The sequence below is a fragment of the Camellia sinensis genome, chromosome 6 (assembly GCF_055761805.1).
Source record: "Camellia sinensis isolate YWXY chromosome 6, ASM5576180v1, whole genome shotgun sequence".
Classification (NCBI taxonomy): Eukaryota; Viridiplantae; Streptophyta; class Magnoliopsida; order Ericales; family Theaceae; genus Camellia; species Camellia sinensis.
This window is the reverse complement of record NC_138966.1, coordinates 137,084,310-137,141,904: the sequence shown is the minus strand read 5'-3', so window position 1 is coordinate 137,141,904 and position 57,595 is coordinate 137,084,310. Positions and strand designations below refer to the sequence as shown.

At 37.8% G+C, this 57,595-nt stretch overlaps 3 protein-coding genes and 1 long non-coding RNA gene across 5 annotated transcripts; 3 read left to right on the top strand and 1 right to left on the bottom strand.

Moving 5' to 3' along the window:
- Window positions 1-6,226: 6,226 nt before the first annotated feature.
- On the top strand, window positions 6,227-14,038 carry CCR4 (CRINKLY4 related 4). Its single transcript, XM_082874825.1, has one exon. It carries the CDS (start codon window positions 11,467-11,469, stop codon window positions 13,960-13,962), a length of 2,496 nt encoding a protein of 831 aa, XP_082730951.1. The 5' UTR covers window positions 6,227-11,466; the 3' UTR covers window positions 13,963-14,038.
- Window positions 14,039-15,289: 1,251 nt separating this feature from the next.
- Window positions 15,290-29,119, bottom strand: AMK2 (adenosine monophosphate kinase). 2 transcript variants are annotated; one of them, XM_082874826.1, is made up of 8 exons: window positions 28,392-28,720; window positions 28,092-28,155; window positions 26,966-27,048; window positions 21,875-22,003; window positions 21,662-21,796; window positions 21,217-21,363; window positions 20,995-21,069; window positions 15,290-15,720 (listed from the first exon to the last, which is right to left on the bottom strand). In XM_082874826.1, the coding sequence occupies exons 1-8, from the start codon at window positions 28,620-28,622 to the stop codon at window positions 15,616-15,618; spliced, it is 969 nt and encodes a 322-aa protein (XP_082730952.1). In that variant the 5' UTR covers window positions 28,623-28,720; the 3' UTR covers window positions 15,290-15,615. The 2 variants fall into 2 exon arrangements, with proteins under 2 accessions (XP_082730952.1, XP_082730953.1); XM_082874827.1 differs by lacking the exon at window positions 26,966-27,048 and having other exon boundaries at window positions 28,057-28,155; window positions 28,392-29,119.
- A 1,983-nt stretch (window positions 29,120-31,102) lies between these two features.
- On the top strand, window positions 31,103-32,142 carry LOC145792401 (uncharacterized). The gene is made up of 3 exons (XR_014331800.1): window positions 31,103-31,236; window positions 31,660-31,768; window positions 31,848-32,142. It is a non-coding gene; the product is annotated as an uncharacterized LOC145792401 (long non-coding RNA).
- Window positions 32,143-49,963: 17,821 nt separating this feature from the next.
- Window positions 49,964-57,255, top strand: LOC114262083 (stromal 70 kDa heat shock-related protein, chloroplastic). Its single transcript, XM_028202427.2, has 8 exons — window positions 49,964-50,923; window positions 52,952-53,204; window positions 53,597-53,676; window positions 53,773-53,915; window positions 53,995-54,093; window positions 54,700-54,889; window positions 55,572-55,970; window positions 56,637-57,255. The coding sequence occupies exons 1-8, from the start codon at window positions 50,363-50,365 to the stop codon at window positions 57,039-57,041; spliced, it is 2,130 nt and encodes a 709-aa protein (XP_028058228.2). The 5' UTR covers window positions 49,964-50,362; the 3' UTR covers window positions 57,042-57,255.
- Window positions 57,256-57,595: the final 340 nt, after the last annotated feature.

Sequence of the window (57,595 nt, the reverse complement as noted above, 5' to 3'; positions counted from 1 at the left end):
TTTTACAAATAATAATATAACAAAATAATACATTGATAGCGAACCCTCTGCAGCAGATCATAAATCCAGTAGACAGATCATAAATCCAGCAGATCAACCATTTGCAGCAGCTCATAATCCAGCAGAGTCGTAGTTTAGTATATGGTGTACTATGTCACATATGATCATATGCTGTAACAGAGTTAGTTAGAAATGGTTAGTTATAACAGAGTTAGTTAGAGGTGGTTAATTAGTTAGGATTGTTAGCATTGTATCTGATATGTATATATATATCATTGTAAGTGAGCAGAGGATATTATGAAAATATAATTCAACAGCAACAATTCTTCATGGTATCAGAGCAATAAAGCTCCAACGAGCATCTCTCTAATGGCATCCTCTCTAATGACGATTCCATCATCTTCAACATCGTCTTCAACTACAATCTCTTCGAATCTCAACATGCTAGTCTCTAATCTGAGTTCTCTTGTGACTGTAAAACTAAATAATACAAATTTCATTATCTGGAGCCATCAAATGAAGAACATTCTTCGCGCTACCGATCTGCTGAAGTTTGTTGATGGCTCGTATCCATGTCCAGAGGACTGTATCTGCAATTCATCTAGTGTAAAAATGTGCAATCCTGAAGCACTTCAGTGGAAGATAATTGATGCACATTTAATAAGCTGCATTACAGCCACACTCTCACCTGTTATCTTCACCACTATTCTTCATCTTCAAACTAGTTCAGAGATTTGGTTTGCATTAGGCAAACGATTTACAACTCTATCAAGATCGCATATTCATCAGCTTAAGAACAAATTAAACTCCGTCTCGAAAAATTCTGACTCAATGGAGGTATATCTCAGAAGCATTAAAACTCTTGTTGATCAACTTAACATTGCTTCCTCACCTCTTGAAGATGAAGATATTGTTCTTATTACTTTGAATGGCTTACCTGCGGAATATGATTCCTTCAAAACTGCAATTCGAGCAAGATCAGAAAGCATATCCATGGATGAGCTTTCATCCTTACTATGTTCAGAAGAAATTCATATTGAAGGAAAAATAAAGCAGTCCTCTGCTCTTACTGTTGCCTATGCAACAATGAAGGATTCTCCATCATCCAAAGGTTTCACTTCTTATCACAATAAACGCGGTTTTTCTCGCCATGACTCAAGAGGTTTCTACCGAGGGTCGTACAGATCTGGTCCAGGCAGCTCTTCAACCTTCAGAGCCAGATCTTCAACTCGTGGCAGATCCGATAGATCAGATTTTGGTTCTGGTAAATCAAATTTTGGTTCTGTTTGTCAAATCTGTGGTAAACCTAACCACTCTGCCTTGGATTGCTGGCATCGACTGGATCTTGATTTTCAGTCACAGTTATCTTTTTCTCATCACTCTCACGCCCAAACTCATTCCAAAGCTTATGTTGCCTCCATGACTGATGATACTACATCTTAGCCCTCCACACCTTGGTTTCTGGATTCTGCTGCCTCTGAACATGTGACAAATGACCTTCATCGTTTAAACTCCTATCAGCCTTACTCTGGTTCTGACCAAGTTACTATTAGCAATGGTGACTCTCTCCCCATTCACAACACTGGGAAAGGTATTTTGCCAACTCCACATCATTCCTTTAAGCTTAACAAAGTTCTTCATGTTCCTACTATTTCATCTAATCTTCTTTCAGTACAACAATTAGCAAAAGACAACAATTGCTCTATCATTTTTGATCACTCTTCCTTTGCAATTCAGGACAAAGTTTCTAAGGCTATTCTTCACAAAGGATATCATGCCAATGGTTTATATCATTTTACTTCACCTCCTGCTTTGTCTTTGCCTTTATCTACTGCTGCTTCTTCTACTGCGCTTACTTCTCCTCCTTCTTTGTCCACTTTACAACAATTTTTCTGGTATCCTTCCCCTCTCCATCGACCTGCTGCTCTTGCTCCACCTGTTGTTTCCCAGTCTGCCTCCCTACCATCTGCTGTATTTCGGCCTTCTGCTCAGCCTAATTCTGTTTACCCTGTTATTTCCCAATCTGCTTTACTTCCTTCTGCTGTGTTTCGGCCTCCTGCTCAGCCTCATTCTACTTCTGCATCTGCTGTCCCACAGTCTACTTCTCATCTTCCCTCTCAGCCTACCTCTTCTCCTTTTATTCCAATTGGTTCTCTCAAGGTTGTTTTACCTCTCCCTCCTCCTTCTACTAATACTCATCCCATGCAAACCAGATCCAAAGGCAAGCCTTTCTGTTTGTCTACCTCTCTTTCTTCTCCTTCTCTTCCTGCCAATTCTTCCACCGAGCCCACTTCCTATACCCATGCTCTTTCTTCTCCGGTTTGGTTCCAAGCCATGTTGGATGAATACACTGCTCTTTAGCAACAGGGTACCTGGTCTCTTGTTCCTCTTCCATCCTCTAAACAATCTATTGGCTGCAAGTGGGTTTTTAAAATCAAACGCAACTCGGATGGTACTATTGCCCGGCACAAAGCTCGTCTTGTGGCTAAGGGATTTCTCCAACGGCAGGGTGTGGATTTTCAGGACACCTTCAGTCCAGTGGCCAAACAACCCACCATTCGTATCTTACTTTGTTTGGCCTTACATTATCAATGGCCTCTCAAACAATTGGACATTAGCAATGCATTCTTACATGGCCAGCTTCAGGAAGAGGTGTATATGGACCAGCCACCGGGGTTTGTTGATCCACAAAATGCTTCTTTAGTTTGTAAACTCCACAAGGCTCTCTATGGTCTCAAACAAGCTCCCCGGGCTTGGTTCTCCACATTTTCTTCTTTTCTTCTCTCTGAAGAGTTTATTCAAAGCAAGTGTGATTCTTCATTATTTGTTTGCAAAACTTCCACCTCTGTTACTTACATTTTGATATATGTGGACAACATTCTTTTAACCGGCAATAATCAGTCTTATATTCAAATTTTGTTGGCTCATATGCACCTTGCTTTCTCTATGAAGGAGTTAGGCAATATTTCCTACTTCCTTGGAATTTCGGTTCAACCTACCTCTCATGGTTTCTTCATCTCTCAGCATAAGTATGCTAAAGAACTCCTTATCAAAGCAGGCATGGTTGATTGCAAACCTTGTGCCACACCTATATCTGTCAAACTCCCAAACGAAGCTGCTGATTCTCTGCCATGCTCCCAACCTTTTCTTTATCGTAGCATTGTTGGGGCCTTTCAATAGCTTACAATCACCAGACCCGAGTTGTCTTATGCTGTGAATCAAGCTTGTCAATTCATGCACTCCCCCACGGTGGGTCATTTCTCATCAGTTAAACGCATCCTCAGATATGTGAAAGGCACATTGGCCCATGGTCTTCAGTTTACTCCTAGTCATTTTGGTTTACAAGCTTATAGTGATTCTAATTGGGCTGGGGATCTGACTGACAGACGTTCTACTTCTGGCTATTGTGTTTACTTGGGCAATAATCTGACTTCCTGGTCTTCCAAAAAGCAATCAACCGTATCTCGCTCTTCCACCAAAGCAGAATACCGCTCTTTAGCTCATACTGCCACAGAGTTAACTTGGCTTCAAATGTTGCTTGTTGATTTCTCTATTCCTCTCACCTCTCCTCCCATCTTATGGTGTGATAACCTGTCCTCTATATCCTTGGCTACCAATCCGGTGTTTCATAGCAGGTACAAACACATCGAAGTCGACTGCCATTTTGTTCGCGACAAAGTTGCGGCCCACCAACTCCTTCTCAAGTATGTTCCCACAACAGACCAGTTCGCTGACATTTTCACCAAGCCCCTTTCCACTGCTCGGTTCTCATATTTGACTCACAAGCTCATGGTCTCCCCTTCGCCCATTCGCTTGACAGGGGATGATAGCGAACCCTCTGTAGCAGATCATAAATCTAGTAGACAGATCATAAATCCAGCAGATCAACCATCTGCAGCAGCTCATAATCCAGCAGAGTCGTAGTTTAGTATATGGTGTACTATGTCACATATGATCATATGCTGTAACAGAGTTAGTTAGAAATGGCTAGTTATAACAGAGTTAGTTAGAGGTGGTTAATTAGTTAGGATTGTTAGCATTGTATCTGATATGTATATATATATATCATTGTAAGTGAGCAGAGGATATTATGAAAATATAATTCAACAGCAACAATTCTTCATACATTAATTAAACTATTAAAAGAAATAAACGAAAAACTTAGAACTAATCAATTAGAAATAATAAACGAAATTAGACATTTTGTACAAGATCCGGAAAAACAAGTAGCCTTTTTTTGAAGAAAAACAAAAAGAATTAGACTTATATCCCCATTCATATAAAGGAAATAATCTGGAAGAGCCCTTTGAATTAATCTCACCTGCAAAACAAAAGGATAATGGAGTTAAGTAACTATAACTTAAAACAATTAGAAGAAATGGTTGAAAAAGAAAATGATAATGAAATAAAATGTAAAATAATATTACAAATAGCTGAACTATTAGATATGGTAGATGAAGAAATAATAGAAGAAATAAATAATGAAATAATAGTATTAGAAGAAGATATCTATAAACAATTAGGATTAATCAGCTTGGGAGAAATAGAACACATTTCTCTTAAAGAATTAGAACAAGTAATGGGAAATAATAACGTAGAAAAAGAAAAAGAAAATAATGTATTAAAAAATTTCGAAGATATAGAAAAAGATAATACCTTAGTAGAAGAAACTAATAACGTTAATGATATGAATATGACAATAGTAAAACAAGAAGGAAGTTGCTCGTCTGCCTCACCTAATCCAAATCATCTAGATTTTAGAAATTTTACCAGACAACAGGTATAGTTTTTGAAGAATATCCAAGCATGACACCCATCACATTTACAATTGCCTAAACAGAGATAAATGATGAACGTCTAAATGTAGCTTATTATTTGATAAAAGTCAAAGACAAGAAAGACGTAATCTCCTACAAATATGATTGGTTCCAAGATTGGGACGAACCTTTTATATTAGATTCAACAGAAGCAAGGATGAGAGGATTTTTCCTAATATCTCATGAAACTAAAGAATTAACAAGGATCAGATTCAAATTAGTTCATTATGAAAAAACTACGTTTGCCATAACACCGTCCTTGGCAGAAAAATTATTTGTTCCAGGATTGCCTTATGATTCAGTATACAATTATTTGGAACAAGTAGAATCGGGGACATATTTATTTGAAAGATGACGTAAAATTTTGGAGAAATATCTTATGAAACAAGATCTAGAAAGATGGGATAAGATGTTTGAAGAGTATTGTAACACCCTAATTGTTCAATTAAATACTATGTGTAATTAGAATAAAATAAAATAGTGAAGGTCATGTGATAAGGTGCAATTTAATTAGGGATTATATATTATCAAAAAATAAAAATAAAAATAAAAATGATACAGGTATAGCTTTGGTGAATCACCAACTTAGACCTCATAGCTTTGATCAATCACCAATTAGAGGGACACGTAGGGGAAGGGCAAAGTGGCGTGTGTTAAGACATGTAGCCGAGGGTAGATGCGCACTCATTACTTATAAATAGGTAGTGACTGACCGAGTTTCAGCAAAACAAAAAGAAATGTATATAAATCAATAATTAAGTAGCAGCATACAAGTAGCAGGGAGTTAGTAGTAGAAAACTAAAAGCTAAGGGTCAATCCTAAGGTGGGCTATATTATACCTTGAGTTATCATAACATGTTTTAAATATGTCTTGAGTTACCATAATATTTTTTTACGAATGTTTTGAGTTACCACAATTTATTTTATATAATTTATGTTTTATGGTTACGTTAATGTTTCAATTACGTGAATTATTTTCTGAACTCTGTTTGCTTAAATTAAAACTCATGGATTTGTATGTTTAACCCTTAATAATTATTTGACGATAATTTTGTAAACAATTATTTTCTATAAGTACCACCACGGGAGTCCCACGTTTTGGGGGACTTAAATAAGCCATTGGCCCCTGTTTGGCCACATTGTGGTCCTCTATTTGTCATGGATCCATTGACTCCTGTTCTGATTGTCACTCCAGTGACCCCTATTCTGTTCTGTCATGTACCGTGGTTATAGTTATTTACGTAATATCTGTATTTCAATTTCTGCCACTTAATTATTTTGTTTATTCAACTTAAATTATGTTAATGTTTTAGCTTAAATAACTATCCATGGCTATTTTGTGCCTCTATACTCACAGTCTAATATTTCTTATTCTGCTATGTGCTTATAAATGTTACTCCTTTCAGGTGACGAGATTTAGCAGGATCAAGATGGGAGATAAACCACAGTGTTTTCTTTTTTCTTTTTGTACTATCCGTATTTTTTATTGGACTCTTATAATTAAAAAAAAGCCCAAATGACTATTTTTGTTTCTTTTTAATAAACTTTTACTACCCCATTATTTTATTTTAATTTATTTAATTTATCCGTTGCACTACTATTACAGTAATTTTAGAATTATTTTATTTTTATCTTGTTGCGATGCCAAGCCTTTGGGTGTCGAGTTTGGGTCGTGACAAGTATGATGAGAACTATGATCTTAGTAATATCATGAGTTATGAAGGGGTGTGGAATCTAGACAATGCAATGGATTGACAAAATCATGGGCAGAAGGCTACACTTCCATGTGACTATCCCACAAGGTGTCTCTTGTTAATAAATAAATTAGTATGTAGTCATACCACCTGCTTGTTTGTCTCTTGTTTATTTTCTAGTAACAATAAAATATAATGCATAAAAATATTATATATTTATAGAATAAGTTGAAATCTGGACTTAGAAGTCCACAAGGTGCCAATATAAAGGCCTTGAGGGAAAGAAAAAGGGGATAGATCACTTAGAGTATACTTGACACTAAAAAAGAAGTCTAGTTCTCAAGCCTTCTTAGAGCAAACAGTATTTTAGCAATCCAACAGTCTACGGACACTCCTTTCTTTGTAAATCTTTGTTCAATAAATAAATTTTTTTTCATTTTTAGAAAAGAGTGTTATTACTGTATGTGAAATTGCTGATCTTAGGTCTCCTACATAACAAAAGAAGCAATTTCTAAAGTTACGGTCTGAGGTAGAAAACGAAATAGATTTGTTCTAAGGAAGTGAAGGTTGAGGGTAGTTACCTCTATAAACTAGAAGCTTGCTAACGCTAGAGCCCTACGCTCACTATGTTCAGGTAACAGTCAAAATCTTTAGATACTGTTCTTATTTTAGAAGCATAGTGGGCCTATAATCAAAACATTTAAAACTTTTTTCCTTTTTGTGAGTTTTTATCACCATTTTTATATCCAAGACATGTTGTTAGATCGCAATCAAGTAATAATATTAATAGCAAATTGTCACCAATGTCGTAAATTTTTACAAAATCAACTAAATACTGATACTGCTAAAGATATAGAAATTACAAGAAAAAGAGTTGATAAAATATCTTAAGAAATCGTATATTATCAAGAACAACTAGATTTCGTATCCTAAAAAAATAAAAATAAAATTAAAAATAAAGATAATAAATAAATATATATATATATATATATAATAATTTTCCACATCATCACCACATAATCAAGCCACGTCATTTGAACCAAGTTGAGCCACAAAAATTAGGGCTACCTAACATCACTGTTTAGGAAAATTCCTTAAAGTGAACACATATTTTTTCTTTTTAGACTTCAAGTAAGGGGTGTTTTGAGAAAATAGTTAAAAGTTGTTTTTCGATTTTTAAGTTTTTTAGCTTTTTTAGAAAGTCATTTGGGAAATTGGTAAAAAGTTAATTTTTGACCTTTTTTGTTAATATTTGTTTATGCTGTCACATCACCTTCAAATGATCAAAATACCCCCATCCAAAGGAATTTGCCATAGCCCACAAATGTAAACATGGAGAGTATAACTGTAATTTCATAAGTAGATTTTAGCTATCTTCCCAAATGATTTTAATGTCAAAAAAATCAACTTTTAACTTTTTTGACAAGCTGCAAAACGCAGCTTTTAATCTTCTTCCCAAATGACACCTAAATAGAATCCAATTATTTAAATTTTAACTTACTAAAGCCTATCTAACTCCAGTCTTCAACACCAAACACAAAAATACAATTATTTTTATTAGTAGAGGAGCCGAATTACTTTGATTTTACCTTACTAAAGACCCAACTAAAAACAACACTTGATATCAAACCCAACAACAAAACTATTTTTATTAGTGAAGGGATCAAAATAAATGATTTTAGGGTAAATTACACTTATACCTCTTGAAATTTAGATTTAATACATATCACTCCTTGACATTTGAGAAATTACACTGACCCCTTTGTGATTGTAATTATTTAGACAGAATAGCGTTGGTATAAAAAAGACATTGAATTTATGTATTCTTTCTTTTCTTGCTTTGCTTTACTCTTTTTCTTTCTTTCTTTCATTTGTTTTACTTTTTTTTTTAAATGTAATTTCATTTATTTTTTACCAGGAGTTGTTACCTTTTATATAAGTAGGGGGTTTGTGAAATCAGACTATTAACCACAAGGGTGAAAATGTAATTTCAATAACGTCAATGGGTGGAATATAATTGTATCAAACCTTAGGAGGTGTCAGTATAATTTACCCATAATTTTATGTTACCAAAACTTCTCTCAAACTCATTTCACTATTCTAAGATTGAATTTTTGTAGGTGTAAGTGTTATCTCTACATAACTTTAGATTTTGTATTATTCCAAGTTCTACTTCAATTATATTTAACTTTAATTAAAAATTAAAATATCTAAAATTTGAATTGATTATTCCTCGTTGAATTGTGGATTGGATTCAAGAGGACTTCATTGAATTTTCCAACTAGAAATTTAGGAACAACAATGTTTAAAGTGATATTTTTTCTTGATATTATAACTCTAGATTTTTGTGTAATATTTTTTTTTTTTCTTGCGTGAACTGTTAAAATATAAAAAGCAATACTATATTTTATCTTTTTAAATTTTATAATATTTTTTATCTTTTTGAGTGATATTTAAATATATAAGTATTCAAATTTAACCCAAGTTTTAATATTTGATTTTGTGATTAGACAATTATAAAAATAAAATAGTAACTCAAAATTTGATTTCACGGGTTTAATAGTGTCACTATCTTTACCAGTAACACTATTAAACCCAAGGATCAAGTCGTAGAGGAAGAAGGAGATGAATGGATTTGCGTGAGAAAAAAGTGTAGGTGAGGTGAGTTTGACGACGATTGTAAAGTTTTTTTATTTATTATTTTTTCTGGGTCTTTTTTATTTTTTATTATTATTTAGTGGGCCTACCTGTGCTTATGTGGCACTCCACGTCATCAGTTGGTGATACTTTTATTCCACCCATAAAGTTAAAACGAATTGCTTGTGATGAATTGTCTATAGTTGCAATAATGTTATAATAATATTATATTATATTTATATATTTAGAATTATTAAATAGAAATATAAATGAAAGGTTTACATACGTTTTATATATAGACTCATTCAATTTGTCTGAGGTCACAGTTTTACTCCATTTGGTTTGTCATCTAATTTGTTATTATTATACTAGTAAAAAAGGTGATATTCTCATTGAACATGTCTGAGTTCGCAGTTTTACATACTCCATTTGGTTTGTCATCTAATATGTTATTACTATATTAGTAAGCCTTTGTTTAAGAACAACTTTGTTAGTCTTAAGTTTTTAATTTTTTGATTATTTTAATATGGTTAAAAAACTTCGTTTGCAATGAAGTTTTACCGTTGTATAGTTTTATAACAGAACAAGAAAAATAATTATAGTTTAAATGTGACATTTTGTTTTATTAACTTTTTAATTTATTTTATTTTTTAATAAACTAAATTAGTCTCAATCATCTTGCCAAATAACACATGAGTAAGTGAGACTCATTCAATCAATGCCATTAGGATAAATTACAATTTATCTCCTTATGTTAGTATTTTTATTTATTTATTTATTTATTTTGATTCTTAATTTTTTTTTTCCTACTTTGATCTATCATGTTTTAAGTTTTTTCTTTTTTTTTAATAAATTGATTCCTTAAGTTGACTTTTGTCCAAAATTAAATTGGAAAATACCATATTAACATCCACATAATATGAAATATAGCTAAAGTGAAAAAATAAAAATAAAAATTATACACAATTATAACAAATAAGATAATAAACTAAATACAAAATATAAATATGATAATCCTCTTCCTTTACTGGTGTATTTGTTTGGAGGGACTGGAGAAGGGATTGGACACCATGTCCATTAGATCATGGAGTTCATTATTTGGGTACAAACTCGTAAGCCAGATTTGGAATCGATTGGACTATCAATCCCACATGTGTGGGACTATTGCATATCCTAGTGGGGTATAAGCTAGAATTTGTGAGATAAACTATCCCACGGGATTAAATGATAAAATGACATATTTGCCCTCAAAGTATTTGATTTAAATATGTATTATATTTAATAAAATTAAATAAAATTTAAATGTCTCAATTTAAAAATAAAATAATTTTATTGATATTTTATTTATTTAATTTTTTACAATAAATTTTTATAGATGTTTTATTGATTTTTATTTTAAATTTTTATTGATGTTTTATTTAATAATAATTATTTTTTAAAATAAATTTATTTAAAATTTTATTTTAAAAATTAACACAAATTTTTATTGATATTACATTTATTTATTTTTTAAAAAAACAATTTTATTTAATTTAGCCCCCAAAAATTAAAATATTAAAGATACGTTTAATATTGACATTATTTAGTAAATAATTTAAAAAGACAAAATTATTTTTTGAACATTTATATTTCTTTATAATATTTCAAACAAACATAAGATTTAGTCATTTCTTTACATCTAATCTTATTACTAAACAAACATGTAATAAATATCCTATCCAACCACATAGTTCAAAGATAAAAATTAACAATTCAATAAATTATAATCTTTCCTTATCTAATCCGTTTAAACAAACATTACCTTGTTATATATAATGGTAATTATCACTAAGTGGCCGTTTATAAGAGAGTTTGCTCTTGTCCTTATTGATCAAAGTTCGAATCTTCTACTACTTAAGTGAAATTTTAACGATTTAAATAGATCGACTAATTTCTCTTACTTTAACTTGTAAGAGTGGATCCTAATAATCCTAACTTAAGAGTGTTATGGGCATAAAAAATAAATAAATGTTTTTAGTTTGTCTCGGTCGCACATTGAGCTTTTCTACTCATTTGAGAATTGACCACACACACACGCTCTAGATTTTTTAACTCTGACACGCTCTAGATTATATTGAAAAAACTTTTCAAATGACTTGGTCTTTGGTCCTCTCACTCTCTCCCTTTCTTTTTCTCTCGCTCTTTTTCTCTCAAACCGCGTTAGATTTGTCTTCAAACACACCAAACAAACACAACCTTAATATCATCATCTTCCTCTTCACCTTCTTTGGATTCTCTCTCTAAAACCATGAAACTACATTCTTTTAAACTCATCCTATATGGCTCCTCTTCTTCTTCTTCTTCATAGAAAAACCTTCTCTCTCCTCCTCACTATAACCTTCTTGTTCCTTTCTTGTTTCCCATTCTCCATTTCTTCACTCTCCACCGTTGCCATATCCGAAACCGGTAACCTCACAGTCATCTGCGCATCAATCCATTCCGCCTCCTCCTCATTCCTCAACTGTACTAACTTCCCCGCTCCCGGAACTCAAACTTCTCTCTCTCCCTTCACCGCCAACAACAACAACACATCGCTTTCTGGAATCGTTGCCGGAAATGGATTCCTTTGCAGCCTATGGTCACCACCACCACCCTCCTCCTCCACTTCAGTTATGGGCTGCTGGAGATTCTCCACCACTAACAACACCACCCAGTATAAAAGGATATACCACAGCAGACATGCCTCTATCAAAGAGCTTGATGCCGGAAACTCCCACATTTGTGGACTTGTTAATGATAATGAGACTACTACTAATGACAGACTCAGCCTCGAGTGCTGGCAGTGGAAGGGATTCAATTCTACTGGTTTTAATTTCTCGAATATAGCTATTGGAGAAGATTTTGTTTGTGGGTTACTGGAATTCGGACGTATCAAGTGTATCCAAAATCAAAACAATGGCAACAACAATGCTAGTGTGATTGGCCACGAGCCTGACGGTAATTATAGTGTGATTGCAGCAGGTTTCCACCACGCTTGTGCCATTTCTTTGAGTAATGGTAGTTTGGAGTGTTGGGGAGAGATGGTGGGTGAGAAGCCATTGCAAGGCGATTTTTCGTCATTGGCGTTGGGAGAGAACCGGAGTTGTGCCATGCAGGCATCCAATGGAACAGTAATTTGTTGGGGGGAAAATAATTTCAGTTTACCGGAAAGTTTGAGAAACATTAGTTTCGTTGCAATTGAAGCGAAACAACGGGTTTTCTGTGGAATAGTGTCGTCTGATTATTCCTTGCACTGTTGGGGCACCGAGGTTTTTGATTCAAATTCAATGGTGTTCCAGAATGTGGTGCCGGGTCCTTGTACAAGTAAGTGCCGCCCTTGTAGCAGTCCTCTGCCTGATTACGGCACTTTTTGTGGCCAAGGACTACAGATCTGCAAGCCTTGTGTAGTCGGGGGACGAAGTTCATCATCTCCGCCACTGCCACTACCACCATCGCCCATTTTGCCACAACCACCACCTCAGGAGGGGACCAGCGGTGGTTGGAATAAGAAAATGGTGGCTTTCCTAGTGGTAGGATGTGTCGGGTCCGTTTCATTGGTAATGGTATGTTGTTTCTTATTTTTCAGGTATTGCCAAGTTAGGGGAAGCCGCATTCATGATTCGGGGCCTTTGGATGATGAGGAAGGGACAGCCCCTTCTCATCCTCAATCTGAAGCTCAATCTCAAACTCAGATTCAGACTCAGACTCAAGCTCTACCTGTACGTGTTCTAGAAAAGCGGTTGAGCCAAACGATTAGTATGGGAAATGGGGGTGATCACTTGGAAGAATTCTCTTTGCAAGAGCTCCATCAAGCCACTAACAACTTCTCGGATGATCACAAGATTGGCACCGGTAGCTTTGGCTCAGTCTACCATGCCACATTACATGATAAGCGCCAAGTGGCCATCAAGCGAGCTGAAACATCCTTGTGCCCATCACATGTAGGCCGCTCCAAACGCCAAGAGGACAAGGACACTGCATTTCTCAACGAGCTTGAATTTTTGTCTCGCCTCAATCACAAAAACCTCGTGAGGCTATTGGGGTATTGTGAAGACAATAATGAGCTCATACTGGTTTATGAGTACATGAATAATGGCACACTCCACGACCATCTCCACAAGCACGACACTCGTACTCCCTTGAGGAGCTTGAGCATGAGCTTGAACTCAACCTTGATTTCAACATGGGCTGCACGTATCAAGATAGCACTAGATGCAGCAAGAGGAATCGAGTACCTACACATGTATGCAGTCCCTCCAATCATCCACCGAGACATCAAGTCATCCAACATATTACTCGACGACACGTGGACAGCAAAGGTGTCCGATTTCGGACTCTCCCTAATGGGTCCATCTGACGACGAGTCACACCTCTCCCTACACGCTGCAGGGACCGTAGGGTACATAGACCCAGAATACTACAAGTTACAACAATTAACGGCAAAGAGTGACGTGTACAGCTTTGGAGTAGTAATGTTGGAATTGCTATCAGGGTACAACGCAATTCATCGGAATGAGAATGGGGTGCCGAGGAACGTTGTGGATTTCATGGTCCCGTACATAGTTCAAGACGAAATACATCGGGTTTTGGACCCAAATGTGCCACCACCAACGCCATATGAGATAGAAGCAGTTGCACATGTTGGTTATCTGGCCGTTGATTGTGTGAAGCCACAAGCTAGATATCGGCCAACCATGTCATATGTTGTAAATAGATTAGAAGCAGCTTTGGCTGCCTGTTTGGCAACTCCTCCAAACTTGTCTCTATCCCGGTCAAGTACTAGGTCTTCAACGTAAACGTACATTAAGTTGGATGCCAATTAATTGTATAGTCCAATTCATTCCAAATAGAAAATTTTGATTTTTAATTTAATTCCAATATTGTTGAATTGAGATTCAACATGTTCGTAATCCTATTTGGTACAGCTTATAGGGTTGTTTATAATTTTCTTTTATTTTGAAAATCTATATCAGATTATTCGATATAGCTTATTCTAAAATTTTATTACGTAGAAGTAATTCAAATAGGTTATTAAAAAAATGAAGCAGAAAAAGGGTTACCCCAAACAGCCCTATATCTATGATAATTACCACTACCAAAAAAAAAAAAAAACAAAATTGTGTAGCACAACTCACACATTTGCATTTGCCTTCATTGCACATTTTTAGAACTCTGAAACCCAATTAAAAAGTCAAGGATTCAACTCCCATTTTTTCCAAGTTACAGCCTCCAACGTACCAAAAACATAATAAGAAAGTCTTTTTTGACTTCACATGGAGAGTTGATATTCTTTCTTCATTCCCCAAGTTCAAAGTCAAAAGAAAATATATTTGAAATCCAAGATTTGTTAGATCACCAACTATAGTTATTGGGATAGCTTTTTCAACACATGCCTCTAAATACTTTTATAAGGATTCACATAGAAACACTTTGTAACAGAGACTTTTACTATCAATCATCAACATCCACCAAACTCATAAAGACAGTATTTTGAAATGGTTAGATTTGTTGGAAGGAGTCAACAAAGGAAAAGGACAAAAAAAAAGAGAAGTTTCTGAGTAGCTATGGAAGCACAACTACTTTCAAAATCAGAGATATGTTGTGATTACTAAATTTTTGTATCATAATTGTATTGATGTAATGAATGACATGTAAGGTACTTCATTAGATATTTATTTATAAGATTGAAAGTTTAATAATACATGTAATTTATACGATACAATAACAATCTATATATATTAATAAGAAGTAGATTAATCATCACATCATAAAACGAAAAGCGTCGCATGTAACATGGATGGAAACATAAATGTAACATGGATGGAAACATTAAAGCTTACGCATTTACCGTAAGTAAAGGGCGGTTGCATGCACTATTCTACAGTAGAATGAAATTGTTAACGGCTGCAGCAACAAAATGGACATTAAAGGTCAGTAGTATAGTGGCAATTAGATAGAAAATAGAAAATTAACATATAATTAAGTAAACATAAAAAGGGCCAAGGAATAAGGTCTTACTTAAATTCTTCAATATAATCGAACCCAATGACAATTATAGCAACTGAAAGGACAGCAGCAACTAATCTAGCAACAGTCAAAAGTAAAATTACCCAACACAGCTACTTCCAATCACAGCCTTTACAACTTTGATTCAAAAAGTAAGAATGACAACAACATGTGATATTGCTAGTGTAAGGAAACATAATTTTTTTTATTTTTTTTTTCTTCGGAGAATGAGAAAAAATGAAAAACAAAGCACAAATACCGAAAAGCATTAATACATCTAGTTATAATTTGTCTATGCATAGTCTTATCTCCACCAATTTGATCTAATAGGGAAGGCATGATCTATCATGCTAATTTCCAGGTTCTTCCACATCATTTTATTCTGTTTAATCTTAGCCAAAAGGCAAAGAAAGGTATTGTATCTCTTTTATATGCTCTTATCTTCAAGCTGCCATAGATCCCAAAGTAGCCTGCTTTTGCTCAAGAAGTTGTGTCAACGCACTGTCAATTTGTGCAAATACTTCCTCCTTGGATACATTTCCATTCACCTGAAACAAACAATGGCAATCCAACTTAGATTTCAGGAAGAACAGTCATTAAAAAAAAAAAAAAAATACACTCAGGAAAACACACACACACACAGAGATGGCTTAAAAACATGTTGCCGAAGTGTAGATTTTTTTGTTGTTTTTTGTCTATTAGCTAAAATTATTCCAACCATGCAATAAAAATATCACCTTCTGATTTCTAAAATAATTATTTGATGGAAAAAAAAAAAAAAAAACTTCATAAATAGGAAGAAGAGACATGAAAGTGTTTTCTCAGTGATTAGTTATTAGAGAGTGACCATCCTTTAACCCTTGACCAAGTGGAAATGATTCATAGCTGAACAGTGAGGCTGCAGACAGATGTGAAGTGTCACTAAACTTATAAAATCAACAAGTTCTCAGAAACACTCAGGCTATAACAACAGAAGAGGATCAAAGTGAACTGAACAAGTTATATCCTTGTGTGGCTAATTCAAAAACTGCACAGGATAATAATACTCAAATGTATACATGTGCACAGTTAAGAAAGCTCAGACCAACATTTCATAACACTCTGTTGAACCCAGAGATCGTTGATATTCCATACATATATCAGCAATTCCCAAAAAAAAAAAAAAAAAAAAAAAACTTTTGGAGAGCTATATTAGCCCAAATTCAGAAGCTCTCCCAAACAAGGTTGATTCTATACCATCTCCCAACTCCCCATAACTGGAAACTCTAGAGGCCTCTACCCTCTAAGAGAAGACCATAAGCAGCCACCACCACTTGAAGACCAGAATGTCCTCATGTTAGAATTTCCCATCTTTACCTTCACCTACTCCACTACACACTCCACTTCACCTACCTCTACTCCACTACACACTCCACTTCACCTAACCCACTATCACCTCCACTACACCTACTACCACATTACCTTCACCTACTCCACTACACACTCCACTTCACCAACCTCTACTCCACTACACACTCCACTTCACCTAACCCACTATCACCTCCACTACACCTACTACCACATTTTCTTCTATATATAGATTGTATAGGAATTGTAATTAATGCATCTTGTAATCTATCAATCAAGACATCAATCAATAATACATAAATTATTACATGGTATCAGAGCAAGGTTAAGAATTTAATATTTTTTCGCTTCACCGGCGGGCGGCAACCTCGCCTTGGCCGCCCGCCGGACCTCAACCTAGTCCGCTAGAATTGTCTACTACATACCTACCTCCTCATCATATCTTCATAACATCTCATTCTCTCTCGGCATCATAGTAGCCGTGATACTGCTCATACTTCTGGACAGCGGAGAGAACATCGTCTTTCTCGATCTTTCCGCCGACGCCGGTGGCGAGATCCAAGGCTCCGGCTTTCGACATCACTCTCCCCAAATAGTCCATAGCAGCTTCTCCACCGGAAAGATACTCCTAACAGCAGCGGAAAAAAGGTGTTTCCCTCAGCCAAACAAGGCTCAATAGCTGTGGTCCTCATCAAAATACGTGTAATTGCTACTCCTGAACTTGGTTTCCCTATCCTTGCTAACAAGCTTCTCAAATGCTTCCGGGCCATGTTCTTCTATGTACTTCTCAGCAGCAGTTAGAATGTCATCTGGCTTACTGAAGATGTCCTTCTTCCTTGGGACATACTAGACGTTAACAGTCTGCTGTGGGTTAAGAAAGAAAGGCCTCAAATAATGCTCATAAACATATGCAGCACCACTGATACTCTTTATGATGGTGGATATTTCAATGCCATTACAACACAGCACCTTGAAATTTATTTTATTTTATTTTCTTATCTCTCTTTCTGACCATTACAACACAGCACCAGCACACTTGTTCCCACCTTTCATCATGGTCTCCACTTTCTTTTTCTTTTTTTATATTTATTTTAATCCATCTTTTTTGAAAACAAAACCAATATCACTTTTTTTAATTCCTTAATTTATTTTAATAACATGAGTGGCCTCTCTTTTCCACCATCTCCCTCTTTTTCTACACAATATTTTTGTACCACCGCCCACTCCATGATTTCCATATTAATATTATTATTATTATTATTATTATTATTATTATTATTATTATTATTATTATTATTTTCACAAAAAAAAAAAAAAAAAAAAAAAAAATTCATTCCAGTTGATTTTTCTGCCTTACCACACCTACCATTCGAGTTTGCCAAACACACTTATTTTATTCATGTCAGGATCAACCCCGATCATAATTTTACACGAGAAAAAAAAAAAAAAAAAAAAAAAAAAAAAAAAAAAACCACCATAACACACCCAACACCCACAGTGGGATTTTTCTTCTCTACTCTGCTGCAGATCTCTTCTTCTTTCCTCCGTCCTGGGCGGCCCTTGACGGTGCTGCCTCCGTGTTTCCTACGCCGCCGAGCACGTTCACTCCTCCATACTCCTCCACTGCAGCATACGGCGGACCTCCAAATCGGAACATCACAGTGGCCTTCCGCTTCAGCTCCTTATTTTCTGCTTTCAGCACACTTATCTCTGCTCGCGCATCCTTATACATGCGTTGGAGCAGAGCCAGCTGGGAATTTAAATGCTGCACCTCATTTGTCCTACTCTGCAGCCGGTTCGACAAATTTGTGACCGCCGTCATGGTTTCCACGCATGACTTCAGAGTATACTGATTAGCCTCAATATCAGTTTGCACCGCCATTTTTTGCTCCACCGACCGCATCGGAAAGTTCAATGGAGCAAAACCAGAGGTGTTTGGTTGAGGTTCACTGGCCACCGCACCAGTTATTTCTCTTGTGGGCTCGTTCAGTTCTGGAAAGAGCGTGAGCAGGTTCTGGGTAGCTGGACGGGAAGAAGAGGCCATGTTTTTTGGGTTGCTAAGTGTTTCAGCGAAATAGCAATTTCAGACTGGTAATGTTCGGAAGGGTTGGTGACAGAATGGCAACAAAGTGTTCCACAGTTTCTCTCTCCGCAGAGGCAGAGTTTTTTCAGCGAAGGGTTGGTTTCAGAGGTTTCAGAATGGTATGCCTCAGCCTCAGCCTCCGTCTTGGTTAAATAGCCGAGGCAGCCACGCGTATCGCGCGCCTCTTGCCGCCCGACAAACTGGCACGCCTTTTCATGGCACATCTTTTGACAAAGTGGACACGCCTTTTGATGGCACGCCTTTTGATGGCACGCCTTTTGATGAATTGGGCACGCCTTTTGATGGCACGCCTTTTGACAAAATTGGGCACACCTTTTGAGGGTGCAACTTTTTAAGAGTCCGACAAGACTCTGTAAACTGTCCCGACATTGATTCCGGTTAGTTTTTTACAAGTGTCCGACAAGACTCTGTAAACTGTCCCGACATTGATTCCGGTTAGCTCCTTTATGGGTCCGACAAGACTCTGTAAACTGTCCCGACATTGATTCCGGTTAGCTCCTTTATGGGTCCGACAAGACTCTGTAAACTGTCCCGACATTGATTCCGGTTAGTTTCTACAAGGGTCCAGCAAGACTCCGTAAACTGTCACAACATTGTCTTCTACAACGGTCCGACATGACCCCATAAACTGTCTTCTACATCGGTCTGACACCACCATACAGTGTCCTCTACAACGTTATGACACCCCATACAGTGTCTTCACCAACGGTCTGACACGACCATACAGTGTCTCCTATCCTTTTTTATTTTTATGTATTTTCTTGTTTTGTTACTCTCTCCAAACTCAAGTTGGTTAGTTTCTCTCCTCCTTGAGTTTGCGGGGGGCTGTTAGAATTTCCCATCTTTACCTTCACCTACTCCACTACACACTCCACTTCACCTACCTCTACTCCACTACACACTCCACTTCACCTAACCCACTATCACCTCCACTACACCTACTACCACATTACCTTCACCTACTCCACTACACACTCCACTTCACCAACCTCTACTCCACTACACACTCCACTTCACCTAACCCACTATCACCTCCACTACACCTACTACCACATTTTCTTCTATATATAGATTGTATAGGAATTGTAATTAATGCATCTTGTAATCTATCAATCAAGACATCAATCAATAATACATAAATTCTTACACCTCAGTCCGATGCCATTTGTCATACCCCAACCCCACCTGTATAGTATTTTGTCCACCAATATAGGTAGAGATGAGATGGGTAGAGTTCACATTGCTTGGAAGAATGTCTGTATCTGGGTTAATATAGCTACCCCCCCGTGTAGGGATGTAATCGGTTTGGTTTGGTCCGGACCGGACCAGTCCGGTCAGTATTTAGGTAAAAAAATTCCACCAAACCAATAATGTTGGTTTTATTATTTTAAACACCAATACAGACCGCTTTTCCCATCAAACTGCACCGCACAGCACCGAACCAATTGAAACGGTTCAGTTCAGTTAATCGATCTAGGACCTTTCAAACTTAAGCCACTTTTAAATATAATCACTAATCTATATAAAAACATTAAATTAGTTATTTGTCTACCATTTTAAACATATCCAATCCATCCATTTAATAAATACTTTTTAATTCCTAGATTAACAAAAATAAAAACAAAAAAAAAGTTTAAAAATATTAAGATTTCAAGAATAATGAGTTAATTATATATAATAAGAGTTTACAAACTCAAGTTATAAAGATGATAAAGTTAATTAATTAAGGTTAATAATTTATTATACTTATTAATATCATTATATTATTAGATTATATATATTACAAATACAATATATGTTGAAGCAGTCAGTTTTGGTTTAGTTCGTTGCACAAGATGCTTGAACCAATACCAAAACGAAAACTGAAAAAAATCAAATTTGAAATCCGCATAAACTGATTCTTATTTAAAAACAGACCAAATATAGCTGATTTGGTCGGTTTTTCTAACATCCCTACTCCTATGTAGGCCACTTTTGGTGTGTATGGGCACACTAGACGACACAAATGTGGACAATACTATGCAGGTGGGGTATGGCACAAGCACATACACAAATGTGTGTGTATGTGTGTGTGTGTGTGTGTGAGAGAGAGAGAGAGAGGGGGGGGGGGGGCGAGGGTAGGTGATAAGCTACTAAGATGGTAGACGATGTAAGCTAGTTGATAAATTAGGCAAACACATAAAAGAGCTAGCAACAATATCAGTTGCAGCTCCAAGTAATTTTCATTAATATATTCATGTTATGAACGATTTTTTCATTGATTTTCCTTTATTTCTTTTCAGGTATCGAGGTTTCATTTGCATTTTTATATGCAATCCTGATTCACACACATACACACAATAAGGGGAGGCTGAAAGAGTATATCACATACCTTGACAGTTACGTCCTCAAACATTGAAAGCACCGACTCCACATTTTGATGATGAGTTTGCAATCGCAACTTTACCTAAATAAGGCCAATATGGGACAAAACAAAATTGTTGATGATATAGAAGGTGAACCATCAATAAAAATGGAAACCTTAGTCAAAGAACACTATGAGTTCTTCAAAGTGCAAGTATTCAAGCCACGTAAAAGAAAATTTTGAAATTACCTTTTCTTCTGTGTCGTCAAAGCGTTGGGTAAGCCTAGAAGCAATTTCTTCAGTCTCTGGTGGAGAATACTTCAAGTGGTATATCCTACCAGTAACAGGATCTAACCTACGCCCAACCACTCGCTCAACAAGATTATCCTCGGGGACCTGCAAACATAGAGGCGAATGCTTAGGTCGAATTACAGAAGGTAAAGCCAAAAAAACTTATTAACAGTGGGACAACTAAATAAGGGCCAGAGATAATTGAATGCTGACATCACAAACTAATACCTGTGCAAGCAAGATAAGCCTTCATGGACTATAAAGATAGTTTCAAGTCTACACAATAGCCACACATTGTTTTTGGCTACCATGTGGTTCTTGGAATCTCTTCATGACGTGATGATTCAATGTAACTAAATGGTTATCAAGTACAACAGCAACAATAAAAACAACAAAACCTCACTTCTAGAAGGATAAATATGTCTGGCTGAAATCCAAATTCTTGAAGAGCAGTTGCTTGAGATAAGCTCCTTGGGTACCCATCCAAAAGCCATCCATTTTCTTGAGAATCTGGTTGTGAAAGGCGTTCCTTCACCATCTACATGATCTATAGGAAGTCAAGGATTTACATTTGAAAGAGCAAATAATACTGCAAAATAAAAAACACCAAACCTACCATGACAACTATTTCGTTAGGGACCAATTGTCCTTTTTCCATGTATTCCTTTGCTTGCTTCCCCATTTCACTCCCAGATGAAATTTCTGCCCTCAGTAAATCTCCAGCCGCAATATGCACCAGACCATACTGCATATATGAAGATGACTTGATTCAATCAGCTTTTCTTCATGGGCCAATAAGACCAGCAACTCAACAGACAGAGAAATAATGTCGCCAAGAAAGCACACATTAACAACTTCAAAGCAGAGCATCAAGAAAATGTTGCTAATCAATTTAATTAAAAATTTAAATTATACTTTCACGTACAACTTTGGTGGTAAAACTGGAGCACAAATAACCTTCGAGTACAAAGGAAAGTCTTGCCTGAAATTAAAAGTGGGCCTTATAGGAAAAGATGGCCAATCGACTCATCAGCTAACAAACATTCCAACCAAGTTACATTAAAACAAGGGTAAAAATGTAAAACTTACTACACAGATTGAAAAATCCAAAACATGGATTCTTTTTGTACTGAAATATGTTAAATTAAATCTAGTAACAAGAAGAAAGTTTTATGTCTTTCATCTCGTTAAGGCAAAACATAATTTAAAAACAGAAACTACCAATAAAATTCATATGTTTATCAATAAGGAATACTAATAATGCAATAACTTTTATTTGATAATTTTTTCATCAGCTAATGGGCCCTGTAACAGAGTGAAATTAGCATCCTCTGCAAACTGCAGAAGACGATTGTCCATAGAGTCCTAGACTAAACTAAACTTCAAAAGCATTTTAGGGGTAGGGGTAGCTATTTGCTTTCTGCACCATTCCCCATTTCAAGGACCCTTTCTCTGCAGGCACCAATGCTGGATACTCATCACAATCTGAAATTTTCTAATGTTTTACGAAATGTAATCTTCAGTGTAAAAAATAGTAATGTGACTCAAGATGTAATAGTTGATAATAAGGGAAATGTAGTAAGTAAATAAAACTCCTCTAATAGTGAGATCTGGTTGGAATTTAACAAATATATGGAAGTCTCTTTGGCAACCTACTAAATTCTTCATTAATTCGGTAGGGACTGTCGAGTATTTGATGTCGTCTATGACGTTGTAGACGACGTTTTGATCGTAGTCCTTGAAAGTTATTCTGCCAAAGAAGTAATTGTGTTGTCCGAGGCTTCTGGCTCAGGCGGTTTTGCCTGTTCTTGAGGGTCCTTCAAGGTTGAGGGAGACTGGGCAGATTGGCCGCTGTTTTGGTTCCTGTTATCAGAGGAGGAGGAGGAGAGTTTTTCGTCAGTATATAAATAGTTGATATTGTTTTTGTGTATCCCTAATCTAAGGAACTCATCTTCCCTCTAAACGGAGAGACAACAATTTTGACATAACTCGTATTAAACGAAATTTCGACTAGCAAACAAAATATTATTTTCTGCCAATTTTTTTACTTCTTCATTTAAGAAAGGAAATGAATTGAAGGGACTAGTATATGAGGGTCTCTCTCTTTTGTAATGATCCCTCGAAAATATTTTTAATTTGGGGTATTTTGTTACGTAATCGGTGGGACATCTTTCTTTACAGAGTATAAAGAATTGTTCCTCCGTTTCTGCTTCTGCAAGTATTCCCCTCCAGAGTTCGTCTCTGTTTTTCAAAGGACTTTTCCCCTTCAATGAAAATTCTCCCTATTCGACGAACTCGCCCCCTTTCTGTATATACTGTCGACTTGCTGTTGGCGAATGGAGTTTTTCTATATTTGGATGATAGATTCTGCCGTTGGTTCCAATGAGATCGAAAAATCTCGGGTTAGAGGTTTTGATCTTCTTTGTGCATTGAACCATGGCATGAAGGTGAGGGTTTCCATCTTCGTGGAGCTCTCTTGCGACAAGGATGTAGTATGGCTGACTGGCTAGTTGGAGAAGGGATTGGAGGAGTTCTAAGAGTTGTTCTTTTGGGCATGGGCATTGTGGGTGGGTGAGTAAAACATTCTTGGCATAAAAATGGAAAGAGGCTTGGCAAGGCATTTTATAGTGATAAACAGTGAACCCACACCAGCCGTATAAGGCCTCCCTATTAGTTAAAAAACCTAGTGTGAATGGTGTGAGTGGTGTGACTGGGTAGGCACTGTATTAATATTACCAGTGCCCCCCCTCCTGCTGATCTGGGCCGTCCATTACTGTACTTATGGACACGTGTATGGATGTGGTTAAAAGGAAGTTACACCCGAGCCCAGGTGTGAGTGGTGTGAGTACTTTTGATTCCTTTGTCAGATAGTGCTATACAAATGTTGCTTTTCTGGTGGTTTGTGTGGTTGTAAAGTAAAATATTCTTGCAGAATGATAGACATAAAGCAAAGACGGGAAAATAAATGTATTTGAATTATTTTGAATGGGGAATCTTCGTCCTTACACGCGGGCCAGTTTTGCTATATATTTGGTACCAAAAAATATTTTGTGACAGAGAGGAATATGCTTTTGCAGTGGGATAGCTATTGTGGTGAAATTGTTTTCTAGTACCTTGTTTCGTCCCTCCTTTTCTTTTTGTCTTTTTTTTTTTGATTTATTTGGTATACTATGTTGTACTCTTTAGAAGAGTATCCCGAGAATTACGGGCAGTTCACTCAAATGTGTGTAGATCGTTTTTTGTCTAGGCAAATAGGACTGTGGGAAGAGAGCCGGCGGTCAACTTCGGCAAAGTTTGTTCCGGTGTACGAGGAGCAGAGGGCAAATATATCAAAGCTAAAGTGTCTGAACAGAAGGGTTAGCAGAGGTAAGAGAATCTGCAGAATTGGCCTTCGTTGGAGGACAATGCCAAACATCAACATTTTCATTAGTATATTTTTTAGATAACACAACAATAGAGGGGGCCCCCATTTGTGAATCTTCTGGCATGTCACTCATAGAATACTACAGATACCCCTTCATTTTACAATACGTAATCCCCCTTTTAATATTGAATTTTCAAATCGATACTTCACCATCCATGGCACATGTTTGTCATTAATTGAACAATAACCATTCCCATAATAGACTGACTCACATTAACAATCCACCGAGAAAATAAACCACGCCTGCAGACTGTCATTACCATCTAACCTCCGATCATAAACATTTACTCTGGCCAACCCATTGACATTGGGTGCGCAAAGGGGTGAATATTTTATCAACCTTAATACTTTTTTGTTTGTAACTTAACCTCAATTGAGAAAATAAATTAGGCAACGCAAGTTCAATACAACTGAAATCACTTGCTAAAACACCTTCAACAACCCTAGTTTTTATATCGTTCACCTCCATTCAAAACCTGAACATTACAAATAAAAAAACATAAATTATAATTCTAAATAGCCTTAAAGTACATTTGACTCCTTAAAGTAATTTTGCATTCTTTTCCACTAATAGTGGCAGCCACTAAATATATGGCACCCTTCTGAATACTTCCAACATTTTGTAGTCCGTCCAAACATCAACTGGGAAGAACCGGTCCACAACTTCTATCTCGTGATGAACGTACTCTCTGTCCTTGCCACCAACGAGCTTGAATCTCATTTTCTTTAGCATCCGAAACCGGTCGGACTGGTCAGGATCAACAATCCAGGTCTCAGGATTACCCTCGCCAACTCCAATAAATATCTTGTCAGGTGTGGGGACAGAATCTGATGGATTATTATCACTTATGACAAAAAACAAAACGTGATGGACCACAGTTTCGTCTTTAGCATCTTGTCCCAATTAAATATTCCCAATTAATTTTATACCCTTAACTACGATCTTGTCTGATTGGCAGTTACATCTCTTATTACCGAGCTTAATACCATTAAGCAATCTCGCCACACCTTTATTATTAAATTTAACGTCCCTTAATTGTTCATCGTACAGCTGCAACTTCCTCACTCCCCTCCTAGTTTTCTTAATATATTGGGAAATATTCTGAACGTACCGTTGGCAAACATACGCCGCCTTAAAAGGTGCATGACCACGATAACTCCGCTTATATCCACTGGCCGTCGGTGTCCTTGACTTCCGGTACGCAAGAGGGGTCCGATACTGACTGCTTCCTATTCCTTCAATTTTTTATAAAACACTCCAAATCTTTTATCCTACAAATTCTGCAGATTCTCTTACCTCTGCTAACCCTTTTGTTCAGACACTTTAGCTTTGATATATTTGCCCTCTGCTCCTCGTACACTGGAACAAACTTCGCCGGAGCTGACCGCCGGCTCTCTTCCCATAGTCCTATTTACCACGTCAAAAAGCGATCTAAACATATTTAAGTGAACTGCCCGTAATTCTCGGGATACTCTTCTAAGGAGTAGAACATTGTATACCAAATAAATCAAAAAAAAAAAGACAAAAAGAAAAGGAGGGAAGAAACAAGGTACCAGAAAACAACTTCATTCACAAATCCTCCATGTTTAGGGTTTGATTAATCAAGGAAGTTGTAAATATTTGAAATAAAAGGGGGCAAAAGAGACTCTTTTCTTAGAGGACAATGCTCTCGTTCATCTATTGCCACGTGAAAGAATGCTAATATGAATCTATTAAAGGGGAAATTAGCATTTCCCACAAATTTTTATCAAGTCAAGAAAATGTCGAGGCACACAATATATTTTTTTGTCCTCAATTTTCTCATCCTTAAATCTAGTTAGGTTGTGTTTGGATCAAGAATTTGATGAGGGATTTATGAACGGAATGGAAAAGTGAAAAAAGTTTATAGTTTCTATTTCATTCATTTTTTCCTTTTCCTCCACAAATCACTCCTCAAATCTTTTATCCAAACACAACCTTAATCTATTTTGGCATGCATGTATATTTCAATGTTCTAGTGCAAACCTCTTAAAGCAAAAACTTTCCACCTCAAAGAATTGATATCTATCACTTTCCTGAGCAAATGTGTTCATTTTTGTGAGTCTCTATCTTTATATCAAGGGAAAGCCTCAAGAATTTTTTGAAATTAGATGAATTCCAATTAAGTGATCTAAATCAAATGATCTAACATAATCTTATTCCTTCATTGACATTGTCCCTGAAACAATCTCTCTTTGGGTTCAGTTAGTTGCACAACAAGTTAAATGGAGCTTTGATTAACAAAGAGAGAGATTAGCACAGACCCCATTGGACTTGGCAAAAGGGGTAGGCTTTGGCTGGGATGAAGTGAACACAAATTGTTCAAAGCGTATGAGCATGAATTTATCTATAAAAATAAAAAAATCACAGGTCATCTATGTTACATGTTCTCGAATATGAGTATCATGTGCAGGTGCATATCAAAGAGTCAAAACTTCATAAATCTAAATCTTAGGATACTAAGATATGTATTCAAAAGTGGGATATGAGTACGGGGACACGTCATGAATGCTTATATATATTGCATGTTGTATATTATTATTATATGAGATGTTGTAAGTTACATAAAAACGTACTTGAAATTGAGTAGGATTTGGAAAAAATATGAAATTTCAATCTCATCCATGTGAGAAGCTAGATATGTTTCTTTAGTAGCAATGTGAGTTTCTTCTCTACAAATTTCATAAAAAAATTAAAAGATCCAAGTTTCTAAATTGGGTACTAATGCCAGACACATATCCTACACCGTTACCCTTGTCAAGTTTGGTGACATGGGTATTTTGGGGGACATAGAAGAGTCCATAACAGGTCCTATAGGCAAACAAAGAGAATGCAAAAGGAATGAATCAATTAATGTATAAGCACAACCTAAGTTCATTATTCATTTACCAAAATGGACAAACAAGAGAAAACATTAGGTATCATGATACGCCTTGTGAGGTCCAAATAGATGTGATCTGAGAGATGGAATTGCATATCCAGCTGAGTTCCAATTATAGTTGCATTTACAATTCAAATTCCAATAACACTAAGGTATTGTTTGGTTTACCGGAATGGAATGATCATTCCCTCGTAATGGTTGCTACCGTTGTGTTTGGTTAAGAGATTTGGAAAGAAATTTGAAATGGGAAAGGGAAAAGGCGTGTGAAATTAGGTTAAATGTACGTATATTTTATTTATATTTTACCTACCTTTTTTCATTTTCTGTTTCCAAATCCTCAACCAAACACAGAGTAAAAGAATACTAAAAAATACATTACTTCATTCACAATTGTAAATAAATGATCATTTTTCCTTTCCATTCTATCCCATTCCACAGAACCAAGGGGAGAGAATATGGAGAAGAATAACATACTTTCTTAGTGATGAGCTGACATTGTGTCCCTTTACCTGAAGCAGGAGCCCCAGATATCATCACCTTCAGTGGTTCTGGCTTATTCCCTGATGACACAACCTGCCCAAAACCCATCAAGAATAAGAAAGCCAAAGATCAAATCACAAAAAACAAAAAATAAAAAATAAATCAAAGCCAGCCTCTGTTTGGTCACCGAGAATAAATCGAGAAAAACAGTAGCTTTCTGCAGTTTAGTTGGTGAGAAAATTGGGCAGAAATTTTCCTTTCAAATTCTCAGCTACCAAACATAGACGGAGAGAAGCCAATTCCAAAAACTCCCAAAATCATCATATCACCTGGAAATAGGAAGGCCTCCGGCGGACTAGGGTTTGTTGGTAATAAATGCCGCGTGAGGAGGACAGAAACAAGTGTGAGTGTGAAATGGATTTTGAACTTGAAAAACAAGAAGAAGAAGATGGAGAGACGGTAGCAGAAACAGCTGAATTCGATGATGATGATGATGATGATGATGGAGATGGATACTTTGCTTTGGTCGTCGCCGGGAAACTCAATGAACAGCAAGCCATTGCTCCCTCCTTCACCTTCGAATACTACAGTCTGTGAAAATACCAATAATTTATTAATGATTATCAAACGTTACCAATAACTGGTCACAAATAGATTCTTCCCTCTGATTTTTTTGTAGAATTATATAGATTCTCCTGCGTTTGAACGCTATTAGAAAGTAAAATTACCCTACTACCCTTCAACACTAAATCCGCCGAAAAAAAAAAAAAAATTATTTGGTGGCTCAAATTTTTGTAGCTCGAATGGTTCGAATGTGTCAAAACGACGTCTTCTATATTCAAAACGACGTCGTTTTGGATGTTTTGAACCATTCGAGTTATAATTTTTCGAGTCACCTATCATTGTTGAAAAAAAAAAAAATTACAAAAAAAAAAAAATAATAAGTTGACTAATTTTAGTGACTTTTTTATTATTTTAACTAATTTTTTAACATTTCATAAATTAAAATACCAATATTATCCTTATTTTTTTCCTTCCTCACTAAACCTATTTTTTTTGTCTCTCATTTTACCCCTAGTCACTCAGCACCAATATATACCCTGCAGCATGTCAATGGCGACTCTTATCTCTCCATTACTATGCCATTGTACTTTTATCATTATCGACCAATTGCTCACTCTCTTTATCAACATCTACTAATCATTTACTTCTCTTTCTACCGTTATCGGCCATAAATATTAGCACATCTTTTTATCATCATCAATCTCAACACATAATTAGTTTCAACCACATGTAATAATTCAAATGAGACATCTAAACTCATAATGGTGTCGTTTAGGAAGAGTTTATTTGGGTTCTTTTGGCTCTTTGAGCCACAAAAGACAGAATAAGTTATTTGAGTCATAACAGACAAAACATCACATCTAACCCATAATTATTATACTTTTCTCTCAAAAAAAAGTTAAAAAACCAAAAAGCTCTTCCCAAACAAACTTTTGAGCCCAAGTTCAAATAGCCACAAAAGCTAAAAAACTAAAAGGCCAACCCACTTCCCAAACGGAGGCAATGTGATCATGGTGAGTTAAACATTCTTGTAAAATATAAAAACAAAAAAAAACAAAAATTTGAAATGGACAACTCTGAGTAAAGTTTAAATTTTCAAAAATAAAATTGTTGACATTATCAAAGACTTAAAACATAATGATTAATTTCATGATTGACCAACATGTAAATTATATATTATGCAATTTTAAAACATTAAAACACAATGTATTTTGCAAAATATAAGAGGATATATGTATTTATTATATATTTTAGAGAGTTTATTTATAACTTATCAATACTTAAAGAGTAATGTTACACTTACTATCACTATCAAAATCTACATAAATCTTAAGAACAATAAAAACTCTTATTTTATTTACACTCACCCCTCTTCATTACCACTTCAACCACCATCACTACTAGTTCTCTGCATTTCACCAATCATCTGATTATTAATATATATATATATATATATATATATGTGCGCGTGTGAATAATTGAAATAGTAGTGACAAAGGCCACCTAATTGTCAAGAAATTTAATATAAATAAATAAATAAATAAATAAAAGGGCTTGAAAAGGTCGTGTTTGGTATAGTTTAGAGGAATAGCTTATAACTCTTTCTTTTAAATAATAATAATAATAAAGTCGTGTTTGTATGTAAACAAGTGATTGGTGTAAATTTTATTTATAACTTAGGAGATAAAAAATAATTTAAATAAATTAAAAATCAATTATTTGAAAGCTAAAAAAAATTAATTTTCAATTATCAACTCTTAATGTGAGAAATTGCACCAAATGAATCTAAAAGCAGCACTAAACAATCTATATAATAAAGCAGAACGGATTTTGAAAATATGTTAGACACAATTGTCCTACTAGGACATTTGAACGGTTGAGATGACTTTCAATAACAACATCTAACGCTAAAAAATGTATGAACCAATTTAAGAATTTCATATTCCCGCCCATAAACATCTTCTTAGTGTCCATGTGTTAACCCACGTCCATGCTCTCTCTCTCTCAAAGCCATATCTCTCTCTCCCTCTTCCACGCTTCTCACTCATGTCCACGTCTCTCTCTCTCTCTCTCTCAAAGACCGAAACCCTAACCCACGTTTCTCACCCACATTCATTTCTCAGCTTTTCATAAATTCATCTCTCTATATGTTTGTGTATATATACAAGTTTTAGTAACCTTAGGTTGTTTTGATTATATATATATATATATATATCGAATTCAAGCTTTTTGTGTATTGGCAGAGAGAGAGAGAGAAATGGAAGAGAAGAAGTACGTAGCGACAAGTTTCGATTGGGGTTGTTTGAGAGAGAAACACAAATTTGGGTAAAATGGTTTTCTGGGTTTGAAGAAATATTTCTCCCTCTTCATGTCCTCTCCCTCTCCCTCCTCTGCCGTCGTCAGAAGTAACACCTACAGCAACTCTTCATCCGTTCAAATGTCCCATCCCCCAAATCGATGAGAATAGTTTTAGATCTCAACATTCATTGATTCAGACCAATGTATAACAATCAAGGGAGAAAAAGAAGAAAGAAGACGACATCGATGTCGATCCAAAAGTGTTCGATGATTTCTTCGATCATTGCACATGTTAATGGATGATGCGTGTTGGTTGTTTTTTTTATTCTGATTTGTTTAAAGTTGTTTATATATTGATATTGATCATTTAAGTAAAAGTTTTTTAAATTCTGATTTGGGTACCCTGTTTTGTTTGTATATTGATATTGATCATTTGGGTACCCTGTTTTCATTTTTTATTCTGATTTGATCAAAGTTGTTTATATATTGATATTGATCATTTGAGTAAAAGTTTTTTTTTTTTTTTTTTTTCCACCACATATATTGAACTGGGTTTGATTGTCTCTAGATATTGTTTTGCTTTTGAATCTCTATTTCAAAGGGATATATATGGAAAATGCTATAACTCTTAAATTTTCACTATATATAAATTCATGAGTGTGGAGTTCACAAAATTTGGTATTGGAGTTTGTTCAGGCATATGATCAATCTGTGGAATTTTTGTTTTTGATATAGGTCTATCCTGATCCCGTTAGGGTTGTGTCAATTGGCCGAAAAGTGGAGGACCTCTTTGCTGATCCAGAAAATGATGAGTGGTTATCAATTTCCGCAGAGTTGTGTGGAGGTAGCATCTCTTTGTAATTTCTGGTGCCACTTCTGGGAGTCCTATTAAATATTAAGGTGTAGTGTGTTGATTTTTTTAGGGACCCATTTATCAAATACATGAGAGGCTAAGGTGTTTGCTCTGTTGTCTGAAGGGGGAATTGCCAAGGGAATTCGTAGAGTAACTGCTGTTACAACAAACTCTGCTTCTAAGGCCTTGGAACTAGCATTGTCACTTGAGCAGGAAGTAAATGAGGCATCAAAAACAGAAGGAAGCTCCCTGGAACAGGTTGTCACTTCTTTTTATTATTTTTACCAGATTTAGATTCAGATACAATGTAAATTCAACTGCTTTTTCAAATTCATTATTCATGTTGACCGTGGCTTTTTGTGTGATAGTTTGAGTTACATTTTCTTCTTCCTGAAGCAAGGGTGTTGCTTAATTCATTTTTCATGTGTGACCCTGCCTTCCTCCATCAGCTTTTCTACCCTTTTTAACTTGCATTGATCTCTTTTTTGCCAGGTCTAAAATAGTTTTTCTGTTTATTTCATTCTTTCTACTTCTAAGGGACCAGTCTTTATACATTCCTTGATGTAGGCATTGTATCAACATGCCCCCTATGGGCCCTACCTTTCTACTCAACCATATCAGCATTCTTCTGTTGATTACTTGTAAGGACGTTTCTAAGCAATTGGTGTTATGATCCTGAGCCATATCCTGCTTGCGTGCCTTAAATACATTTCCCATCAATTGGTTTGCAAAATTTGCTATTTATTCACTATATATAAATTCACTATTAAATAAATGATTAAATTCACTATATATATAAATTAAGTTAACAACCTTATTTAAGAGATCCATTTTGATCATTATATTTAGGGGAAATAACTGCACAGGGTAAATGTGAAAAAAAAAATTACAAATTAATGATAAATTTATAAATTTTAATAATAATGATTTTATAATTTGTTTTTAAGTTACTATGAATTTTAAATTTCTCTCTGATCTACTTCGAATGGATTTCATTTTGAAATGTGGTTTGATTTCTAAAAGGTTTTATTGTGTTTGAATTTGTGTTTCTAAGATTTGGGTTTGGGTTTGTAATTTTTAATGTGTCATAATGTTTATTAATTGGGTTATGACTCCCATTCGAAACTCAAACTTGAGCAACAATGGAATTTAAATAGGAAGAGAGAGACGTAGAGGAAAAAGAGAGACAGAGCGCTCTGCTCGAAAAAGAACAAAAACAAAAAGAAGTAGAAGAAGAAAAGAAAAAGTAGCTGTAGTTAAATAATTGCACAAAATTGTTTAAAGAATAATGCTACAGGATTGTTATTGTTTAAATAATTTTTTTTATATTAACAATTTATTTATTTTTATTAAAAAATAAAAAAATATCAAGTAGTTTTGATTATTCAGATACTTAACATATATTTGTGAGAAACCTAACGTCATTAAAAAAAAATGTTTCCATTAAATTTTTAGTAACAAATTATATAAATTATATTTAATTACATTTTCATCTCATTATTATTTACATCGTGTCTTTAGGCACGAGGGTATACACTATGGGAAGTTATTATTTTATTTAAATTCTAAAGCGTCTGGTACAAGTAAAACTGTTACAAATTCTTCAAGAAGAATAATTTTTTTTTAATTTATATTTTTTCAATATCTTTATCAAAAAATACTACAGACTCCATAAATTTAAACATAATACGTATACATTACAATTATATTTTAATCCTAATATTATTTACACCGTGCCTTCAGGCACGGGCATACGCTAGTATTTTATATATTTCAAATAGGTTATTTTTTAGTAAACTTTAGTATAATGGTGAAACTACGCCATCGTTGATATGTAATAGTATTTTACAACAATAAAATGCTGAGTGAATTTCATTATATAAATATAATTATCTTATATAATTCAACTGATTAATTAACCCATCTTACACTTCTGCATACTAGGATACATTTATATAGAAAGTTATGATTGAATGGAGACATGGTATCACTATTATGAATTTATGATTTTCTTGGGGTCCATCTTGCCCAGTAAGTTCAATTTCATGGTTGTCATCTTTGGACTTATTTTTAAAATCTAAACCATTTAAACGGTAGGATTATGGTTCACTGTTGTATAGTGGGCATAGATTTTGGGCCTCATGGGGTCTGTTTTTTTGTCCTATTTTGATAATTTGAATAATTAATTTTTAAAAAAAATATTAAGTAGAAAATACTTGTAAAAAATTAAATTGGTCGAACATTGATAATATCTTCATCAAATCATATTTGTAGATATTAAAAAAAAATGAATTATAGATATGATTATAAGTATAAAATTGAAAACAAATATGATTTAATGAAGTTACTATTAATATATAATTAATTTAATTTTTTATAAATATATTTTACTCGATATTTCTTAAAAAATGAACAATTCAGATTATTAAGATAAGACTCAAAACAAACTCCATGAGGTGCACAATAGTTCCATTGGTCATTCATGCAAAAAATTAAATTGATAAAACATTGAAAGCTATCTAATTGAAACACATTTACTATTAAAAAAAAAATGGTAATTACAAATTTAAAAATAAACCCTCTATTTTGTTATGCCTAAGCTAATTGTATGGGCATCAATTTAATTTGAATTATTACATTTTTTTATGGATAATCTACGGGTCAGGGTCACTGCTGTGCGACTTACACAATAGTGACTGTTATGCAGCTTATGAAAATTATTTCGGACTTTATTTTCATCATCCGAACCGTTCAATTTTTAAAGAATATTGAGTAGAATATACCTATAAACAATCAAGTTGATCGAATATCGATAGACTCTTCATCAACTCGAATTTGTATATATATATATATATATATGAGTATTAAACTGAATACAAATGTGACATGAATCATGCAAGAACAAGCTCAATTCATAAACAAGAGGGTAATTACTCTACCTTAGGTCTTGAATTAGAAGACTAGGAGCTCAATTTAGCAATCTACACTTCAATTCTCTTCAAATTCTAAGCAATATTGAGATGAACTCAACTCCTCAAGTCTCTCTCTCTATGGTCGGCTAAGGGTCTCACAAATAGGCTAAAGAAATGTTTGATTCAATGTATAAGGCTCAAGTGTGTGTGTGAGATAGTGGTCCACTAGGGGTAGTTCGGTAAATAAGGCCAACTCTGCAATTGATCAATATTTAATCTAATTTAATCATACCTAATCAGTTTTCAGATAATTATACCATAAAATCATATTAAATATGACGATCATAATACACTAACCCATTTCCGGTTCGGCCGCCGATAAGGCCTTCAATTAATAGTTTAAACATAAAACACGAACAGATCAAACAAACAGTCAACAGATAAAATGCAATTCAAACAGATGTATTCACTCAATTCGGTTTCAATTTCAGTCAGTTAGTTCAGTACTTTAATCAGTTCAATTCTCAGTCAGTTATCAGTCATTATCAGTTCCGTTTAACAGTAATTGGTGATTATCGGTAATCAATCAGTCATTAATCAGTAAACAGTATGAGGGTTGTTGCAGCGTGCATCATAATGCATAACATGATTGTTGAAGATGAGTGTGGTGGACATGCAAGTGTTATTAATTCTGCTACTCCAGCTTCCATCCCCAATATTGAGATGGTGGTAGATGAAACAGAACAATTTCAACAATTTCTTGCCCGACATAAAAATATAAAAGACAAAGAGGCTCACTATGTTTTGAGAAATGCATTGGTTGAGCATTTATGGGAAAGACATGGTAATTGCCCCATTTAGAAGACATGGTTATTGATTTAATGCTCCATTTATTGTTTTTGCACTTGGAGCTTTTTGAGTTTACATGTACTGGAGCTTTGTTTTTTACTCAAGGCACTGCTCTCTCATTTTCCCAACATGTAACAGTAGCTACAATTCTCTGTAGTGCTATTAGTTTTGTCTTTAGCAATGGGATGTAGATTGGAAGATACTATGAGATGTTGGGTTGGTAGTCATTGAAGTAGTAGCATGTGCCAATTTGAAGTAGTGATAGTTATATTTATAAAATATGTTCTGACTAAACAAAGTACAAAAACATAGTAATGAATTTCCTAGCACCAGTAATCTGGTAAGACATTACCACCTTCATATTGGCTAAAGCTACTAAAATCACCATTGCTAAAAGAAACAGAGTTGTTGGCTACTTGATCATTTTGTTCTAAAATTTCTAATTTTTTCCTTCGAAAATACTCACAATCAATTGGGTCTGCAATGCATTTCAAGTCCATCTTCCTGATTTCTTTCTCTTGATGTTCACGCTGAAGTTTTAATCTTTTACTTTTATTTTCAACTTGTAACATCATGAGTTACACACGCGTTGCAAAATCATTTTCCATTTTAGCAAATCATTATTCTCTTTGCTTTTGCCCTCTTTTCAAATTCACCATGATTTATTGGTTTCCTTCAATAATGGATTCAAGGAGATAACTCTTATTAGCTTCTTCTTTTTTGGGGTAAGTAAGTTATAAATTAAAGACAAAGGAATACAAAAACAAGGGGCATACCAGGCCCTACCAAACGTTATACAACAATCAAATAGAAAACAAAAGACAAACGAGCAGCACCATGCCACACCAATCCAAAAAAAACAAAAAGAAAGGGGCCCACCTGATAAAAAGAGCAAAACATATAGGACAAAATAAGGCAACCGAAAGATATGTTCATAGGCCCCATGGAGAATTGACGTGATGGTCCACCTCTGCTACAGTCTCTTCGTTTGAATCCAAATCAATGGATGATAGTGCTACTAGGGATGTAGATATAGGGGATCCATTTTGAAATCCTTCAAAGTAATCATACCCTTGTTTGGGATTTTCTTTAGGGGTATTGTCAAGCCATTTCTCAGCCCCCTTAAGAATAAGCCATACATGATCATATTGCGATCCTTTCCTCTCTTTAGGGTCTCGTGCAAATAGGATTTTGGCCTGATCCATCTGCAAAATGAGAATTAAAAAAAATAAAAAGAAAAAAATATTTACAGTAGTAACAACATTGTGTAAGATATAGGAGCTTCTTGTTCGGCATTTTTTTTTAAACATTAACTTATACACATAATAAATGACAAAAGTCTTACAAAATCTATCTCAAAAGCACCATTGGGATTAAGGCATTCAACTGATCAAACACATCCCCGGAACTTGTTAATGGCCTTCATTATTAAAGCCATGCGACATTGGAGGGATTTTGTTGTTCGAGAGCCAGTGTTGTAGCTTGGCAAGAGCTCATGATACTTGGCACTAATATGCTCCCATAACTTCTCTTTCTTTTGATTAGTACCCCGTACAGGATCTTGAGAAATTTCAAGCCGTGCATTACATAGATTTTTATCCTCTTCTATTAAGAATGCTCGACTACGTTGAACTGACTTTCCACCCAATTCACACTTGAAGACATTTCTATAGAAAGTATATATGGAAAGATAATTGTAGCTTTGATAGGAAAAGACTTGTGCTTTTAGAAAAGAAAGATATCTGTATATATAAACTATTTCTTACGTTAATGACTTGAATTCAACATTTAAAATGCTGATACTTTTCATCTACCAGTTGGTGAGAGAAGTTAATAAGGATACTTTGACAGGAATTAAGCATGGTTGGCAGGAGAAGTTAAGAAGCATGGTTGGTAGGATACTTTGAGGCTTTATATTGAAAATGTATGGTTTCATAGAACACTGTTTTTGTTCATTAACTTCATCTACCAATTTTTGTTCATTAATAAATATTTAATTTTGAAAATTTTATAAAATATATTTAATATTATACTCATTTTAAAGGTATGATTTCACCCTTTTTAATGATGCCAATTTTATAAAAATTCAATTTACATATTAAAAGTCATTTGTAATATAATAAAAAATATTGAATGAATAGTATTTTAGAGGGAAATCTCCGGCCTTATTTGGTTTAACTCTCAAAATATAATTTTTGAAAAAATTTCAAAAATTTTGTTTGGTTAGAAATTTTTTGAAATCTTTTTTCAAAAATCACTCTCTCTCTTTCCTACACATCAATCAATTACTTTTTCTCTCTCCTTTCTCATTCTCAATACTTTTTCTCTCACACACATCTACTCAACTACAACGAAATATCAAATTATCCCAAACTTTAAAACTCTAAAACTATTTTTGATTATACAGCGTGTTCCAGATGGAACGGGTCGGATCGATCCACACTCTTCTAACCGGTGCCCGAGGTACCAAGCCCACCAGAAGACCTGCATAAGAGTTCAACGGGGAACGGGGAGTCCCCCAGCTAACCCTTCAACGAGCAAGTTAGAAAGAGAGGTGGAATGTAGAAATAGAAAGCTTAACCTTCTTCTTGTCTTCGACCTCTGTTTATATCCTCTGGTAATCATTTCATTGTCCCTTCCGACCTGTCGTCATGGTCGAAATTCTATGCTCTAGCTTGCCTTGTTCATGGTGAGGCCGTTCTATCTCGACGAGGAGGGCTTACCGCAATAAATGCTGTAAGGGCCTTTATTAATGGCCGATGTGCAGTGCAATAACTTTGCAGGATCTTTGTTTGCTTATGTGGCTTGTCTTTCTCTTGCTACGTGTTTAGGTGCTATTGGTTCTTAATGTCATGTTGAGCTCCAACAGCGTTGGGCCTTAATATTTGAGTTATGTATTGGGCCCTAAACGGTGGGTTGTATCCTTTGTGGGCTTACCCGTGTCAGTAGTCCCCCATTCCCGAGTGCAGCTTTAGTCCAACGAAGGGAATAATGAAGGAAACGACGGTTGTGAGAGACTGTCGAGGCGAAGGCCGACCGAGGGGTGGGACCGACTGCGAAGGGTGGCCACAAAGGGCGACCAAGTAAAGGGGCCGACCGTGAGAAGGGCTAAGCATGAAGGGTGACCGAGTGGAGGGACCGACCATAAGGAGGGCCGACCGCGAAGGTGACCGAGTGGTATCGACCACAGGGAGAATCGACTGCGAAGGGTGGCCGAGTGGAGGGGCCGACCGTGAAGGTGACCGAGTGGTAGGACTGACCACGGGAAGGGCCGACCGCGAAGGGTGGCCAGGTGGAGGGACCGACCATGAGGAGGGCCGACTGCGAAGGGTGGCCGTGAAGGGTGACCGAATGGAGGGACCAACCATGAAGAGGGCCGACCGCGAAGGTGGCCGAGTGATGGGACCGACCACGGGAAGGACCGACCGCGAAGGGTGACCGCAAAGGGCGACCGGGTGGTGTGACGCGAGGCTCGAGAGGCTGCGGGGTACGTGTTGAAGCGAAGTGGAATAGACAGGGAAGGGGAAAGGGGGAATGGATCGTGGTCGTACACGTAGCAGAATCCCGTAATGGGGAAGGTTAGGCATTAAGCAATAAATGAAGCGATAGGTCAATACAGGGTGTTGAAAAGACAGTTTTGGCAGATTTTTGAAAATTTTCAAATTGGCAAAATTTAATTGTGACCCTTGGAATATAGGTAAGCCTTGGGCGTTTGGTATTATCCGTTTTACCTATCTCTTTGCAAAAAACCAAAACATCCTAGAAGTGAACTCGTTCGCTGCCAGTGATACACCCTTGCAACACTTTGTGGACTTTCTTGTGCCCACATCCGAAGCCATTCGCAGACACACAAGAGAGATGGCCCAAGAGGAAGCAACAACCGCAAGGGTTGATCCATTAGGCAACGACGATGCGATGGATTTAACAGAGCAGTATCGTACGGAGCGTAGGGAAGGAGGGGTAGTCGGTGAGGCGGTGCGGGCTCGTCCAAGGACGATGATTGTAGCTGTGAAACCTATTAGCCAGGTGGAGCCGGACCACTGGCACACCAAGCCGGACAAATCTACGCTTAGGGAGAAGGAGTTGGAAGAAATAAGGAGGAAGTACCAGATTCCCTCGGAAATAGGGTTAAGATTTCCTACATCCAAGAAAAGGGCGTCGGATGTGCGGCCGAGCGAGTTCAGCTTGTACAATGAGGCGTTGCGAGGGGGTTTGAGGCTATCTCTCCCACAAGCGGTGGTGGATGTGTTGAACAAGTTAGAAGCGGCGCCAAGGTAGCTGATGCTGAATGCCTGGAAGATAGTAATGGCCTCCGCGAGTGCCTGGCTGCAGGCGACCGGAGGGGTGGCAATGATAGTAGAGGAGTTCTTCTCCTGCTATAAGGCCTCCGGTCAGCAGGAGACTTGGGTCACTCTGCAAGCGGTGGTGGGGCGAGGGCTGGTAGCGGGTCTTCCATCTTCGGTGAAGAGGTTGAGGCCGAGGTGGTTCTTTATGACGGCAAACGGTAGGGCAGGAGTTCGCACAACGTGGAAGGTTCCCACCAAATCGATCGAGCCCAAGTTGGACGGAGTGGTAGAAGACCGAGTGAAGAAGGTGAGAGAATGGAGGGAGGAGAAAGGAATAAGATGGGATGAGCTGGTCCTTCCGTCAATGTTGTTTGCCCTGAACTTGGGGCCGCAACCATTGGAGGAGGATCCGGCAAGGGAGGAGTTAGAGAGGCAACGGAAAGCGGAGGAGGAGGAGGAAAGGAGATTGTTCGCCCAAGCGAACAAATATAAGGAGACACAACTAGGACCTGCTCCGAAGTTGGTGTCGAAGAAGAGGATTCGACCTCGTCCTAAACCTTTCGGGGACAAGAACCTGAATGAGTTTGCCCCTTTGCCATAACCCATAGACCCGCTGAAGGAGAAGGGCAGACGAGAGGTGGAGACAGGGCTGAGGAAGTTAAAGAAGAAAAGAGTCGCCACTGAGGGGGCATAAGATGCGCCCGCTTTGAAGAAGATGAGGGTTGGTGGAGAGGACACCCCCATGGCGGAGAAGGCAGAGGAGAGGAGGGTGGGGGCTACTCCAGAAGGGGTAGTTGTCCCAGAGGCACAAGGGGACGAAGGTCAAGGGGCCCAAATGACAAAAGAACACATGTGTGCCATGTGCCCCAAGATGCAAATGGAAAGTGGGTCGGCTCGCCCTGAGGAGGGGGCGGAGCGGCAGCCCAAGGAGGGTCCTGCACCCTAAGGAGAGGGAGAGGGGGTCAAGTTGAAGACTGCCATCTACCATGCTCCAGCAGTGTCTAGGTGACTAGAGGGAGAAGGAGGCCCAGCCAAGACAGCTGCAGATCGCCTTTTGGGAGTAGTGGAAGACGCAGCTGTGCGCTCGCTGGCCAGTTTCACTGAGACTGAGCTACTAAAGGGGTTGTGCTCTACCCAAATGGAGGCGACCGCCTTAACAGGGGCCCTACTGAACAAGGTGGCGGCTGCAAGAAGCAAAGTGAGGCCACTGAAGGCAAAGTTGGAGGAGGTGGAGGCCAAACTTGAAAATTTGAAGAGAGAGAGCGTAAGCTGAGGAAGGCCGCGCAGAGTGCGTGTGCTAGGGGGCTGGAAGAGGCCTAGAAGGTGAAGAAAATGGAGGTGTTGGCGATGGTGCAGAGAAATGTTGCCGACCGTGCCCATGCTGAGCTGCTCGCGACCAAGTTGGAGTTGGAGAAAGAACGCCGCAAGGTGGTGTCGCTCGAGTTCCAGCTGGTTAGCGAGCAGAAAAAACTGGAAGAGGCCCAAAAAGCCTGCACCATCTCCAACGAACGGTAGGATGAGGCCATGACCTGCAATGAAGATCTTTGTGCTCAGTCGATCAAAGAAAAATAAGAAGCGAATCTAAAGATCGCCGAGCCGGAGATGACGTTGGCAGACGAGTGGGCCAAGTCAATGGAGGAGAAAACGATGTTGGAGAAGGCTTTGGAGGAAGAAAATGCCAAGTTAGCCTCTGAGAGGGCAGCGTACCCCGACTTATGTGTCGCGGCAGTAGAACAGTTCAAGGGGTCTGCTGACTTCCAGATGGCTATCGATGCCGCGATCGCCAGCAACTTGGCAAGAGAGGGGCCTGGGGGGGCTGGCCCGTCGGGAGCGACCGCTGGGAGTAGGAGTGAAGAAGAAGTGATCTAGAGCTTCCAGCGGTTGGACTTCTACAAACATGAGATGGCTGAGTTTTGAGACAGCGGTTGGAAGATGTTTAAACGCAAAGCAGAAGAGCTGTTCCCAGACTTGGACTTCAACACTATTAGAATAGATAAAGACGATGTGGCCCAGACCCCCTTAGACGAAGGTGTTGACGAAGAAGACCTTGCTTCGAGTAAGGATGAATGATGAATGTAAAATTTTTGCACTTTGTTTGTAAATAAAATTTTTGTTGTTGTTTTGTTTGTTGTTTTTGTTGGGCATGTAACTTCTGTAGTGAACTGATGTGTAAGTTTGTGAATGAATGAAATTATGAGTTGTGTGCTTTTTTTTTTTTTTATACTATTGTCTTTATTGTTTGTGGATCTGCAAAAGATGAGAATGGTTACTCATGTGAGGCTTGTGTAAAAATCACAATGAAAATAAGAAGAAGTGAGCCAATCTATCTTGTGATAAAATTATGATGCAAAGAATGTTAACAATGAGAACGTTGAAATGTAAAGGTCTTAAAAAGTGCTAAGTCATGTGGTCAGAGTGTTGGGAAAATGTGAGAGTGAAAAGGTCTCAAAATGTGATAGTCTTGAAATGTTAAATGGTTGGCAAATAAAAGTTAAAAAATGTAAAGAATATCAAGAGGCGTAAAAGCATGGCCTGGAATTTGACCAAGTATGGCAACTATGCTACAAACATGAAGTTGTAAGAATGCTTGAGCCATAATTAACTCAGTCTGGCTGAGCCCTTTGTGCTCAGGCTGGCTGAGGCTTTAAGTAACTCAATCTGGCTGAGCCCTTTGTGCTCAGGTTGGCTGAGGCTTTAAGTAACTCAGTCTGGCTGAGCCCTTCGTGCTCAGTCGAGCTAAGGCTTTAAGTAACTCAGTTTGACTGAGCCCACCGTGCTCAGTCGAGCTGAGGCTTTAAGTAACTCAGTCTGGCTGAGCCCTTCGTGCTTAGTCAGGCTGAGGCTTTAAGTAACTCAATCTGGCTGAGCCCTTCATGCTCAGTCGGGCTGAGGCTTTAAGTAACTCAGTCTGGTTGAGGCTGCAAACAGGGTGTTATTGAAATACCACGTAGATAACTAAGATATAAGAGTGTTGTCACTTAGAGCGTAGCCCATTGAGCATAGATTTACACCATGCGAGAGAAAGACAAAAACATACAAGTGCATAGATTGTCAAAAAGAACATATAACAATTGATCAATACAAAAAATACAGCTTTTATTAAAAATAACGCTTCAAGTGCTCGGCGTTCCATGGATGAGGGAGGTCTCGGCCTTCCATGTCCTGAAGTCGGTAAGTACCCGGACGAGGTTTGGCCTTAACAACGTAAGGTCCCTCCCACTTGGCTGCCAGCTTGCCCTTAGCCGAATTTTTGGTGGCAAGAGTTACTTCGCACAAAACAAGGTCCCCAACGGAGAACTTCCTCGGTCGGACTTTGCTGTTGTAGTGTGTTCTCATTTTTTGTTGATGTGAGGCCCATCTGACGGCAGTGGTCTCTCGGAGCTCTTCAATTAGGTCTAGGTCTGCCCTACGCAGCTCGTCAGTTAGTTCTGGATTCGGGTGTAGAACCCTCGGGGTAGGCAGACCAATTTCCATTAGGATGACCGCCTCAGTGCCATATGTTAAGCGAAATGGGGTCTCCCCAGTGGGGGTTCGAGCAGTAATGCAGTAGGCCCAGAGTACATTTGGTAATTCCTTAGCCCAGAGTCCCTTAGCAGCTTCCAACTTAGTTTTGATGATCTTCAGAAGAGAACGGTTGGTAACCTCAACTTGGCCATTGGCTTGGAGAAGACTTGGGGAAGAGAAATATGGCTAGATTTGAAGTTCTGCACAGAATTTCCTGAACTTGGCATTGTCGAATTGTTTGCCGTTGTCGGAGACAATGGCTTGAAGGATGCTAAATCGGCACACAATCGACTGCCAGATGAATCTGGTTGTGTTCCGCTCGGTAATTATGGCAAGAGGTTCCGCCTCCACCCATTTAGTGAAGTAATCAATGGCGACGATTGCGAACTTAGTTTGGCCTCGGCCAGTGGGCAATGAGCCAACTAGGTCGATCCCCCATTTGGCGAATGGGTAGGAACTTCAAAGTGTGATCAATTCTGTAGGAGGAGCATTGGGGATGTTGGCAAAACGTTGGCACTTATCATATTTAAGCACGAAGTTAGCCGCATCTTGATTGAGAGTAGGCCAGAAATAACCAGTGCGAAGTATTTTGTGGGCTAGTAACCTGGCACCCGAATGATTACCACATATACCTTCATGGACTTCCCTCATCACGTAGGTCGCTTGAGTTGGATTGAGGTATCACAGGTATGGGTGTGAAAAACCACGTTTGTATAAGAGGCCGCTAACGAGAATGTAATTGGACGACCGGGACCTGACTTTGGCGGCCTGTTGTTTGTCATCTGGCAGTTCCCCTGTTGTCAGAAATAGAGAGATGTTGGCCACCCATAGAATAGGTTCATTTAGGAGGAAGTGGACTTGCTGCTGGTTTAGAAAAATGGCAGGGTGGGGCAGATACTCGAGGCGAACACCGTGGCTGAGGTCTGACTAGTCTGCAGAAGTTAATTGAGCCATCTCATCTGCATTGGAGTTTTCTGTCTGAGGGATGTGCTTGATGTGGAAAGTTTTGAAGAGGCGAGCAAGGGAGAGTGCAATATCCCTGTAAGCCCGCATTGTGTCTTTCTTGGCATCGAATTCCCCCGTAATTTGTTCGACAATGAGCTGGGAATCGCTGAACACTTGGATATGGCTAACACCAATGTCTTTGGTTAGGCGGAGACCTGCTATCATTACCTCATATTAGGCCTCATTATTGCTTGCGTCGAACAAGAAACGGAGAGCACACTTGAAATAACCACCCTCGGAGGCGGTGAGGATAAGACCAGCCCCACTGCCTTCTTTGCGGGATGATCCGTCGACGTTGAGGGTCTAAGAGTGGGGGTCTTCTACCTCAATCTGGGGTCACGGAGGTGGTGGGGCCGTGGTCGGAGTGGGATTAGTGAATTCGAGGATAAAATCGACGACAACCTGCCCTTTGATCGCCGTTCGAGGTCTGTAGAAGATGTCAAACTGGCTGAGCTCGACCGACTATTGCATGAGTCTGTCGGACAGCTCTGGTTATTGCATTATCTTCTTCAAGGGTTGGTCAGTGGAGACCACTATGGAATAGGCTTAGAAGTAAGGGCGGAGTCGGCTTGAGGCGGTGACCAAGGCCAATGACATTTTTTCTAGTAGTGGGTAGTTATGTTCTGCGCCTCTGAGAGCCGGCTAATGTAATAAATCGGACACTGTATTGAACCGTCATCCCGGATGAGGGCCGCACTGATTACGGTACTGGAGACGGCTAAATAGAGAAAAAGGGGCTCACCTGTGAATGCTTGAGAGAGTAAGGGAGGGTTGGCCATGCACTGCTTCAATTGTTGGAAAGCCTCTTCAAACTCGGTCGTCCACTCAAAAGTTTGCCGAAGAACTTTGAAGAAGGGGAGGCACTTGTCCATTGCATGGGAAATGAAGCGGTTGAGGGCGGCGACTCTGCCAGTAAGCCTTTAAACACCTCATTAACCATTCTGAGTGACTGCACTTCTATTAAGGCCTTGATTTTTTTGGGGTTAGCTTCGATGCCTCGCTGACTGACCATGAAACCCAAGAATTTCCCAGATCCTACGCCGAAAGCGCATTTCTCCGGGTTGAGCTTCATTTGGTACTTTCGTAGGGTGCCGAAGGTCTCTCGCAGGCTGGCCAGATAATCAGTGGAGCGTTTGCTCTTGACTAGCATGTCATCGATATATACTTCCATGTTCCGACTTATCTGATGGTGAAAGACGGCGTTGACCAGCCGTTGGTAAGTGGCTCCGGCATTTTTCAAGCCAAATGGCATGACACGATAATGGTAGGTTCCTCGGTCAGTGATGAAGGAGGTGTGTTCTTGGTTAGACGGGTGCATCAAAATTTGGTTGTACCCAGAGAAGGCATCTATAAAGCTGAGCATTTGATGACTGGCCGTGGCGTCAACAAGCAGGTCTATGCGAGGAAGAGGATAACTGTCTTTGGGACATGCTCGGTTGAGGTCGGAGTAGTCGACACAGAGTCGCCATTTGCCGTTATTTTTACGAACCAGAACCACATTTGACAACCATCTGGGGTAGTCCACATTTGTGATAAACTGTGCCTCAAGGAGCTTATCTACTTCAGAAGCAATAAGGGTATTGCGCTCCGAGTGAAAGATGCGCTGCTTCTGGTGGATGGGTCAGAAATGGGGCTCAATGATGAGACGGTGGGTAATGAAGGAGGGATCGGGGCATGTCGGAGTGGGTCCAGACAAATACGTCGTTGTGTTCAATCAGGAGGGCAGTAAGGTTGGCCTTGGCCTGGAAGGATAGTTGGTTGCCAATCTTGACGATTTTTGTCGTGTTGGTGGGATCGATGGGAACCTCGACAAGCTCTTCCACTGGTTTCCTTCTGACCAGCTCATTCTCGTTCCTGGCGTCGAGCCCTTCAATGATCATAGCCTTATTTAGCTTGACGTCTTTAAGTGAAGCGACGTAACATTTCCTAGCCACGGTCTGCTCGCCCCTCACTGTGCCGACCCCAAGGTCGGTGGAGAATTTGATGGCAAAATGGAAAGTGGATATGATAGCTTGGAAAGCATTGAGGGCGGTGTGACCGAGGATGATGTTGTAAGCAGAGGGACAGTCGACGATGAGAAATGTGAGCAATTTTGTGGTCTGCGGTGGGTATTCTCCGATTATGATGGAAAGATCGATGGAGCCGATGGAGGTCACCCGATGTCCAGTAAAACCGACCAATGGGGTCTGGAGAGGGGACAAACTTTCTTCCTCAACCTTGAGCTGGCGAAAGGCATTGAGGAAGATGATGTCTGAAGAACTGACGTTGTCGACGAGAACCCGTCTAACTTTGTAGTTGGAAAGGAGAGCAGAGTTGACAAGGGGGTCGTTATGGGGGTAACAGATGCCTGTGCAGTCGGCTTCCGTAAAGGTGATAGGCTCCATCCACTGCTTAGGCTGTTTCGAAGGGCGGTCCAGTGTGGCAACTTCTTTATCTGAGCTCTACCTTATTTTTCTGAGTTCTGCCCGCTGGGTTGAGCGGGGTGGCCCTCCACAAGCGAGCCCGCCAGCAATAACTCTGATCTCTCCGACAGGGGGGGCATGATTGTTTTGTGCTCGGGATTGCTGTGGAGGTCTATCACGGCCTTGGTTAGGTTGGGCAGGCTGTCGAGGAGGGGTGCATCGGCGGTTGTTTCTGATAGGTTTAGTCTTTTTCCTTTGCTGAGGGCGGGCTGCCATGAATCGACTGAGACGTCCCTAACGTATCAAACCCTCAACCTAGTCTTTGAGGTTAATACACTCGTCAGTATTATGGCCGTGGTCCTGATGAAAGCAACAGTATTTGGACTAGTTTCGCCGATTGAAATGAGACCATGACGGTTGGGGCCATTTTAGGGGATAGTCTCGTTAGATCTGGTTAAGGACTTGTTCCATGGGGGAATTGAGGGGTGTGTATCGCTCGAACAGGTCGAACGGTCGGACTGGCGCCAATCGGTCGGTTCGGGGTGGTCGGTCGGTATACTGAGATGTTGGGTGAGTGTATTGGGTGTTCCTGTTTTCAGAGTCCTTTCTTTTCTCTTTGGGGGTCGGGTTTTTGGCTGTAGGATCTTGTCGAGCGGCTAGAGAATCTTCTGCGTTCATGTATTTTTGGGCTTTGGAAAGTAGGGTTGTTATGGAGGTCGGGGGGTTTTTAGAAAGGGAGAAGAGGAAATCAGACGATCGTAGACTGGCCATGAAGGCTGTGAGGATGACCTTGTCATCGTTTTTTGTTACTTGCAGGGCTTCGGTATTGAAGCGGGTGATGAAGCTGCTCAGCGACTCCCCCTCGATCTAACGGATATTGAGGAGTTGGGTTGTCGGACACTACTGGCACTGGGCACTAATGAAATGGCTGAGAAATGAGTCACTTAGGTGTTAGAAGGTGGAGACAGAGTCTGCTGGCAGTTGACTAAACCAGAGTCGTGCCGACCCCTTAAGAGTTACAGGGAAGGCGCGATACATGATTTCGTTAAGGAATGCATGGAGGATCATAAGGGTCCTGTAAGTTTCCAAATGATCGACAGGGTCCGTTGTACCGTCAAAAGAGTTGATCGTGGACATTTTGAACTTAGGAGGTAGAGGTTTGTCTCGGATGGAGGCAACGAATGGTGAGTTGGCTGTGGTGAATTGTTTTATTTGGTATGTTTTGCATGACTCCTCGGAGCTGGAGCTTCATAGCTTGGAGTTCCGTGTCCCAGAAAGGGACGTTGTCACCGCCGGACTGGAGCGGAGGCTGGACATTACTGGTCTTTTCCTCGGGGGTTGGTGCTGGGACCGATGGGTGTGGGATACGAGGGAAAGGGTTCATATCTGGGGGAGGGGATCGCAAGCCTTCCAAGTTGGGCGGATGAGGCTGCTAGATAGTATGGCTTGGAACTCGTTCTTGGTTAGGTGGGATATTTGGAGGTGGTGGAGGAGGCATGAGAAGGTTTCTTTAGAGTAGAGCATTAATTAACGCTTGGTTTTGCTCGGCCAGGCAGTTAATGCTGTTGGTGAGCTCGGTAAAATACTGCGGTGGGTTGTTTGGATTGGGAGGGTCGGTTTGGTGGTCGGGAACATTGTGGTGAGAAGCCATGGATCTAGTCCTAACCATCCACCTTGGTGGGTAGCAGGAAGGGGTTATTAGGAAAGGGTCTCCAACGGCAATGAACACAATTGGCGCGCGAAGCAAAAGGTTTCCCACAGATGGTGTCAACTGATGATACAACGTGTTCTAGATGGAATGGGTCGGATTGATCCACACTCCTCTAATCGGTGCCCGAGGTACCAAGCCCACCATAAGACCTGCACAAGAGGTCAACGGGGAACGGGGAGTCCCCCCGCGAACCCTCCGACAAGCAAGTTAGAAAGAGAGGTGGAATGTAGAAATAGAGAGCTTAACCTTCTTCTTGTCTTCGACCTTTGCTTATATCCTCTGGTAATCATTTCATTGTCTCTTCCGACCTGTCGTCATGGCCGAAAGTCTATGCTCTAACTTGCATTGTTCATGGTGAGCCTGTTCTGTCTCGACGGGGAGGGCTTATCGCAATAAATGCTATAAGGGCCTTCATTAATGGCTGATGTGTAGTGCAATAACTTTGCAATATTTTTGTCTACTTATGTGGCTTGTCCTTCTCTTGCTACGTGTTTAGGTGCTATTGGTTCTTAATGCCATGTTGAGCTCCAGCAGCGTTGGGCCTTAATATTTGAGTTATGTATTGGGTCCTAAACGGTGGGCTGTATCCTTTGTAGGCTTACCTGTGTCAATTTTCAAAATATACAACCAAACAAATCAAATAAAAATTTATACTTTCTCTTTAAATTTTCTTTTGAAAATTTATCTCAAAACACAAACCTAACACACTTTCTATTTTTCGTCCTCCATTCAAATATGAAATATTAACCCATTCTGTGTTTGGTAAGTGGGTTTGCAGGCTTTTTTGGCTATTTTAGCCACAAAAAACAAAATAGGCTATTTTAGCCATAACAAACAAAACATCACATCCAACCCATAATCATTACATTCTTCTCTCACAAAAAAATTCAAAAAAGCCAAAAAGTCATTCCCAAACCAAGCTTTAAGCCCAGGCTAAAATAGCTAAAAAAGTTAAAAAGTTAAAAAGTCAACCCACTTCCTAAACGGAGGCTAAATAGAAATTGATTTAAAGAATGAGTTAGTGAAGTAAATCTTTCAAATATAAAGTTTTGGGAAATGATAGAGAGCTCTAAATATAGAGCTCTAATTTGAGCTCTAATGATGTGTCAAAGTAAAAAAAAAAAAAAAAAAAACAAAACAAGGCACAAACATCACATCAGGGTGGGACCTATCTTCCCATTAGAGCTATTAGAGCTCCTATATTAAGGGTATGTTTGGTTTGTGTTTGAGAGATGTGTTTTAGAGATAAAAAGTACAAAAAGTTGTTTGGTTTGGTTTTTTTCAAAAGATGTTTTGAAAAATTATTTCGAGAGAGAGTTTTAGAAAAGGTGATTGATTTGATGTGTGTGAGAGAGAGATTTGTTTGGAAAACTTGTTTGGTTTACAAGTTTTGAGAGATTTTTTTAAGAAAATTTGTTTAATTTGATTACTTTTAAAAATTTATTTGTAGAGAAAATTTTCTAAAATTTTTTCAGAAATACAAACCAAATGAACCCTAAAGCTCTAAAGCATTTTTGTAAAGTTTTGGAGGTTGGATTGGAAATGCTCTAAGAGCGGGCGAAATAGGTACGCACCCGTGAAACTGCACCCACCCGCCACGGATGCAACAAATTATTGGGCGGGAAAGAAAACCACACTCGCCAGAAGGTGCTAGACTAGACACCTAGAACCTTCTCTACTACACTACACGCATATCATATCATATGCTTCTCACAAAACTATTTCGATGTTGCTATTTCAAAATTATAAAAACCAGCTTCTTCTCGAATCCTCCAAATCCAATCCCAATACCCAACAAAAAACACAAAACAAACACAATTGATCCAAATCTCTCCCAATTCTTCCACCATACAAACATAACCCCAGCTCTCTAAATCTAATCAAGCACAGAACAATAAGAAAATTTGAAAGAGAAAATGACATCTTCTGCGATACTTGTACACCTACTGATTGGAAAGTCCAATAATTTTCCTTCTTCACTTTCCACTCCACCAAACAGAAACCGAATTCCAATTTCCTCCTCCTCAACAACAACAACAACCCTATTCTTCGGTCACAAACTGAACAGTAACGTTTCTTCTTCTTCTTCTCGTAGAAGAAGAAATGGTAGGTTTCGAGTTGTGAGCGAGAAGGTAGTGGGGATCGATTTGGGGACGACGAACTCTGCTGTAGCGGCCATGGAAGGTGGGCAGCCAACGATCGTCACCAACGTGGAAGGGCAGAGAACGACGCCATCCGTGGTGGCGTATACGAAGAATGGTGATAGGCTCGTTGGGCAGATTGCCAAGAGACAAGCTGTTGTGAACCCTGAAAACACCTTCTTCTCGGTGAAGAGATTTATTGGGAGGAAGATGTCGGAGGTTGATGAGGAGTCCAAGCAGGTGTCTTACAAGGTTGTGAGAGATGAGAATGGGAATGTTAAGCTTGAGTGTTCTGCTATTGGGAAGCAGTTTGCTCCTGAGGAGATTTCCGCACAGGTATGTATGCATGCAGTGCTTCGAAATTTTCAAAATCACTGATTGAAAATGTTAGCATCTATACATTGAATATTGTGTTTGCATGAGAATATTTTGTTTCACATTTCAGCAAATTTAAAATTTGAGTGAAAAGTTTGATTTGATATATAAACTACTCTAATTCTTTTATCAAATTTGATGTCTTTTTAAAAAATTTCCTCTTATCCCAAAAAGTCTCCAATGCTTCATCTTTTTACACTTTTATCAAATTCAAATTAGACGAAGGATTTGATGAGTTTCCTTTAATTTGATGAAAGAAAAAGGGGAGGGATAGAAGATGCTATTCGTTTAACTTTTTAGTATTTGGGTTCTCAGTTTTTTTCTTTTTTTTAGATTCGTTTCACGCTTTTATTCTTAAATTTACATAACCTCTTTTGTTTTTCTGTTTTGTTTTTTTCACTTTGATCCAATTGCGATTGGGGTTAATGCTTCAGGTCAATTGCGATATTTAATGAAATAAATTTGGGTTAATTATATTAACCTCCTTAGATTTTTGAAAAAAATACAGTTAAGCAAATAAGTTTGTGTTCCGTTAATGTTTAAATTCACATTAATATTTTACTCTCTTGTCATTTCTTATCTGTTATTCATAGTTATCTCTTGCTAATGGTAAGGTTTTCTGGTAGTGTCCCTAGTGTATCTTGCTTGCCCCAAAGTGGTTTTTGCGGGAGGCTTGTGTAGCTCACTCATATATTAAACTTAACTGTATAGAAATGATATATTAGTTTATATAATGCTTTAAATAAATTCTGGAATGGGTATTTTTTAAGAAAAATGTTATACCTCATTGGCTTCTTTATAAACGCACCTCAAAATAAATAGTATAATGTGTATTGGTGATATTGTCATGTTTGTAGTTATGGACACTAAAGACTAATTTTACAGTAATTCTTTAAAAAAAAAGAAGAAGAAGATATTTATAAATTCAAAGCAATTGATATATCATTATTTATAGCGATAAATCAGAAACCAGTATGCCTACTGTACCAATAACAAAAATAGTACTCTGACCGGTATGAGATTGAACTCTGCTCCTTAGCTCCCCCAAGTACATAATCACTTATTTTGTGTTTAAGTGGATTTCTTCTTTATGTCATCCTCCTCTTTCATTCTCCCATGCTTCATGTGGTCTCATTGAAAACATTCCTCCTAAGAAATAATTCTTGTTGTTTTATTCCTTTCTCTTATATAATTTTTGCCAGTTGGCCTTTTCCTTAAAAGATCATGTTGGGATTCTTAACGCTGTGTTTGGTTGGGAGTTTTGGAAAGAGATTTGAAATAGGAAAGGGAAAAGGTGTATGAAATTAGGTAAAATGTAAGTATATTTTATTCACATTTCACTTATTTTTTTTCCTTTTCCCTGTCTAATTCTCTTCCCAAATCCTCCAATCAAACACCGCGTAAATATCACTTCCTTCAAAAAAAAAAAAAAAAAGGAAAAAAGAGAAGAAAGTGCATTGACATTGTCATCAATACCATATTTCACACATCATATGAATGGTTTCTAAATTTTTGAAAAAAAAATGCATGGAATCCACTGTCTGCTGGGGCCATTTGTTGCACATCAATATACCGTATGGGTGTATTTGTCTTCAATGTACAAAATTCATAATGTTTTGAGCTTGCAAGTTTCCATACTTTCATCTTTGTTCATGCTTCCCAAATTTCTACCACATTTTTTAAAAATTATTTTGATAACCTCTTCCTAAAACTTTTCAACCCTTGGAAGATTGAAACTCACATTGGAATGAAAATTTTAGTCATGCCCTAATTTCTTTTTGTTGAAGCCATGATGAAGATCCCATATATTTTTTTTTATTATGACTTTTTATAGATGCATAGTAATGTAACTGCGCTCCTGTGTTGAAGAAAAAAATAAATGGTCTTCCTTGAACTTATAGTTTTTTGTCCTCTTGATGCTCTAAAATAATTAGATGTGTATTTGATTGTTTTCATGATTCATTGAAACAGTGATATATTTCTTGCTAGGTTTTGAGAAAGCTTGTGGACGATGCTTCCAAATTTTTGAATGATAAAGTTACTAAAGCAGTAATTACGGTACCAGCATATTTCAATGATTCCCAGAGAACGGCAACAAAAGATGCTGGCCGTATTGCTGGTTTAGAAGTTCTGCGTATCATCAATGAACCTACTGCTGCTTCATTAGCTTATGGATTTGAGAAGAAGAATAATGAAACCATTCTAGTATTTGACCTTGGAGGGGGTACATTTGATGTCTCAGGTATAAAGACTATGGCTTGTTTAAAATTCATATAGATGGATGGTTAGGTTTTTTTATTTGTTATAATTGTTATAATTTCCCTGAAGTTAATGATAGCGTGCTTAGTGGAGAAATTGCGCAGATTGGTGATCTATTCTTGAAATTCAGTCAGCACTGTTGTTCATGTCATGTAACTGTGTTGTTAATCCTGATTCAAAAGAAAAAATAAAATAAAAGAAAAAAAAAAGAAAAAAAAAAAAAAAGAAAGAAAGAAATTTGAACTCTTTTGTTGGCTCTATCAATGGAAATATTCGATCGCAAAATGTTCTCAATTTCTCTTTTTGATATTAGTTGATTTGTGCACGAGTTCTGCGGTACTTGACATTTTTGTTGGCTTATCTTTTGCTGTGCAGTTCTTGAGGTTGGAGATGGGGTGTTTGAGGTTCTTTCTACCTCTGGTGATACGCATTTAGGAGGAGATGACTTCGACAAGGTCTGAACGAGGATTATAGTTAATTTATAGCATTTGTTCCTACTTTATATTGTTTGATTAGTTCTGGTTTAACAATTATGGTTATATTTGCAATAGAGAATTGTCGATTGGCTTGCTGGAAATTTTAAGAGGGAAGAAGGCATAGATCTTCTGAAAGACAAACAAGCCCTTCAACGTCTCACTGAGGCAGCTGAAAAAGCGAAGATAGAGTTGTCATCTCTGACCCAGACCACTATTAGGTATGTTGTTTCTTGTGCTCTCTTTTTGTTGCTTATTGCCTTCTTTCAGGTTTGCTGACTGATCTCTCTGTTTTGTCAGTTTGCCTTTCATTACAGCCACTGCAGATGGCCCAAAACACATTGATACCACCCTTACAAGGGCCAAGTTTGAAGAATTATGTTCAGATTTACTAGATAGGTAACTCCTATTCCAATATATTTAAAGAATCATTTTTTACAAGTTCATTAATATATAATTGTGCAAATCGGAAAGTTGGTATTGCTTGTAGCTATAAGTTCAGAGACAAATTGCTAAAAAAAAAAAAAGTTAGTTTAGAGACAAATGGTATGTGCTAATTAGGTTTGTCAACTTCCACACTAGGAAGCAAGGACATAGATATGGCGATATGAAAAAAATGAGGACACGGACAAGCGGGGATACATAAATAAAAATTAAATTTGTATATATTTTTAATTGCTATATAAATTAATGTTGTGCCCACAAACAATCAATCTTAACAAAAAATAATAGTGGTTCAATATAAAAAAAACCACTAGGTTTATACAATTCATAGATCACCCATAAAAAAAAAGTCATAAACATTCAACATCCATCGAAAACAGTAAAGAAGTGGTGGAAAAAACTAGTTGGCATATCCCCAAAAAATAAGTTGATTAAATAAAAGGATATGCCAGTTGGCGTGTCCTGTTCATGTCCGGAGTGTTTGACACTTCCGTGACACTTGTTTTGGAGTGTCCACTTTTCCCAATTTAGTAGCTCATGATTTGCATTCATTTTTCACAGGCTTCGCACACCAGTTGAAACTTCACTGAAGGATGCAAAGCTCTCCTACAAAAATATAGATGAAGTGATCTTGGTTGGTGGATCAACGCGTATCCCAGCTGTTCAAGAGCTGATCAAAAAATTGTCTGGCAAGGAACCTAATGTCACAGTCAATCCTGATGAAGTTGTTGCTCTTGGAGCTGCAGTTCAGGTTCTTTTCTTGACTGGCTCATCTTCTGCTCTGCTCTTTTTCTTTCTCTCCAAATTTTATCCTCTACTCTGCATGCTTCTACATTACTTTGCTTGGTAGTATACTAATCATTGCTGTCAAATTGTGAATTCCCAGAAAATATAAATTTGTATCAAACTAGAATTAGTAACTAATCTCAACATGGAAGTAATGAAAAAACTCGTATAAGCGAAAAATCTCAAATATCCTTGATCATGAGACGTAATTATCACCATAAATGAGAACCATAATTCCAACTTAATCATTTTTTTTTTTTTTTTTAAATAGTGGATCATAAATATAGTATAATATAACTAAAATACACATGTAGTATTTAAAATGATAGAAATATCAATATAATGAAATTGTATATATGTATATTAATATAACTAGTTGATTTCCTTTTTGATTTTATTTGACACTGTTTCATGTATTATGCAAATAGAACTGAGTTGCAATGAATTGTTGTGAATCACAATTGAATTGTAAGATTTACTCAATTTAAGGTTCAACTGCTTGAATCAATTTTTTTGGGGGGGTTAAAACTGCACGAATCAAATTCTTTTGCTTGAAACTTGTGTTGTATCTTATGAAACGAATTGTGAATCGCAAGATTTTAACAACTGTGATAGTAATTTTCCCACGTTCTGTTTTTGGGTTCCAGGCTGGTGTCTTAGCTGGAGATGTTAGTGACATTGTGCTCTTGGATGTAACTCCACTGTCTCTAGGTCTTGAAACATTGGGTGGTGTAATGACAAAGATTATTCCGAGGAACACAACCTTACCGACATCCAAATCAGAGGTCTTCTCCACTGCTGCAGATGGGCAGACCAGTGTTGAGATTAATGTCCTTCAAGGTGAAAGAGAGTTTGTGAGGGACAACAAATCTCTGGGAAGCTTCCGTCTTGATGGTATTCCACCAGCTCCACGTGGTGTTCCACAGATTGAAGTCAAATTTGACATCGATGCCAATGGTATCCTTTCTGTCACAGCTGTTGACAAGGGAACAGGAAAGAAGCAGGACATCACAATAACCGGAGCTAGCACCTTGCCTAAAGATGAGGTATGTCTTTGTTTAACTCTTATTATGACGGTAATGCTATCGAATGAAACAGATCCACAAGATGAGTAGTTTAAAATTGGTAATGAATATTGCTGAGATTGTTGATGCTTAACAAGTGACTATTTTTCTGTTGATCTTAAACTGGTGACTTGCTGTAATAGTTGAGAACGCAAAACTGAAGTTCCTAAACCATACTATATACTGGTTTTGCAAATTGATTTTATCTTGAAGACAGTCAAAGAAAATTGATTTATTGAGATCCGAACTTTTTGACAATAGAAAGTTGAATAGGTATTTAACCAAGGAAGTGGAACTCACTTATCAGACACTTGATATATACTTACCTGTTATTGCAAGTGTTTTCTATAAAGAAAGAGAACAAAATTTAGGGTCAGCATTTAGATAAGGAATTATAGGCGATATCAACTACTACTAGATTACCCAAGTAAAATGGTAAAGGAGAATGAAATTATTTCATTTAAATTACTGAAATTGTGATCAGTTGATTTCTTACGATATGACTGAAATAGGAAGTTTGAAAGATTTTTTTCCCCCATACTTTTTGAAACTGTTTCTAGTCAAATTTATGCTTGCTTCAACTGTATCTCATTAATGAGTCTTGAAAACTCATTTGGCCTCCATTTGGATGAAATGAAAATGTTGTAGGTGGATAAGATGGTTAAAGAGGCCGAAAAGTTTGCAAAGGAAGATAAGGAAAAAAGAGATGCTATCGACACAAAAAATCAGGCGGAATCTGTTGTCTACCAAACTGAAAAGCAGCTTAAGGAGCTGGGAGACAAGGTTCCTCCTCCGGTCAAGGAGAAGGTGGAAACCAAACTGAAAGAACTGAAGGATGCCATCTCCGTGGGTTCAACTCAAACCATTAAGGATGCAATGGCCTCACTGAACCAAGAAGTCATGCAACTAGGGCAGTCTCTTTATAGCCAGCCAGGGCCTCCTGGTTCTGGACCTGCACCTGATGGAAATGCTGCTGGGCCGTCTGGGTCAACTGGTAGTGCAGGTGATGGAGATGGAGATGTGATCGACGCGGACTTCAGTGAAAGCAAATGAATGAATTAGTATGACTTTTTTTCCTCCCATTCAGGCAGGTTCTGTGAATTTTGTATATATTTAGCATGAAGCAATCATTTCCTACCAATGGTGTCAAAGACATCCCCTGTTGAATCTCTGTTATCCCTCAAGGGGTGTCTTGCAATGTGCAACTTTGTGCCTTTTCTTGTTACTTATTTTTGTTTTATATTCTCTTTGCTCTCTTTTCTCATAATCTCTCTCTGCCTCTCTCTCTGTCTCTGTCTCTCTATTATTGAGGACATTAGATGCATAACCCATTACGAAACCTAGCTGGAGATTTTAAATAATTGTTTGGCTATTTTCTGGAAACATTGTTTAAATCAACAAGGGACTGAACATTTTCCTGACTTGTAAAGTCAAATTAATGACCATACCAGATGTCGAACCAACCACAAAAAAGAGTAGGAGGTACAAATTGAGTGAAACATCTCTTTAATGGCAGGTCTTCACTGTTTGATGCATATGATTTTTTGTTTTTAGATAGCGTTTGATGAATATGGTTAGAATTATATTCAATGATTAATTTTGTTTTA

What these genes read in the sequence shown, in the direction of transcription:
- CCR4 (XM_082874825.1), top strand. Translation starts at nt 11,467, where the DNA reads ATGGCTCCTCTTCTTCTTCTTCTTCATAGAAAAACCTTCTCTCTCCTC.
- LOC114262083 (XM_028202427.2), top strand. Translation starts at nt 50,363, where the DNA reads ATGACATCTTCTGCGATACTTGTACACCTACTGATTGGAAAGTCCAAT. An exon ending in CTCTTGGAGCTGCAGTTCAG is followed by an intron (nt 54,890 to 55,571) that starts GTTCTTTTCTTG and finishes TTTGGGTTCCAG; the next exon opens with GCTGGTGTCTTAGCTGGAGA. An exon ending in GCACCTTGCCTAAAGATGAG is followed by an intron (nt 55,971 to 56,636) that starts GTATGTCTTTGT and finishes AAAATGTTGTAG; the next exon opens with GTGGATAAGATGGTTAAAGA.
- AMK2 (XM_082874826.1), bottom strand. Translation starts at nt 28,622, where the DNA reads ATGGCTTGCTGTTCATTGAGTTTCCCGGCGACGACCAAAGCAAAGTAT. An exon ending in ATCTGGGGCTCCTGCTTCAG is followed by an intron (nt 27,049 to 28,091) that starts GTAAAGGGACAC and finishes TTATTTTTATAG; the next exon opens with ATAAATTCATGCTCATACGC. An exon ending in CTAACGAAATAGTTGTCATG is followed by an intron (nt 21,797 to 21,874) that starts GTAGGTTTGGTG and finishes TAGATCATGTAG; the next exon opens with ATGGTGAAGGAACGCCTTTC.